The following is a 66,437-nucleotide window of genomic DNA, read 5'->3' on the forward strand; positions in this document are numbered from 1 at the left end:
AAACAGAGAAGGCCTTGATGCTGTGCAAGCCCTGTTCAGCGACAGCTAAAACATGTGTGTGTTATCAGGACTGTTTTGGTCACCAGTGCAACACACGGCACCATATGGGCTGCTCTGGAGAAACTTAACTCCATCCCAGCTAAAACCAGTGCAGCAAAGCCCGTCCTACTCCTGCCACGCAAGCAACGCGCAGTCGAGAGGAGTGTTTGGGCCTGCTGGAGGGGCTGTTGCATCCCACAGGCCTTCGCTCCCATCTCTTGTAACTGCCCAACCGAAGCCAGCCCCCAAACCCCACCTGCCCAGACGGGCTCCCAGTAGCAGAGACGTTGGTGCAAGGGGCAGACGGGTTTTTGGGAAAGGACTGGCGAGAAAGGGGATGAGCGTTTCCCAGGACAAGAGGGGAAATCTCTGTACCCAGCTGTGCCGTCTCCCTGCTGGCGTCATAATGCACCTTCAGATGATGCGGGCTGATGTCACAGGGGGATGCCCCACATGACAGGGAGGTCTCCCCAGCACCATGGCACTTCCTGGCGAGGCCTGGGTGCTGCTGGGCACTGCTCAGGGGCTCCCCACTGCTGCCCTTCGGAGCTGCTCCACAGCCAGGAGCGGGGTCGGGAGGCAGCGGGGCTGCACTGGGGGACCCTCGCTGAGAGGCAGGACCCTTGCTGACAGGCAGAGCAGGGGCACGTCGGCGAGGAGTTTTGGGCAAGGAGCTGCCAAGAGCATCCCTTTCCCTGAGCTGAGGGCAAGCAGCAAGCGCGATGGAGGGCTGCTGCACCGTGGCCGTCAGCTTGGAGCTGAGCAGCTTGTTCCCCACGCTCCTGCATCTCTCCACCGAGGGTAAGGCTTTTGGGAGCTCCTTCGCGAGGGGTCGCACCGGGGCTGTCCACTGTCAAAAGCTGCAGCTGCTGGGCTGTGGGGGTGGCTGGACAGGGCTGGGGGCTGCCGCGAGAGCCCTGCCTGAGGGTCCCACTGGGCTCAGGGGACAATGTGGCAACCAGGACGCCCGGCTGCCCTGAGCCCCCAGGCTCCCGTGGGAATGGCTCGTTGCCCTTGCTCGGGGGGCTGTCCAGGGCCAGCTTCCCCTGGGAGCTGGTACCTCTTGGGCTTCTGGCTCTGCGATGAAAAGGGGCCCTGCGTCCTGGAGGCTGGGGTGTCCTTCAGCTCCCACAGGGCTCTCAGGAGCCAGCTGGAAATGCCTCTGCTGTAAATCAGCCCTTTGCCTTGAGCTAGCCTCCTTTGGGAGAACCTCTGTTCTTTCCCATGGGGTCCTCTTGTGCCACGAGGCTGGCAGATCACGTCCTGGGCTCTGGGGCACCATCCCTTGCTGGGGGTTAGATGGTCACAGCCCTGGTCCTGAGCCCTTCCCACATGCCCATTTCTGCTCCAGCCCTGCCCCGGGAGCAGGGTAAGGCTGGCAGTCTGAAATTGGGGCACAGCCCAGCTCCGCAGCCATGGCAGTGTTGGTCTGGGCTGTTGGTGGACACCTGCATCTGTCACCCCCTGGGCGAGGAGCCTGCCGAGAGGCTGTGAGCTGGCTGGCCCGGAGCCTGACACCTCCTTCCCTTGCTTTCCAGAGGTTGTGGCCATCTGGGATGCTGTGTCCGCGTACATCCTGGGACAGCTGAAGCTGGACAAGGTGGGCTGGCGTCTTGGTCCTCCTTTGCCCGGGGGAGCCTGGGCCCTGGGGAGCGATCCCTCCCTGAGCATCGTGGCAGCACACCGAGACAACGCCGTGTGCCCAGAGCTGCTGCTTGGTCAACCCGGAGAGAAACCAAGTCCAGATCTAGTCTGAGAAAGCATTGGGCACACGATAGGGCTTCACTCTTCCCTGTGCTCAGAGTGGAGAGGACAAGCAGAGAGACAGGGGATTATGCTGGGTCTGTGCCAAGGATAATCCTTGGGGTATTCCCTGTGCTGGGAATGCCTGGCCTCTTCTCTAGCCAAGGGATGTTAGCAACTTTTTTGAGGAGGGGAAGAAGACACATGGAGATCGTGGGCCTTTTCCAAAGCCTTCACTTTTCCCCTCTCTCAAGTCCTCACTCATCAGCCTTTTTGTCTTTTTCCTGGGCAGGGTGTCCTGGTCACAGGACTCGGGACCTTCGCTATGCTGCATGAGCGCTTCCAGGGCAAAGAAGAGGTGTATGTGGTTCGAAGACCCGTCTTCCAGCTGGACGCTGATTTGTTACGTCTGCAGGAGTTTGCGTTCCCCACAGTGGTTATCCCCGGTGAGAAGGCAGCGGCCACCCTCCCCTCTGCCCCTCCATGTCTGGGGGTGGGGTGCGTGCTCTCTGCTCTTTGGAGAATTTTCTTTTGTTATGCATCTTACGTGGCTATTTGGCCTGCTGTGGCAGTGACGATGGTGCTTCTCCTTACAGGCGATGTCAAGATCAAGCCGCTGGACTATAGGAGGCTGTTGCGAGCCACCTCCTTCCCACGGCACGTGGTGGAGGGCTGTGTGCAAGAGACCATACTCTTGTACTCGTTCCAGCTGAGGAACAGGCAGCGCCTCTCCTTCGCCTTCAAGGACATTGGCGTTCTGTCCTGCAAGGACGATGTCCTGTGCATGCGGTTTTATTACGACTGCGTCACAGGGCTGGAGAGCAAGGCCAGCCGGATTGCACTGCTTCACAGCGTGAGTTGCTCAGGTTTTGAGGGCTGCTTCAATGTCTTTGGGAAGCCTGTTGAAGGGTGAGCAACCCAATCGCCGTTGGCCGGCCTGGACGTGGCAGGCCAGTCAAACGCCCTTCCCCATGCTCACCCCCACGGACTTCTCCATTAGCAAAGAAAGTTTCTTGTGAGTTCCTGGGCCCTTGCCCTACAAAAAGCCCAGCAGCACTGTTTTGCAATCTCAGTGTTTGCTGTGCAGCTTCTGGAGAGCAGAGCAAGGGCTAAAGTTCCTGGAGGAGGATTTGGAAGAGGGGTTTGGAGAAATGGCTTTCTTTTGGAGCAGGAGACAGGTCTGCTGCCTTTGGGAGCCAAGAGAAAACTGCCTTGGAAACCTCCTAACAGCTCTGTGTCACTTTGCAGAGGCTGTGGATGCCAGGTGCAGCTGTCTCCGGTGGAGCGACCGCCGCTCAGGGGATGCAGGCTGCTCCTGCCCGCGCGTTCCCGAGGTGAGTGCGTTTCCTCTGCAGCCCTCGACCGACCGAGCGGGCGGCTTCCCAGCTCCTGCTGAGCAGTGCACGTTGTTGGGACTCCACTCTCAGCGTCGAGTCAGGGATCAATCCTGAAGTGACTGCTTTCTGGTTAACTAATGCTGAGTTTGGGCTCCACGCATGTTCTCCTGGAGTGACCAGGCGTCGTGGTTGTGTTTCTCACGCCTGGCCTGCCGTCATTCCCATCAGAGAGACCCAGCTGCACACGGAGAGGAGTTGAAGCTGTATTTTCTGGTGTTGGGGGGAGACTGCTAATAAAAGCCGTGCGTGGCCCCAAAGGAAAAGGGATGCCATGCCTGGCACGGCAGTCAGGAGGATCAGTGCTGGGAAGCTGCAGAGGGTAGGGGGTCACCCTTCTTCAAGCCTCTATTATCATCTGCTTTCCAGGTTTAAGTTCCTGGTGATCAGCAGAAGGGTGGCCAAGGCTTTCTCCACCTGGCACAAGAAGGCTGCAGAAAAGCACAGGACCAGAAGAGGTACGGGAGCTGGTCCCTGCTGTGCAGGTGGGGCCCTGCCCCACGGAGGGTGACCACAGCCCGGTGAAAACGCACTCTCCACGGGGCTGCTCTGAAGAGCTTCCTCCTTTCCCAGGTACAGAGGGGCGTCCTGACAAGCTGCTGCAGAGGCGGGTGACGTTTTCCTCCCCCGTGCTGCCAAGCCAGGGGCCAGGCCCAAGGCAGCAAGACGTGGGGAAGAAGACTTCTGCCAGGTGAGCCCCTTGTGGGAAGGGATGAAAGGGATCCTTGCACCCGTGTAAGAGAGACATCCCCTCTGGACACTCCGGCTGTAGGGACTCGGGAAGGTCCCTGACACATGCCCCACGGGTTTTAGGAGCTTGCTTGCCCCATCGCAGGCCCCTTAGTGGGGAAGATGGCAGATGTTGATTGCAGCCCTCATCACTTTGCTTGCCCTTACAACAGACCTGAGGTGCAGTCCTCTCCCATCCATCTGATGGGGCTCAGGAAAGGCTCTCCCTTGCCTTGGGAAACGGCCCCACCTCCCCTGCTGCTTCTGCCAGCCTGTGGAGCTTTGATAGCAAATGAAACTGGGAGAGCAAACTGCCCCGTGCTCACGCCGACTCCTCCTGGTGTCTCTTTGCAGTGTGCTCCCGCCATGTCCAGGCAGCTCCCCCAGGACGAAGGAGGCAGGCAGGCAGGAGCCAGCTCCTCCAGCCAGGGGCACCGCTGCACTCCCGTCCTCTGAAGGCTGCAAGAGAGCGTTGCAGGTACGTGCTCTGCCTTGCTGTAACGACCGTGCTGCTTGAGACTGGGCAAAAGCCTTTTTGTGCAGAGAGCCATCCTGAAAGGATCCCTTGGCATATGTTCACTGTAACCTGTCCGTCACCTCCTTCACATCTTCTTCACAAAAAGGAAGGTGCTGCGCATCCTTCCCGCCTGTTATTGCCCCCTGGGTTGTCATGAAACACTTGATTGTGGCCAGGGGCTCTGGAAAATGTACAAGTCCTTTGTAGGTCGTTGACAGTGGAGGTCTTTGGTCACTCAGCTGTGTTTGCCCTGAGCTGAGGAGCCTGCCATGACTCCACGGCCCCTGACCTGGTAGGGGCAAAGCGCTGCTGACCGACCGGCTGAGGCAAGGGGCACCAAGGCGGGTCAGACCCAAGGGATCCCCCTCCAGGAGCTGAGACTAATCCTGCCTGCTGCTGCCTTTCCATGCCCTCCAGGAGGTCTGGCAGCTGTCTGCAGAGTGGGAGCAAACAAAGACCCATTGGCAAGAGCGGCGACAGCAAGCACAGGCAGAATGGGCGGCGTGGGAAGCCTGGGCTGCAGGGGAGGACCGACAGCCGCCCCAGGTACGGGCAGTGATTGACACCGCTGAGAGCAGCAGCGACCCTCTCTGTCGGGGCACCCAGGGCGGCAGGTCTCCAGGGGCTGGGAGCAGGACTGACACCCAGCTGCAGGGCAGGGGTTTGCCTGCTCATCCCTGTGAGGGAGAGATCAGCAGCAGGATCCGAGGGGGAAAAGCAGCCGTCAGCTGTGATGACGGGCGCGTGGTGCTGACTTACCCAGCTCCCAGGTCCTGCTGCAGGCCCCTTTCAAGAGGTCCTCTGGGAAGCAGCACCCCTCTTTGCCATCCCCTTTGCTGAGAGCGTCTCCTCCTTGGCAGGCACTCGGCACTGGAGGCACTTGGACTCCCCACCCTCCAGCCCAGCCCAGGAGAAAGGAGCTCAATGAGAGGTGGAGAAGGGCTGAAAAGCCTCTCCCAGCAGAGCAGATGGCAGCAGCAGCCCAGCTGCACAGACTCCAGCCTGAGTAAGTGTACACTGGCTCTAGCCACAGCCTGGGGCAGTCGAGCAGTCGTGACCCCACAGAGATGTCCAGGACCCCCATCCCTGCATCCTGGGGCTGTGTAGGACACCCTCTGATGCCTCCTAACATGGGCGTGACGTGGGTTACCCCCACAGCCAAGGCCCAAAACTCCCCACAGGGTGAAAGGGTGGGCACATGCGGGACCGGGTGGGTGCAGAGGCTGGACGAGGGGAGAGGCAGAAGGGGTCTCCGGCAGGGGCTGAGGGATGATGTTTCCCTGCTGTTGCAGCCACCTTTCCCCACGAGCGGTCCAGGTCCTGAGAAGGCTGCAGCCACATCACGTGCAGAGGAAGATATTCCAGCACGTTGCTGAGAACAACAGGCGGCAGCAGGAGCAGCAGAGGCAGCTCCCCTGGTAACTATCTCCAAAAAGGGGTGGTGTTTCCCCCAGCTGCAAGGCCCATCCCTGCACGGAGGGCAGCCCTGTGGGAAAGAGGCATTTCTCTGACAGCCCTCGCAAGACCAAAGCAGGTTCTGGAGGCTGCCTTTGGGCTGGACCTCCCTGACACCCAAGGGGTCTGCCTGGGCACCCAGGATTGGCTTTCCATGGGCGATGTGAAAGTCCTGGCTGAAGACCGAGGGATCCCTCTGATGGCTGGCTCTCCCCTTGCCAAACCAGAGAGCATGTCCTTCCCTTGCAGAGTCCTGGGCCAAGACACCTTGCCCCGAGGAGGGACACCTGTATGGGACACTCAAGGTCTTGGCCCAAGCTGACTCAGCCCCAGGCTGATCAGCTGCACCTGGGACCTTCTCATGGGCTTGGGCACGAGGGACCTCTCCCACTTCACAGGCACCTTGAGGCTTCAGCGCAAGCAGATCCCATCACAGGCGGCCTGAGCTACGCCTGCAGCATTTCTCTGCCTTCTCCCTGGTCAGACGATCATGCACTTTTCTTTCTTCCTCCCTAGCGCTAGATGCTGGTACCGCAGCAGAGGGGAAGGTGCCGGGAGCAGCAGCTGTAGCAGTGGCTGTTAGCAAAGGGGCTGGGTGGCTTCTCAGCTGCCGAGATCCACCTCTAACTCCAAAATAAAGAGCTCTGGGGCTGTTCCCAGCTGGACTGACTGGCCTGTGCCTGGAGATGGATCGGTCTGAAGGGATTATAAACACCCCATGTGTGATCCCAGAACTGCTTATAGGGGCAGGAGGGAATAAAGTGTGTACATACCCCCCAGCTCAAACACCTGCAGCCCCACTCCTGCACATCCCAACACACAGGCAGCACAACGCAGGAGGCTCTCATGCTCTTCCCTGGGAAACCAGCACAGCTGGTGCCTCCCTGAAGTGCCTGCATGCTCAGGCATGCAGCGTGGAGAACCACCAGCAGGTCCAGAAGTGTGTGTGTGATTCCAGGGCTGTGACCACACTGGGAGCACGGAGGTGTGGTGGGTAGATGGCACTGCGGCAGGGCTGCGGTGGAAGGACACGGGCTCTTCTGGAAGGACTCTCTGGGAAGGCAAGGAGGTGGACTTGCCTCCTGCTTGGGGTGGGAGAGGAGGCAGCTTATGGTCAGGATCAGCAGGCAGACCAGCATGGGTGCCGTGCTAGCAGGTATCTGCTAGAGACCCCCTGTTGAGGAGGAAGATGTAGGTGAGACCTTCTTCAAACAAGGGAAAGAAGCCTCACATTCACAGGCCCTGGTCCTCCTGGGGGACCTGAACCACCCTGGTACCTGCTGGAAGGAGAGTCCAGCAGGGATCAAGCAATCTAGGAGATTTCTAGAGTGCATTCCCTGGCATGGGTGATGGAGGAACCAAGAAGGAGAGATGTTCTGCTGGACCTGGCAGTGGTGAACATGGAAGAACTGGTTGGGGATTTGAAGGTCAGTGGCAGCCTTGGCTGCAGTGACCATGAGGTGGTGGAGTTGAGGAATGCAGAAGGGAGGGAGCAGGGCAAAGAGCAGGACCACAGCCCTGGCTTTCAGGACAGCAGATTTCAGCCTTGTCAGAGATGTGTTTTTGGAAGAGTCCCATGGGATATGGCCTTGGAGAGAAGAGGGGTCCTGGAGGCTACTTGCTATTCACAGACCACCTCCTCCAAGCTCAAGAAAGGCCCCTCCCGCCAAGTAGGAAATCAAGCAAAGGCAGCAGGAGGCCAGCATGGATGAGTGAGGAGCTCCTCACTGAGCTCCGGCACGGAAAGGAAGGTACAAGAGGTGGGGACAGAGGGAGGTGACCCAGGAGAAGTCGAGAGGTGCTGTCTGATGGTGAGGGATCAGGCTAGGAAAGCCAAGGCTGACCTGGAGTTGATCTGGGGAGGGACATGAAAGGACAGCGGGAAGATTTGGACATGAACATCACCAGGTGAAGAGGAAGGAAGACATGGCCCTAGTAATGGCTGGGGTCTGAGGCAGCATTCCCAGAGAAAGTGACAGACCTCCCTTCCCACACCCTTCCCTCCCTCCATCCCCTGAGGAGTCAGGCAGCCCCAGCTCCAGCTGTGCTCCTCTGGCTCCAGCTGTGCTCTGCCCCTCGCCCTTTGCCATGGAGTCCAACGGGTGGAGAAGCCCCACGTGTCCCAGGGCATTCGGCCCTTGGATAAGCAAACTTCCCCTCTCACCCCTCCTTCCTTACTGGAAAGCCCTTACCCATCTCTGCTCCTAGGGGCTTGCGGTGTCAGGGACAGGGGAATCTGGGAAGGCAGGAAAATCTGTCAGCACTTGGGCAGGACGCTGCAATTCCGATGGGGTTGGTCCTGGCCTCTGGAGGGATTTCTGCCTCAGCTTTTGAGAGCAGCAAGAGGGACAGCCACATCTGAGTGAGTCACCCAGGGTGCCTGTTCTACTCCCAGAGAAGGGAATGTCCCACAGGCCAATCTCTAGGTCCCAGCACCCCAAAAGCCTGGGTCCGCCCAGCCCTCCATGCAGAGGGAGCACCTGGGGACCTCTCAGCTCCCACTGAGGTGGGGTGGCACAAGGAGACAGCGCAGCCTGGTCGTACCCTAGTGGACCACGGCTGCAGGACTGGGGCCGTGCTGGCCTGGGGCCCCTGGGGGCACTGTGCCCCTGTGCAAGCTGGTCCTCACCTCCTGGCCAGTGTCACACACTTCCCTCCAGCCCCCCACCCAACCCCGAGCTTGCTCCTCTCCCAGGAGTGGCGCAGGAGGGGGCTGCTTGGGGGAGGTGAGGTGTCAGGGTTATGCTTGTATCTGTTCCGAGGAGACTACGCTCTGTGAATTGCCTCTCTTCAGCAGCTGATGTTGCTGCTGCTGTTACTGCTGTCAGGAGAGCTAGTAAAACTGGCAGGCAGGCAGAGCTTCGAGATGTTGCCTGCTGGAGTCTTCCCACTCCATAGTTCCATCGGTTTTCCTGGCCTGTCCTGACATGAGAATTTATTTCCAAGGACTCCACTCCATGGGGACCTCTCTCCCCCTGCCTCTGGATTCTTGCTCCTCTGCTTTCTTTCAGGAGATGCCGCTGAACCAACACGTCTGCCCTGTGCAAGCAGCAAGTTGGGGGAAATGGGAGCTACTGGCAGCGCCGAGCAGTTCTGTGGGGCTGGGAGGAGGACACTTGGATGCAGCAAACACTGCTGCTGGCCATGGTGTGTCCCTGAGCCATCTCTCATTGGCTCCACAGCCTAGACCAGCTCTGGGGCTCCAGCCGCCCCCTTTGTTTTAATGGGTGACGCACATTCATCTGCTTTCTGGGTTTTCTCAGGGGGGTCCCAAAGAAGCGCATGGGGCTGATGCCTCTGCAAGCGCAGGCAGTGGGAGCGCATGACTCTGCAAGCAGCTTTGCTGCTGAAGGGGTCTGCGTGTAGAACGGGACTGTGAACAGTATGGGAGCAGCTAATTTCAGTTACTCTCCTTAGACCAGAAATGCCCGTCTCAGAAGTGCACCTATCGCAAATTGCTTCACTCTTCCAAGTACTTCGAGGAAACTACTGGCTCCCCCCAGGATGCCCCGACAGCCAGTGGGCAGCCTTGGCCGCCCCGGTGGCCTCGCCGCCCCGTCCTCCGGGTGCTTTGGCTCAGTGGGCAGCTCGTGCTGGAGGAGAGCCGGGCACTGATGTCTTTAACGATGCCTGAGGAGCAGCATTGCTGCAGAAAGCCGCCTGCCACACAGGAGCATGGAGCGTGCGGAGCTTGAGCCTCTGGATAGGAGGCAGACTGTGAAAGTCACCGTCCGTCATGGCAGCACCTCTCTTTCTCTCGACCTTCAACTAATTAATTGTTGCCTGACAGGCATTGCAACCTGTCCTGAGCTTTCTGATCATTTCTTTTTCTCCATCTGAGGGAAAAGCCCATGCCCTTCCTCAGCTGCAAATACCAACAGAGAGCGCATTGTAGGTGGACATACTGCTGGAGATGGAGATCGCACTGGAGATGCAGCCGCCACTGTAGACGCCTTTGTAGATGGATGATCCCTTCCTAAGAGCATTGCAGATGCAGATGGCGTTGCAGATGCAGATACAGCAGCAGAAGAATATTCAATTGCAGATAGATACCATTGCAGATGCCATTACAGATGCAGATGTCATTGGAGATGCAGAATCCATTTACAGACGAAGATACCATTGCAGCTTCCATTGCAGAGACAAATACCATTGCAGGTGGCGCTGCAGAATGAGTTATCATTGCAGACGCCGCTGCAGATACCTTTGCAGAGGCACAATCCATTGGCCATAACATTGCTGATGCAGATACCAACGCAAACAGCATTGCAGATGCAGATGCCGCTGGAGATGTAGATACCTTTGCAGATGCAGATGCCACTGAGATGTCAACACCTTTGAAGAAGCTGATACCATTGCAGAGAAAGATACCATTGCAGATTGCTTTGCAGATGCCTTTGCAGCTGCACACACCCTTGCAGATGCAGGTGTTATTGCAGATACCTTTTCACTCCCAAATACCATTGCATACACCGCTGCAGGTAGCATTACTGACACCATTTCAGATGCTGACATCGTAGCAGATGCAGATACCGCTACTCATGCAGATGCCATGGCAGAGAGCATTGCCGATGCAGGGAGCAGAGCAGCTGCAGAGGATATGGCAGATGCTATTGCATTTCAAACCCCCAGGCATATACCATTACAGATGCAGAAGCCATTGCAGATGTCATTCCAGGGGCAAATAGGATTGCAGAGAGCGTTGCAGGTGAACATGCGATTGCAGACGGAGATCCCAGTGGAGAAGCAGATGCCACTGCAGACGTAGACCAGTCTGGAGATGCAGATACCACTGCAGACACCACTGCAGATGCAGGTGGCAACGCTGATTCTGATGCACATACCGTTCCTGATAATTATGCAGATGCAGACACCAAAGCCAATACCATTGCAGATGCAGACGCCACTGCAGATGCAGATACTGCTGCAGGTGCAGATACCACTGCAGAAACCTCTGCAGAGACCATTGCTGAGGCAAAGTCAGGCGCAGCCACAACAGGAGAGGCAGATGCCATTGCAGATGCAGGTACCACTGAAGATGCAGAGGCCACTGCAGACACTCGCAGCATCACAAATGCCATTGCAGATGCAGATCCCTTTGCAGCTGCCGATAGCACTGCAGATGCAGAGGCCATTGCAGATATCCTTGACAATGCCTTTTCAGACACAGCCACAGACAACAATACCATGAGGAAGAAACCGATTCGATTGCAGATGCAATGGCAGATACAAGGGCAGATACCAGTACAGTGACAGACACCGTTACACACACAATTGCAGGTGCAATCAGAGGTACAGACAGAAGCACACCTACAATTACAGCCCCAAGAAGAGCCAGACACATGAGTACACACTCAATGACACCTACAGCTACAGACACTGATCTCATTGCCGAGAGGGGAACCAGTACAGAGAGCGGTGCCATGACACCTACAGGTAGTGACAGACACACCGTTGAAGGTACGGGGAGTGTCTGCGTCTGATTTGGGTGTCTGCAATGGCTGCAGCATCTTCAAGAGTTGCCAATACAGTTGCAGATATAGGCACAAAACTGATACAATTCCAGATACAGACACAATTACGCTTACAATTCAAGACACAAGAACGGACTCCCCTACACATACCAATAAACACATGTAAGGTGCTACCGAAAATACCGCTGCAGATCACATTGAAGATACCACTCCAGACACAGATATGACTGCAGGTTCCACTGCAGATGCAGGTACCATTGCAGATACCACTTCACACTCAAATGCCATTGCATGCACCGCTGCAGACAGCATTAGTGATGCCATTTCAGATGGGGACACCGTTGCAGATGAAGATACCAATACCGATGCAGATGCCAGAGCAAACAGCATTGCTGATGCAGGGACCGTGGCAGATGCAGAGGATATTGCAGATGCTATTGCATTTTGCACACCTGCCCAGGATACCGTTGCAGATGCCATCTCAGGTGCAAATACGATTGCAGAGAGCACTGCAGGTGAACATAAAACTGCAGATGGAGATGCCGTTGGAGATGCAGATGCCATTGCAGATACCCTTGGAGATACCACTGCAGATGCCGCTAGGAATACTGGTGCACACACTGCTGCAGCAGAACTTGTGCCTGCAGATACTGTTGATGATGCAGATAGCACTGCTGATGCCATCTCAGGTGCAGATACCATGGCAGACGGCACTGCAGATTCAAATACCATTGCAAAACCCCTTGCATAGTCCTTTCCAGACGCCCATGCCATTCCTGAGAATGTTGAAGATGCAGACACCAAACCAGTACCATTGCAGGTACAGACGCCATTTCAGACACTGCAGCTGTGGATTCTGCTGCAGCTGCAGATACCATCACAGAAATCTCTGCAGAGACCATTGCTGAGGCAAAGGCAGGTGCAGATACAATAGGAGATGCAGGTGCCCTTGCAGATGCAGCTATCACTGTAGATGCGGATGCCATGAGAGACACTCACAGCATTACAAATGCCATTGCAGATGCAGATCTCTTTGCAGTGCAGACAGCATTGCAGATGCAGAGGCCATTGCAGATTTCATTGACAAGGCCACTGTGGAGACACCCACAGACAGATGACCGTGAGAAAGAGATCCGTTCAATGCCAGATGCAATGGCATTGCACAGGCACAATGCACCCCCCACCGGAGACACAAGTACAGTCACAGACAGAATGACACATACTGTTACAGGCACAAGATGAGCCACACACACGAGCACCCATGCAATTACACCTACAAATACAGACGCTGATCTCATTCCTGATAGGGCTACCATTACAGAGAGAGGAGCCGTTGCACACGCAGGTAGTGATGCACAGGTCATTGAAGATACAGGGAGTATGGGCATCAGCACTGGTATCTGCAATGGCATCAGCATCTTCAAGGGCATCTCCATCGGCAGTTGCATCGGAAATTCTGTTTCCATCTGCAAGGCCATCTGCTGTGGTAGCTGCACCTGCAATGCCATCTCCAGCGGCATCGATGCCCGTATCTTCAACGGGATCTGCAACAGTATCTGCATCTCCCGTGGTGTCTGCGTCTGCAGTGGTGTCTGACACGGCAGCTGCATCTCCAGCGGTGTCTCTAACGGTATCTGCAACTGCAGTGGTATCTGCAATGGCACCTGCATCTTCAATAGCATCTCCATCAGCAATTGCACCTGAAATTGTATTTCCATCTGCAATGGCATCTGCACCTGCAATAGCATCGGCACTGTTATCCGCAAGGGTATCTGCAGCCGCAATGAAGGCTGCATTGGAGAGCTGCAGCCAACAGGACAGTTGCACACACAGCAGATACAGATACCTTTGCAGATGCCATTGCAGACTCAAGTACCATTGCAGGCACCATTTCAGATGAACAGACCACTGCTGATAACCCTGCAAAGCAAGTAACACTGCAGGTACAGCTACCACTGCAGATGAAGAAACCATTGAAGAAGCCATGGCAGATGCAGAGGCAGATGCAGATTAGGACACCATTAAACATAGCAATGCAGATACCAACACCACTGCAGATGCCACTGCCACTGCTATCACAGATCCTGATGCCAGTACAGAGACAGCGAGACCATGACAGACAGTCACACTGAGACCGAGACCGTGAGGGGTACAGATACCATCAGAGATACCCTTGCTGATACGATTTCAGCCAGAGAGGGAATTGCACGTGCACATACACAAACCACTGCAAGATACACAGACCATTAGCAAGGCAGATACAGGTACAGGTACAGGTAGATAGCAGTAGAGACACAGGTATTGGCACCATCAGAAATACAGCTACTCCTGCCATCACACAGATCGATACAATTACAGACACTGATTCACACTGAATTGCCCATACAGATGCAGCTAAAGGCACAAAACGGACCCAATTCCAGATACAGACACAACTGCACCTACAATTCAAGATACAAGTACAGTCACAGAGACAAGGACGCATTCAATTACACCAACAACAGCAGATACAGCAAGGTACAGTGGGAGTTAAAGATACACTTACACATGCAGATGCCATCACACACACAGATTCCACGACACATACCAATAAACGTATGGAAGGTGCTACTGCAGATACCACTGCAGGTCACATTGAAGATACCACTCCAGATGCAGACACCAGTGCAGAGTCCATTGCAGATGCAGACACCAGTGCAGAGTCCACTCCAGATGCAGATACCACTGCAGATTCCACTGAAATGCAGATGCCATTGCAGATGCCAATACCACTGAAGATGGCACTGCAGAAGCAAATACCATTGCAGGCACCACTGCAGACACCTTGGCAGATGCACAAACCATTCCTCATAACATCGCAGATGCTGAAACCAATGCTAATAACACTGCAGATGCAGATGCCATTGCAGAGTGAGAGACCACAGCAGATGCAGACACCATTGCAGAGTGAGAGACCACAGCAGATGCAGACACCATTACAGATGCCAAACCAGCTGCAGATGCCTTTGAAGGAGCCAATTCAATTGAAGATACAGACACCACTGCAGAGGCCGTTCCAGGTGAAAATTCCAAGAGAGAGAGCACTGCAGGTGAACAGAGTATTGCTGATGGAGGTGCCACTGGAGATGCAGATGCCATTGCAGATACCCTTGGAGATACCACTGCAGATGCAGGTAGCAATGCAGACACCACTGCAGATGCTATGGATGATGCAGATAGCGTTGCTCATGCCACAGCAGAGGCAGATACCATTGCGGATGTAGACGCCATTACAAACGGAGAGACCATTGCAAATGGCACCGCAGATTCAAACACCATTGCAGAAACCACTGCACAGACCTTTGCAGATGCACAAACCTTCCTCATAATGTCACAGATGCAGACACCAAAGCCACGACCATGGCAGCTGCAGACACCGTTCCAGACACAGATACTGCTGCAGATGCAGATACTGCTGTCGAAAGCCCTGCAGAGACCATGGCTGATGCAAAGTCAGGTGCAGGTACAACAGGAGAGGCAGAGGCCACTGCGGACACTCAGAGCATTCCAAATGCCTTTGCTGATGCAGAGGCCATTGCAGATTCTGATCCCATGGCAGGTATCGACAGCATTATACAGACCAACGCAGATACAAGTACCGTTACGGATGCCATTACCAATACCATTACAGATCCCGAAACCACTACTGATAGAGACTGCAATAGCGTTACAGAGTGTCACACAAAGACCGAGACCAGTCATGGTACAGATACCCTAAGGGATATCAATGCAGGTAGAGAGAGAATTATTCATACACATACAGCCATCAGCCTGCCGCTGGCCTATCACCTGCAGGGACAGAGGTGACCTCACAAGCAACTTCCAGGCCTATCACCTGCAGAGAAAGGGGTGACCTCCCAAGGAATAGCCAAGCCACGTGCCTGCTCCTACCCTACCAGCATCTCCGGCAGAAGTGACCTCACCAGCCCCCGCCCCAGCCACCACCTCGCTGCTGGCCCCTTGCCCTGCCCCCAGCCTGCCTCTCCTCTGCCTCCCCAGCTCTCTGCTCTCTGCGCTGGCACTGGCAGGCACCGAGCCTCCTCAGGGCCACGTGCTGCACCTCCTGTCTTAGTTCACAGAGACCCTTTCAATGTTTGCTTTGTTCCAATGGGGAGGAATATAAAAATAAAATAAAATAAAACAAATAAAGTAAAATAAAGTAAAATAAAATAAAATAAAATAAAATAAAATAAAATAAAATAAAATAAAATAAAGCTAAGAATATTATGCAGAACAGCCTATATTCCAAGATTTTGTAACTTGTAGACAGATGCAGATGCCACTGCAGATGCAGGTACCACTGAAACTGCCCCTGTGGCTGTAGATACCATTTCAGATACCATTGCAGGTGCAGATACCATTAGAGATTAAGGTACCATGGCAGAGGCAATTGCCACTGCTGATGAAGACACCACTGCGGAGGCAGATGCCACCGCAGATGAAGGTTTACTTGGAGGTCTTGTTGCACAGACCAAACTTTTTATATGCCAAGGTTTTGCAGCTTGCGTCCAAGCCCTGTCCTCCCCAGAATCTTCTCCATTTTCTCCACCATATTCTGCCCAGCAACAAATGTAAAGGAGTAAGGAAATTAAGTGTCCTTTTAGTACACCAAATTAAGGACACAAGACTGTCAATTGTGGTTGATGGTTATTGTCCATGCTACATTGCTAAGTTCGCATATAAAAAGAGGAATAAGATCCTACAAACTGGGTCAGAGGAATAGTAACTCTCACAAAGATTGTTCCAGACTGAGACAACATCATCAGCCACAAAATCAACCATAGAATCATAGAATCATGGAATCCTAGAATCATTTAGGTTGGAAAAGACCCTTAAGATCATCGAGTCCAACTGTAAACCTAACACTGCCAAGTCCACCACTAAACCATGTCCCTAAGCGCCACGTCTACACATCTGATGCTGAGCAAATGCCCCAGCTGCAGCTTTCTCACAGGGTCCTCCTGTTTCTGCAGCGCTTGTGGCTGCCTGCCAGGACAACGCTACATGTAAAACAGTCAGCATCCCGCTGGTACGTCTCTGACCTGGATTTGGAAGAGTGACCCCACTGTGCAACTCATCAATCCATATAAAATCAAGGACATCAATCTTTGTGTTATCCAGCCCCTCCAGTCTCTGTTCAGGCAAAACAAAAAAAAACCCAAACATTTCTACGAGGAAGGGTTTAAATGCAGGCTGGTATTTATCCTACGGAGTTGCAAAACTGCCACGGACCAAGAGGGAAACTTATTCCGTGGCATGCCAGTTTTCTTCTTGGTAAGCCTGTAGAGCAAGTGTCTTATGACGGGCCAAACTAAGCCTCTCCCGCTGCTTCAGCATGCGCTGACGTAATGACACATTGCTTTCCTGGGCTTGCAGATAAAGATGACCGTCAGCCTTGGGACAAGCTGAGCATTTTCCAGGAGTTTCTGCCCTTTTCAGCATTCATGTTCTACATCCCGCTTGGTATAAGTAAAGGTTGCAAAAAGAAATGGATAAGGTTGATGAAGGGTGAATAATAATTATTATAAAGGTGGATAATAATTATTAGAATGGTGACAATTTTTATTATAAATAAGATTATATTATTATAGGTAAACCACTTATAAAGAAGGCTTGCCTGTGCTGTTGACTACTGATTGGCTATTACTCTTAGCATTCCCTGGCTACTGAGCCTATTAGGTAGGAGGACGCTTTTTTGCATTTCTGAGCCTTGTGAGCATTTGTTTGGGACGTCACCTAATGGAAACGGCCAAGCTAACTCCTTGACTTGCAACTGCACCAGGCAGAGAAGGAAAATGCTGCCAGGTTTGTGCTCTTGATCAGACACCTCATCCTACAAGTTTACCAGAGTGTGAGTGCTTCCATGAAAGACACCTGGGTTTTGCTGCTCACCTGAACTCTACTGCTGCTCACAGCCCCCTTCCCAACTCCTCTCCCACTGCATTCTACTTTTATAGGGCACAGTATTCATTCTGAGCTGAAAGAGGAACAACCAGTGCCGGAAGAGAAGCACCTTTGCTAATTTTGCAGTTAACCTCAGAGCAGAGTTTGGATCGCGGTGATTTACATTTTCTGTGAGGAGCAGTTCCTACATGTGTCTGCTCTGGTTTTGCATCAAAAACTGATTTTGCTTATGAGATGCCTTGACACCGGATTTGTGAGCCTGGCTTTGCCTCGTACCTCTCCTCCTTCTGCTTGCTGGCCATGGCTCCTTCTGGCTCTGCCAGGGTGGACAGCAAAGCAGGGCCCTTTCAGGAGGCACATCTGTCTGCCGTGCCACGTCCACCTCTATTCCATGGTCACCAGGCTCTTCTGAGTGCAACCCTGGAAAGCAAAAGCATGAGGAATGACACGTGTTGGGGTTGGCTGAGCTTTCAAAGTCATGGCTACACCTGATGATTCAGTAGGGTAAACTAGATCCAAAGAATTTGCGGGAACATGACTTCTGTGAAGTAAAAAAGGAAAAACTATGCCCCAAAAGAAAATGGACATTGGTTGTCTCCGCCAGCCCTCTGATGCCACGTGCTCTGCAAGCCCTGCTGCCCTCCTTGGGAAGGATTCCTAAACCAGCATGTCACTCAGGAGATGTCAGACCACTAGGTCTCCCCATGAAGAATGGCAACCGGTTCCTGGCTGAGTCAGTGGTGACAAGGCAAATGCAACAGAAGGACGCTGACAGCCCACCTGCTAACCATCTCTGTTGAAAACACGTCTCTCTCTTCATACCCTGATCTTCCTGAGAGGAAAAGGCAGAACAGGGAACACACAGTCTGTGGGGTCTATGAATTGTACCTGTCTCCTAGAGCCGAGCTAAGAAAGCTTCCTCAGAAAATCACTGAATCGTAAAATCAGGGCTATTGAGTACACAAGATGATCCGCACTTGTCCGTGGGAGGGCACGAGACCAAAACTTCCACACCAGCCCATGTCAAATGCTGTCTCAGTGGAGAAGAGCCTCCACTGAGTGTGCGCTGAAACCTGAGGAAAGATCACTGAACCTCTGGAGAAAGATCACCCTCCTTCGGCTTAGTTTGTTAGTGTGAAAAGCAGCTCATTCTAGGGTGTTCTAATGGCAAGGATTAGGGAACCTTCACCCAAGGTGATGTTCAGGAACCGAATGGAGTAGGTGCAGCCAGATCCACGAGTTTAGATTGGGTTTAGCTTAAATTAAAAGCCCTTCAGCATCCTACCTGTCTGCACATCAGCATGCTCCCTGCCATCTTCAGGCTCAGGTGCTTTTGGCTACAGCTGCCTCTGGGCTCCCTGTTTGGGCACTGCTCTTCCGTGGATTCCTCTCTTTCTTTGAGTCTGAGGACAACTACGTGGGATCCTCTGGGCTGAGGGGAGGGGGAAAAAAATCCAGATTACTTCCTATATGTAAACGCTACTCAGGCTACATGCTGGCCAGACTTATAGGGAGAGCTTTAAACTCTTTAAAACTAGATTTAGTGAGGGATGAGGAGGAGGAAAATGAAGAACAGGAGGAGGATGAGAAAAAAGATGAGGAGGAAGAACAAGAGACGAATACACAGTAAAAGGGAGAAGGCGGAGAAGGAGGAAAAGGAAGATCAGGGGGAGGAAGAACGGGAGGAGGAAGAACAGGAGAAGGAACAGGAGGAGGAAGAAGAACAGGAGAAGTAGGAGAAGCCTTGAGGAACAGGAGAAGGAATAACAAAAGGAGGAGGAATAACAGGAGGAGGAGCAACAGAAGGAGGAGGAAGATGAGGAAAGAAAGGAGGAGGTAAAAGATAAGAAGGAGGAGAAGAAAGAAGAGGAGGAGGATAAGAAAGAGGAGGAAGAGGAGGCAGAGGAGGTACAAGAAAAGGAAACAGAAGAAGAGGAAGAAGATGGAGGAGGAAGGAAAAGGAAGAGAGAGAACAGGAGGAGGAACAGGAGGAATAGGAGGAACAAGAGGAAGAGGCCAAAGAAAAAAGGAACAGGAAGACGAGAAGGCGGAGGAGGAGGAGGGGGAAAAAGATGGGGAGGAAGAACTGGAGGAAGATGAAAAGGAGGAGAAAGAAGAAGAACAAGAGGAGGAGAAAGCAGTAGGAAGAACAGGATGAAGGACGTGAGAGGAAACAAGAAGAAGAGGAAGAACAAGAGCAGGAAGAGGAGTATGAGGAAGAAGATAAGGAGGAAAAGAAAGAAGGACAAGAGGTGGAGGAGGAAGAACTGGAGGTAGAAGAGGAGGAAGAAAAGAAGAAGGAAGGACAAGAGGTGGAGGAAGAAGAACTGGAGGTAGAAGAGGAGGAAGAAAAGAAGAAAGAAGACGTAGAGAAGGAGGAGGAACAAAAGGAGGAGGAACAAGGGGAAGAAGAACAGGAGCAGAGGAAGGAGGAGAATGATGAAAGAAGAGAAGGAAGATCAGGAGGAGGGGGAGGAGAAAGAAGAAAAGAATGAGGAGGAGGAGGAGGAATAAGAGGAGGAAGAACACGAGAAGGAAGAACAGGGGGCAGAGGACGAAGAATCAGAGGAGAAGCAGGAGGAAAAAGAACAGGAGGAAGAGGAGGAAGAAAAAGGGGAAGGAGGAGGAGGAGGAAACGCCTCCAAATTTACTCTAGATTGCCAGCATATCAAAATCAAGGAATGGAGCACCTGGCCCATCCGTTTATCCATGGGGATTCACAAAATCCAAGCCTACTGGTGAAGCCATTACAGGAGTTTTTCCAGGTCGCCGAGATTGGAACTTTCGGGAACCGAGGGGACAGCTCTGGATGACAAAGGCTGTCAGGGGACACTCCAGAAAGAGAAGATCAGTGCAAGCAGATCCCTGTCACCTAATGACAAAGAAATAATTCTAGCTCCATGTAATGAGTACCAAACCCAAAATACACAGAACAGCATCCATCATCTCCCTGTCACCTAATGACAAAGAAATAATTCTAGCTCCATGTAATGAGTACCAAACCCAAAATACACAGAACAGCATCCATCATCAAAACTGTTTCAGTGGTAGCTTTAACTGCTGCGGAGCTGCAGGCAGACAAACTTACTGTCACTGTCACAGGACCCCAAAAGAATTAATAATTAGCAAACATAACTCTACCCGTAGCCCGTATCTAGCCAGCCTTTACAGGTAGAATAGCTCAGCCAACAGCTCTGGAGGTATAGACCAGCCTAGAATAATATCCTGCGTCTACCTACTCACTGATCTGTCTAGACACTCAAATCATAATTACCCTTGAAAGAGGATGGAACCTGGGGGGAAAGGGGGAGAAAGAAAGACATTGGTGGAAAAAAGGAAAAGAGTAGGCACGCAATTATAAAAAGAAGGAGCCAAGTTATCCCAAAGACCAGCTCAGCCCAACTTGCCTTTGCTGGTGAAAAGCTGTGCAGCTTGGAGGATAGAAGCTGACTTTGGTGCTGGGCTGCACACAAATGTCTGGGTTCAGCTGCGAAACAGCAGACAAACCCTGACAGGGCTCCTTGCCACTGTCCCCTTACCTGTGTGCGTGCTGGGACTGCCTCACTTCCCTGAAGTCCTCCCAGGGACGTGGCCTCTGTCCAGTCTCCACACACCACGAGGACTCTATCAGTCTGGGTGGGCTTCCTCTCCTTCTAGACTGAGCCCAACTTCTCAGTAGGAGGACTACGCTGCTGCCCCATTGCTTGCCTGTTTTAGAATATGGAAAAGAAATTATAATTGTCAAACAGGAACTCTACGCACAGCCTGTATCTATCCAGCCTACAGCTCCAAAGGTATAGACCAGCCTATACTTATATCCTGTATCTACCTGCTCTATGATCCGTGCAGAAAGTCAAGTCAAAATTACCTTTAATAGAGCATGGATCTGGGGGAAGAGGGCAAAAAAAAAAAGGTGAAAAAAAGGAGAAGTGTAGGCACGCAATTAAAAAAGAAAGGAGCTGAGTTTTCCCAAAGGCCAGCCCAGGCCACCTTGCTTTCACTGTCAGAAAGCTGTGCAGCTTGGAGGGGAAATAGCTGACTTTGGTGCTGAGATGCACACAGATGTCTGAGTTCAGCTGTGAAACAGCAGACAAACCCTGACAGGGCTCCTTTTCACTGTCCTTCTACCTGTGTGCGTGCTGGGACCTCCTCGCTTCCCTGAAGTCCTCCCAGACTAACAGGGACATGCCATCTCTCCAGTCCACGCACCACGAGGACAAACAGGGTTGACCACGAAGGGGGCAGCAAACAACTGCATCTGCAGAAGCAAAGGGGCAGCCGCACCTCGGCTTCGGAGATGCCCAAAGGCGCCCTGAGCCCCAGGAGCCCCTGCCGCCTGGACACTTGCATGGCCCTGAAGCCCTGCGGGGCCTGCCAGCGCTGGGGAGCCCCGGGGACAGAAGCCAAGGACAGTGGTCAGCCCCCGTGGGGAGAGGGACGGGGCTCCGTCCTTCCTTCTGGCCGCAGGAGGATGCCCTGGGCCCCGCCAGCACAGGACGTCTCTCCTCCTCACCGCCCGGGGGAAGGCGAGGCCTGAGGGAGGCCCTGGGCGCTGGGCTCAGCACGGGCGCTGGGAGCGGGGGCAGAGCCCCGTCTCCTGCCAGCTGCCGGCCTGCCCGAGGCCAGCGGCTCCCGTCACGCAGCTCCTCCTGCCCAGGGCTGGGGCTGGAGCACAGACAGACCCGCAGTTTGGGGAAGACTTGCCGATCCTGAGCAAGTCCAGGGCAGCTCCTCAGTGTCCCGGCGGGCTGAGGAGCCTCTGTGCTGCAGGGGGCAGTGGGTGCAGGGCGGCTCTGGGAGGAGAGGCCCAGGCTGCCTGAGCCTGCCTGGCAACAGCCGCGCCATTGGCCACAGCTGAGCCAATCAGCGGCGCCGGAGGCGGCCTGTCAGTCAGAGCCGGGCTGGGGCGGGGCCGGAGGGGGCCGACGCCGAGGGGCCTGAGGAGAAAGGGGGGAGAGGCGGGTGGGGGCAGCCGGGGCCCGGGGGAGCAGGGCCAGGGCCAGGGGAGCTGCAGGAGCAGGAGCAGGAGCAGGAGCAGGAGCAGGAGCAGGAGCAGGTATCTGGCAGTGCGGATGGGCCTGGAGGGAGGGCAATGGAGGCCTCACTGCCCACGGGCCCCGCCATGGCCCAGTCCCCAGCCCTGGGCCCGAGTGCTCAGCCCAGGGACAGCCCCAGCAGCAGGGTCAGAGCGGTTCCTGCTGCTGCCCCGAGGGTCGCCAGCCCCAGCCCTGACAGCTGGGGGTGGGTGTTTGATGTCGGCAGGCCAGGGGAAGGTAGAGTGGCCTCCTCTCTGCAGGCGGCTCCAGGCTTTGGAGCAGGCATGCTGTGGTGGGGCGAGGCCAGGGGCCTTTGCTGTCCCCAGGCCTTCACATGGGTCTGGTGCTCATGGACGGCCCCGTCTCTGCTGACAGCCTCTGAGAAATGGGGATTGCCAGACATGGAGGTGTTTCTCCCTGCTGGTGGGAGCACACAGCAGGGCTTTGTTGCCAGAGCAGCCAGTGGGGAGCGCTGCTGGTTGGATGCAGCTCCCCTGGCAGATGCTTGTGCCCCTCTCTCGGCCCCAGGCTCTGATACCTGCCTTTTCCCAAACCCAAGCTGTGCTGCCGGCTTTTGGGAAATGGGGGTACCGAGGGCGGATGGTTTTACCACAGCCGGGAAGTTGCTGTCAACCTGTCAGGGATTTCTTTCTTCCTGGTTCTTGCAGTAACAGGTTTGTTTTGGGGTTTTTTAAAATGTTATTTCCAAGGAAACGTGACCAAGGAAAGTGCAGCATTTAGCTCTGGTTGCTCTCTATGTGGATTGTGTCTGTCCTCATCCAGGCACACAGCAGCTTTCAGAGGAGGAATGGGACTATTCCAGGGTGAAGTGAGCAGTGGGGATCCCGAGCCTGTTTTGTTTAAGGCGGTCAGGTGAAAATGTGCAGTTAGAGCTCTCTGCGTTGCTGACCCTTTTGCTTGGTGCTCTCAGGGTGTTTTCTAACCTTTTCCAGTGCTCATCAGCAGAGAGCGGATGGCCCTGGGGGAAGGGCAGCACCCCCTGCTTTGTGCACCCCAGGATCTTGTCGCGCTGCAGAAGCTCCTGCGCCAGCAGAAGTGGCCGATGGTCGACTTCTTCAAGGAGGCTGGTGTGGGCACAAGGAAGATCCCGGGTACAGACTTCCTTCAAGTCATCAAAGGGGTACGTAGGGGTCAGAACGGGAGTGAACTGCTGCCACTGCCGTATGTCCTTGTGTTCAGACCCAGGGTGGTTCCAGTGGAGGCAATGGTGGTGGTGGTTCAGCAAGGGGCACTTTGTCTTGTCTTACCCTCATTGGACGACTCCCACAGTCAGGAAAGCTGGAGGGGAAAGGGAGGGCAAGGATGCGAGAAGTGGGATGTCATCTAGAGCAGGTTGTGGTACCCGTTGCCTCATGGTCTCCAAAGAGAGTCGCTGCTTAATTCTGTGGCTGCCCGGATCCTGCTGCAGACACTGAACTGGCATCACATTTCCCAGTGTCGATACTCGACCTTTCCCCCACCAGTCTCGTATCTATGTTCCCATTGCGCTGCCTTCCAGCACATATCTGTGCAGCACGGCTCACCCTGGGCCTCACTTCCCACAGGGCACAGCGGTACGGAGCTGTGAGGAGCACGCTCCGGTCTACGAGGGTTCAGCAGTGCAGTGTTAACCGATAGTCTAGTCCAAGCCAAAATAAGCCTTCTCAAAACCCAGGGGGCTGGGAGGTTTGGCATGTTAACAGTCGAGAGGTCTGGAGAAGACAGCGAACGCCCAGTAAAGCCCCATAAAATTGTTAATGCTTAAACCTCACCAGGTTTTCTTTGTGCTGTGCTTCCCTGCAGAACACCAGCACATCTCATCCCACCTACCTCTGGGGCAAGCCTCGATGTTTTTCTGATCACGCTGCCATTTTCTGTACTGGTTACCAGACCAAAGTTCCCATGAGAGACAAGGATCAGGAGGACGTGGTCATCTTGTTGATTTCCTTGAAACAGGAGAATTTTGCAAGGAGTGGAGATGGGGCTGAAGGTGAAAACCAGTGCCTGGAGATGAGGAAAGGACAATGCAGTGAGAGCAGAAGAGGTGAGAGGAGCCCAGTGTGCTGGGAGAGCATCTCTGCATCCTCAGTGATGGGAGATGCCAGCGTGGTTCCAGAATCTGGTTCCCTGAGACCATATAGCGGCCTACAGCAGCGTGGCCGGGAGGAGACTGCTGGGGATGAGCTTGAGAAGGCAGGGGATGTGCAATACTGCAGTCGGCAGAATGGCAGGAGGGAGGTTATTCAGTTGTTTGGGTTGGGCTCAACATCTGAAGCCTGAGGTTTAACGTCTTGTACTGGATTTTGGTAGTTAGCATTGATCATCCAGCTGATCAAAACCAGACCGTTTCCAGCTGTTGGCAGCAGCTGGAAAACAGAGGTTCAGGAGACCTTGCTTTTTAAAACCTAGCCCAGAGCAGGCGGCTTGTCATGGTACCTGTGTTGTCTTTCACTGCAGTTTTCCTGTCTTTGAGAGAAGAGGCATGTGGCTGCTTGTTTGTCGTAGAATCATAGAATGCTTTGGGATGGAAGGGGCCTTTAAAGGTCATCTAGTCCATCCCCCTGCAATGGCAGGGACATCTACAACTCAATCAGGTTGCTCAGAGCCCCATCCAGCCTGGCCTTGAGTGTTTCCAAGGATGGGGCAGCTACCACCTCTCTGGGCAACCCGTTCCAGTGTTCCACTACCCTCATTGTAAAAAATTTCTTCCTTCAATCTAGTCTGAATCTCCCCTCTCTTAGTTTAAAACCATTACGCCTTGTCCTGTCGCTACAGGCCCTGCTAAAAAGTCAGGCCCCCTTGAACACCAGACGCCGCAGCACCTCCTTGTGCCTCTGTGTCGCAGCAGAACACTGCGTCAGGCGCTCCCAGAGCATGCGGAGCTCTTGCTTCCCCACTCCTGCCTGCATGGCTGCACCTGCGCGTCGGGAGCCGGCAGGGCCATTCAGGAGGTGGCAGGCCGGGTCGCTCCGGCCTCCATCCGACAGGGCCTTTCCCCTCGTCAGCCAAACCTGTGAGTGGCTGGAGAAGGTGGCAGGGAGCAGCCGGGGCTGTGCCGGCCGGTGGCTGTGGGGTCAGCCGGGACACGGGCCTTGGGGACAGAGCCAGCGGCTCCGAGACTGCTAGAATGGGTCCCATGGGATGGGGTGCGACAGGTGATGGGGACAGGGGCCCCCGCGGCTGTGGGGCCAAGAGGGATGGGAGCATTTGGAGGAGAGGAGACCAGGGTGGTGGGGACAGTGGGGAGGGAGAAGGGCAGAGGCTGGGGGGCTGTGGCATGGGGGGGTGTGGGTCCATAGGGGCCATGGGGCACAAGGGCAGGTGGGCAGCCGCGGGGTTGTGGGGGGCTGTGGGGAGGAAGGGAGGGGGCTTGGGGGTTCTAGGGGGCTGTGGGTGAAAACGTTTGCCGGCCGCCGTGTAAATGTGTCCCCGGCTGCTGGAACCCAAGTAGTCTCAGACGCTTACGGTGGTTGGCCTGCGCATGGCTAAATGGTTGCCAAAAGGTGGTGTAAAAAACTAGGGTGGCCTGAGAAGAGGGTGGTTCCCCCTGAGCGTACAGCAGCATAAATACTTTGGGGACGGCGGGAGGGAGGGCAGGTGCGGCTGGCACACAAGGACCTGGCTTGTGGCAGGCAGGGTGGTGGCACCCAGTGCCTAGCAGAGGAGGCTGGGCCTGGCCTCGAGGAGCTGCGGGGACCAGCACACGGGGCAAGACCCTCTCTCCCCCTGTGCCCCAGCAAACACGCCTGAGCCCATGGAGTTGGAGGTAGAAAAGGCTTTATTGGGGGGGCGGGCTGTCAGAAGGGCAGCAGCCCCTCACTGCGCACGGGGAGGATCTTCCACAGGCTGCATCCCAGGGTGGTGTAGGTCTCCTCAGGCAGCACACACACCAGCAGGCGGTAGAAGAGCTCGGGGTCGTACCAGGAGGCGTAGAGCACCGCAGCAGCCAGAGCGAAGCCGACGGCCAGCTGCAGGCCGATGAAGAGCAGGCCGAGTGTCCTGTGGGGCAGAAGAGGGATGGGAGGCAGGGCAGGCTGGATGCATCCCAAGCCCATCTTGCCTCTGGGATGGAGGGGGCCATCCTGGGAGCCCCCACGGGCTGCCTCCCCAGCCGCTTCTCATTGCTCCCTCGGGCAGGATGGGACATGAGACTCCACAAGCCCGGGAAAGCACCGCGGCCCAGGGAAAACCGCCGCTGAGCACTTCCCAGGTGCCAAGCCCACAGCCGGCCAGCAGCTCCCCAGCAGCCTGGACTTGTGAGCCCCGCCGGCGGGAGCAGGTGTCTGGCCCATGCCACCCGCTGCCCGGGAGCAGGCCCCAGGGGCCCCAGTGGGGACACTCACTCCAGCCAATAAATGAAGCCGCGTCTTCTCGCCAGCATCTCCCTCTCCTGCAGAGAGATGGACGCTTGTCAAGCACTGCTGCGCAGTTGGGACAGCTGGAGTTGCACGGTGCCCCCGGCCTCCGCCTTGCGCAGGAGTACAGCCCACGCGTGGCTGTGACCTCCACGGACCCCCCTCCCCAGGGAGACCCACGCTGGCCGGGGCAGGGGCTGGCACAGGCTCTCCCCCTTACCAGCTTTGCTTCCACCACCTCCGGCAGCACAGTCCCCGGCGCCTCTGCCTCCTTCTTCCTCTGCAGCTGGCTGCAGGCAACAGGGCTCGGTTGGAGGAGTTAGAGACCTCCGTGGCCACGCGGGCAGGCCCCTTGCGCACATACAGCACCCCAGGCAGGGCTTGGGCTCCCCTGTCACACCGCGTGCTGCACATTCCCCCCACCCCATTGCCTAGCACCAGCACTGGCAGCCCCAGCGCTCCGGGTGCTGCAGAGACACCCCCCCCCCCCCCGCCCCCGGACACCCGCGTGGGGCGAGGGGCCCAACTCACCAGGCCTCTTCCTCCTCCAGTGCCTCTTCGAGTTTCTTCATTTCCTGACGCAGCACCTGGGAGAAGGAAGGGTGCGAGTCCCTGAGCCCGCTGCCAGCCTCCTCCAACCCCCCCACCCCAGGGCCCGGGGGCACCCACCCATTTTCCCCCAGCCCTTTCGGCACTACCTCATTCTCCTCCTCATCCTTCCGCAGCCAGGCCACCATCTGGGCACAGTGCTCTTGCCCCTGCAAAACAACGGGCGTTATCGTGCGGGCGGCTGGGCTGGGACCTGGGCACCCTCACCCCTCTCCAGCCCCAGGGCCATGCCCACTCGCTACCCCACTGCCCCAGGGCACGGGGAGACTGGGGCATAGGGAAGTGACAGACGCCCCCCGATCCTGGGGAAAATGTCCTCCCCAGTCCCGCTTCTGCCCGCGGACGCTGGGCAACCGGCGCTAGGTGACCCTCCTTGAGCAGGGGGGTTGGGCAAGCCAAGATGACCGCCAGAGGTCCCTTCAAGCCTCTCAGCCCCAGCCGCTGCAGCTCTGGGACATGGGCAGGAGAGGACACCAACCTTAATGTTGAACGCCTCTATGGCATCGTGCAGGCGTTGTTGGTTCTCCTCCTGCATGCGGAAAGGAGAGCAGGGGCTCAGGGTCTGCAGCCCCAGGGTTTGCAGCCCCAGCCCCCACGGACCAGGAGCCACTCCACACCTACCATACGCTGCAGTAGCTCCATGCTCCTTGCCCTTTGTGTGGAGCCCTGCCCAGAATCTCTGCCGGCTCCGCCATCAGTCCCTGGAGCCTCTGCTGCCTGCAGGCATGGGGAACCATCAGATTCCCTGTCACAGACATCCCCGCCCTCGCACATGGCTCTGCCCCAGCTTCCTACGTCCCAGCGCCCATCAGCCATCTGCACACCCAGCACCCTCGCCCTGTGCCGGGCTTGGCCTGCGCCAGCTGGGTGCTGAGCCCGTGGCAGGAGGTGGTGGGGGGCACCAGGGACCGCTGAGGAGAGAAGGAGCTTCCCCATCCCTGCTGTGCCGGGCGCCCGCAGGACCACTCCTGGTCGTGGGGCTGCCCTGTTCTAGGGCCGCTGCGACGCCTCCAGTGTCGCCACCCTGCCCCGTGAGGTCGCAGCGCCCTTGCCCCCAGGACCCCCCTTCCTTTTGGTCCCCCACCAGCCCCAGCAGCGCACGCGTCCTCCCCACACATTGCAGGGAACCATGGCGGGAAAGGGCATCCCCAGTCAGTCCCCAGGGCCCCGGAGGTCAGGCCAGGGCCAGGGCAGCAGGCGCCCGGGTGACCTGGGGCTAGCACCATTGCCCAGCAGCTCTGGCCACCCCCTCGAGGGATTTCTGGATGCAGGTCACAGACCTTCATCAGCTCCCACACTGCTGTGCCTCCCTCTGCCTCTCCCTGGGAGAGGCCTGCCTGGGAGAGAAGAGGGAACAGGAATGTCTCCAGGAGGGTCACTCATCCCTCTGCCTTCCCCAAAGCCATACTGCTGTGCCTGCAGACCCACAGCAGGCTCCCCTCTGCAGCACAGCCACAGCCAAGAGCCTGGCGGATCTGCACAGGCCCAGTCCCTCCATCACGGACACCGTATCCTGGAGGAAATCTCCTGCCCAGCCACACCACTGCCCGTGGCTGCTGGGGTGCACGGACCCACCGCTGGCACCCCCCTCCCTGACCCTTTCAGGACGGGCCTCCTTTTCCCCTGTACCTTCTGCGTCTCTTCCAGGCTCACGGCTGCCTCCCTGCTTGCCACCTGAGCGTGCTCCTGTGGGAGAGGAGGGGAAGAAAAGCAGCCATCAGGGCAGCGGGACACCGCCACGAGTGCATTCCCCTCGGCATTATCCCCTCCCAGCTCCCCTCGGGCACTGCCGTTACCCTCGCATCCCCTCTCCTTCCCAGCCCTGCAGGCACCAGGGGCAGACAGAGGGACCCCCAGGCCCAACGCTGCGCACGGGTCCACATCTGGAGCAACTGGCTCTAAGTGACCCTGCTTGAGCAGGGGCATTGCACAAGACAAGACGATCTCCCGTCCAACCTCAAGCACTCTGTGATTCTGTGAACTCACCTTCGTCCGGGCCACCAGCCGCTCCAGCTGCTGGAGCTCCTGGCCATTGCTTTGCAAGCGCCGTGCCACAGCACCCTTCTGGGAAGAGGAGCCAGACACAGGCACTGAGCCCCTGCCACAGTGCCAGGGGCTGCAGCTGGGGGAGGTGGGCAGAGGAGGGCACGCTGACCTCCATGGAGAGCCGCTCCACGGTTTCCTGCAGCTCCTGCTGCTTCTTGCCCTGTGTGGGGAAAAGAGGGCTCAGGGGCTCAGGTCTCGCAGCCCCAGCCCCCGGGGACAAGGGGAACGCTCCACACCTACCAGACGCCACAGCACCTCCTTGTGCCTCTGTGACGCAGCAGAACACTGCGTCAGGCGCTCCCGGAGCATGCGGAGCTCTTGCTTCCCCACTTCTGCCTGCATGGCTGCACCTGCGCGTCGGGAGCCGGCAGGGCGTGAGGGGCACGGCCGCAGGCACTATCCGGCACGGACACTGGCGGGGACGCTGCCCTACCCTGACACACAAGCGCACAGGGACACGCGGGTGGGCTCAGGGGAACGCACCCCTGCACGACTGTGCCCAGGCGCACAACCCCGCTCACCTGCAGCTGTGCCCGGCACCGCGGGTGCTGGCACAGGTCCAGCCGTACGCCCGCGGGCACAGCCACGCACCGCCTTGTGCTCCGCAAACGCAGGCGCACCCGCGCTCTCTCACGCAAAGGAAGGCCACGCACGTGCACAGTCAGGGCTGGCACGGGAGCCTCCCTCCAGCGTAGGGCACCGTCCGCCGTCTGCACTCACGCGCCTGCGCCCCCTCCCCCTCCCCAGCGGTCCTGTGCGCTCACACGCACTAGTTCCGTGCCGCGCTTGGCCCGCGCCAGCTGGGTGCTGAGCACGTGGCAGGATACGGTGGGGGGCGCCAGGGACCGCTGAGGAGAGAAGGAGCTTCCCCTGCCCTGCTTTGCCAGGTGCCCGCGGGGCCCCTCTGCACGGCGGACACAGCACAGGTCGTTGGCGCGTACTCTCCAGACTCCTGCCCAGCACCACTGAGGTTCTCCTCCAGGTGCTGCCCTGCCTCTGGGAGCAGCCCCCTTTGTACCCACGGCGGTGACCGTGTTGTCACAAGCCCCGAGTGACGTCACGGTTACAGGGCCACCACTGCCCACTGTGACGTGGCAATCACCTCCCTGGGGCTGGCGCCAAGCTGGCCGTGGGGCCCAGCCATGGCCAGGGGGAAACAGGGCAGCACTCTCAGCGTCCACTCTTAGCGCATGGGCGGGAGCGACCTGGGGCACCGCGTGTCAGCATCTCTCCGCGGGGTACGCCTGTCCCACAGCTGTCCAGCTCCAGCAGCAGCTCCCCACCCCAAGTCCAAGCAGGAGCCAGGCTGCACGTGTACTCCCAGCAGGCACAGGCAGGCACTCACAGCCACGCGCGTGCACCACGGCTGCGCGCGTGTGCACAGGTGGCCAGACCGCATGGAGTCCAGCACAGGGCTCAAGCATCCAGCCCCCGTTTGGATCCAGCATCCAGCCCCGGGGGGAGAACTACAGCCCCGGAAGGGGAAAAATAAAGCCTAGCCCCCTGCTCCAGCCTGGGCAGACGCCGTGCTTGCAGGCTCCCCAGAGGAATGGTCTCTCTCTCTTGCTCCGAGCCGCAGCTGCTGGCCCGTGGCGGGGACAGCAGGAGGGAAGGGGTGGGGGCACGCGGCAGGCAGGCAGTGACCCACGTGCTCCAGCTCTCTGGCCCTTCGAGGGGCTGCATGCAGCAGCGCCGCATTCAGGAGGTGGCAGGCCGGGTCGCTCCGGCCTCCATCTGACAGGGCCTTTCCCCTCGTCAGCCAAACCTGTGAGTGGCTGGAGAAGGTGGCAGGGAGCAGCCGGGGCTGTGCCGGCCGGTGGCTGTGGGGTCAGCCGGGACACGGGCCTTGGGGACAGAGCCAGCGGCTCCGAGACTGCTAGAATGGGTCCCATGGGATGGGGTGCGACAGGTGATGGGGACAGGGGCCCCCGCGGCTGTGGGGCCAAGAGGGATGGGAGCATTTGGAGGAGAGGAGACCAGGGTGGTGGGGACAGTGGGGAGGGAGAAGGGCAGAGGCTGGGGGGCTGTGGCATGGGGGGTGTGGGTCCATAGGGGCCATGGGGCACAAGGGCAGGTGGGCAGCCGTGGGGTTGTGGGGGGCTGTGGGGAGGAAGGGAGGGGGCTTGGGGGGTCTAGGGGGCTGTGGGTGAAAACGTTTGCCGGCCGCCGTGTAAATGTGACCCCGGCTGCTGGAACCCAAGTAGCCTCAGACGCTTACGGTGGTTGGCCTGCGCATGGCTAAATGGTTGCCAAAAGGTGGTGTAAAAACTAGGGTGACCTGAGAAGAGGGTGGTTCCCCCTGAGCGTACAGCAGCATAAATACTTTGGGGACGGCGGGAGGGAGGGCAGGTGCGGCTGGCACACAAGGACCTGGCTTGTGGCAGGCAGGGTGGTGGCACCCAGTGCCTAGCAGAGGAGGCTGGGCCTGGCCTCGAGGAGCTGCGGGGACCAGCAACACGGGGCAAGACCCTCTCTCCCCCTGTGCCCCAGCAAACACGCCTGAACCCATGGAGTTGGAGGTAGAAAAGGCTTTATTGGGGGGGCGGGCTGTCAGAAGGGCAGCAGCCCCTCACTGCGCACGGGGAGGATCTTCCACAGGCTGCATGCCAGGGTGGTGTAGGTCTCCTCAGGCAGCACACACACCAGCAGGCGGTAGAAGAGCTCGGGGTCGTACCAGGAGGCGTAGAGCACCGCAGCAGCCAGAGCGAAGCCGACGGCCAGCTGCAGGCCGATGAAGAGCAGGCCGAGTGTCCTGTGGGGCAGAAGAGGGATGGGAGGCAGGGCAGGCTGGATGCATCCCAAGCCCATCTTGCCTCTGGGATGGAGGGGGCCATCGTGGGAGCCCCCACGGGCTGCCTCCCCAGCCGCTTCTCATTGCTCCCTCGGGCAGGATGGGACATGAGACTCCACAAACCCGGGAAAGCACCGCGGCCCAGGGAAAACCGCCGCTGAGCACTTCCCAGCTGCCAAGCCCACAGCCGGCCAGCAGCTCCCCAGCAGCCTGGACTTGTGAGCCCCGCCGGCGGGAGCAGGTGTCTGGCCCATGCCACCCGCTGCCCGGGAGCAGGCCCCAGGGGCCCCAGTGGGGACACTCACTCCAGCCAATAAATGAAGCCGCGTCTTCTCGCCAGCATCTCCCTCTCCTGCAGAGAGATGGACGCTTGTCAAGCACTGCTGCGCAGTTGGGACAGCTGGAGTTGCACGGTGCCCCCGGCCTCCGCCTTGCGCAGGAGTACAGCCCACGCGTGGCTGTGACCTCCACGGACCCCCCTCCCCAGGGAGACCCACGCTGGCCGGGGCAGGGGCTGGCACAGGCTCTCCCCCTTACCAGCTTTGCTTCCACCACCTCCGGCAGCGCAGTCCCCGGCGCCTCTGCCTCCTTCTTCCTCTGCAGCTGGCTGCAGGCAACAGGGCTCGGTTGGAGGAGTTAGAGACCTCCGTGGCCACGCGGGCAGGCCCCTTGCGCACATACAGCACCCCAGGCAGGGCTTGGGCTCCCCTGTCACACCGTGTGCTGCACATTCCCCCCACCCCATTGCCTAGCACCAGCACTGGCAGCCCCAGCGCTCCGGGTGCTGCAGAGACACACACCCCCCCCCGCCCCCGGACACCCGCGTGGGGCGAGGGGCCCAACTCACCAGGCCTCTTCCTCCTCCAGTGCCTCTTCGAGTTTCTTCATTTCCTGACGCAGCACCTGGGAGTAGGAAGGGTGCGAGTCCCTGAGCCCGCTGCCAGCCTCCTCCAACCCCCCCACCCCAGGGCCCGGGGGCACCCACCCCTTTTCCCCCAGCCCTTTCGGCACTACCTCATTCTCCTCCTCATCCTTCCGCAGCCAGGCCACCATCTGGGCACAGTGCTCTTGCCCCTGCAAAACAACGGGCGTTATCGTGCGGGCGGCTGGGCTGGGACCTGGGCACCCTCACCCCTCTCCAGCCCCAGGGCCATGCCCACTCGCTACCCCACTGCCCCAGGGCACGGGGAGACTGGGCGACTGACAAGGCCGGGCAGAGGGAAGTGACAGACGCCCCCCGATCCTGGGGAAAATGTCCTCCCCAGTCCCGCTTCTGCCCGCGGACGCTGGGCAACCGGCGCTAGGTGACCCTCCTTGAGCAGGGGGGTTGGGCAAGCCAAGATGACCTCCAGAGGTCCCTTCGAGCCTCTCAGCCCCAGCCGCTGCAGCTCTGGGACATGAGCAGGAGAGGACACCAACCTTAATGTTGAACGCCTCTATGGCATCGTGCAGGCGTTGTTGGTTCTCCTCCTGCATGCGGAAAGGAGAGCAGGGGCTCAGGGTCTGCAGCCCCAGGGTTTGCAGCCCCAGCGCCCACGGACCAGGAGCCACTCCACACCTACCATACGCTGCAGTAGCTCCATGCTCCTTGCCCTTTGTGTGGAGCCCTGCCCAGAATCTCTGCCGGCTCCGCCATCAGTCCCTGGAGCCTCTGCTGCCTGCAGGCATGGGGAACCATCAGATTCCCTGTCACAGACATCCCCGCCCTCGCACATGGCTCTGCCCCAGCTTCCTACGTCCCAGTGCCCATCAGCCATCTGCACACCCAGCACCCTCGCCCTGTGCCGGGCTTGGCCTGCGCCAGCTGGGTGCTGAGCCCGTGGCAGGAGGTGGTGGGGGGCACCAGGGACCGCTGAGGAGAGAAGGAGCTTCCCCATCCCTGCTGTGCCGGGCGCCCGCAGGACCACTCCTGGTCATGGGGCTGCCCTGTTCTAGGGCCGCTGCGACGCCTCCAGTGTCGCCACCCTGCCCCGTGAGGTCGCAGCGCCCTTGCCCCCAGGACCCCCCTTCCTTTTGGTCCCCCACCAGCCCCAGCAGCGCACGCGTCCTCCAGACACATTGCAGGGAACCATGGCGGGAAAGGGCATCCCCAGTCAGTCCCCAGGGCCCCGGAGGTCAGGCCAGGGCCAGGGCAGCAGGCGCCCGGGTGACCTGGGGCTAGCACCATTGCCCAGCAGCTCTGGCCACCCCCTCGAGGGATTTCTGGATGCAGGTCACAGACCTTCATCAGCTCCCACACTGCTGTGCCTCCCTCTGCCTTTCCCTGGGAGAGGCCTGCCTGGGAGAGAAGAGGGAACAGGAATGTCTCCAGGAGGGTCACTCATCCCTCTGCCTTCCCCAAAGCCATACTGCTGTGCCTGCAGACCCACAGCAGGCTCCCCTCTGCAGCACAGCCACAGCCAAGAGCCTGGCGGATCTGCACAGGCCCAGTCCCTCCATCACGGACACCGTATCCTGGAGGAAATCTCCTGCCCAGCCACACCACTGCCCGTGGCTGCTGGGGTGCACGGACCCATCGCTGGCACACCCCTCCCTGACCCTTTCAGGACGGGCCTCCTTTTCCCCTGTACCTTCTGCGTCTCTTCCAGGCTCACGGCTGCCTCCCTGCTTGCCACCTGAGCGTGCTCCTGTGGGAGAGGAGGGGAAGAAAAGCAGCCATCAGGGCAGCGGGACACCGCCACGAGTGCATTCCCCTCGGCATTATCCCCTCCCAGCTCCCCTCGGGCACTGCCGTTGCCCTCGCATCCCCTCTCCTTCCCAGCCCTGCAGGCACCAGGGGCAGACAGAGGGACCCCCAGGCCCAACGCTGCGCACGGGTCCACATCTGGAGCAACTGGCTCTAAGTGACCCTGCTTGAGCAGGGGCATTGCACAAGACAAGACGATCTCCCGTCCAACCTCAAGCACTCTGTGATTCTGTGAACTCACCTTCGTCCGGGCCACCAGCCGCTCCAGCTGCTGGAGCTCCTGGCCATTGCTTTGCAAGCGCCGCGCCACAGCACCCTTCTGGGAAGAGGAGCCGGACACAGGCACTGAGCCCCTGCCACAGCCCCAGGGGCTGCAGCTGGGGGAGGTGGGCAGAGGAGGGCACGCTGACCTCCATGGAGAGCCGCTCCACGGTTTCCTGCAGCTCCTGCTGCTTCTTGCCCTGTGTGGGGAAAAGAGGGCTCAGGGGCTCAGGTCTCGCAGCCCCAGCCCCCGGGGACAAGGGGAACGCTCCACACCTACCAGACGCCACAGCACCTCCTTGTGCCTCTGTGACGCAGCGGAACACTGCGTCAGGCGCTCCCGGAGCACGCGGAGCTCTTGCTTCCCCACTTCTGCCTGCATGGCTGCACCTGCGCGTCGGGAGCCGGCAGGGCGTGAGGGGCACGGCCGCAGGCACTATCCGGCACGGACACTGGCGGGGACGCTGCCCTACCCTGACACACAAGCGCACAGGGACACGCGGGTGGGCTCAGGGGAACGCACCCCCGCACGACTGTGCCCAGGCGCACAACCCCGCTCACCTGCCGCTGTGCCCGGCACCGCGGGTGCTGGCACAGGTCCAGCCGTACGCCCGCGGGCACAGCCACGCACCGCCTTGTGCTCCGCAAACGCAGGCGCACCCGCGCTCTCTCACGCAAAGGAAGGCCACGCACGTGCACAGTCAGGGCTGGCACGGGAGCCTCCCTCCAGCGTAGGGCACCGTCCGCCGTCTGCACTCACGCGCCTGCGCCCCCTCCCCCTCCCCAGCGGTCCTGTGCGCTCACACGCACTAGTTCCGTGCCGCGCTTGGCCCGCGCCAGCTGGGTGCTGAGCACGTGGCAGGATACGGTGGGGGGCGCCAGGGACCGCTGAGGAGAGAAGGAGCTTCCCCTGCCCTGCTTTGCCAGGTGCCCGCGGGGCCCCTCTGCACGGCGGACACAGCACAGGTCGTTGGCGCGTACTCTCCAGACTCCTGCCCAGCACCACTGAGGTTCTCCTCCAGGTGCTGCCCTGCCTCTGGGAGCAGCCCCCTTTGTACCCACGGCGGTGACCGTGTTGTCACAAGCCCCGAGTGACGTCACGGTTACAGGGCCACCACTGCCCACTGTGACGTGGCAATCACCTCCCTGGGGCTGGCGCCAAGCTGGCCGTGGGGCCCAGCCATGGCCAGGGGGAAACAGGGCAGCACTCTCAGCGTCCACTCTTAGCGCATGGGCGGGAGCGACCTGGGGCACCGCGTGTCAGCATCTCTCTGCGGGGTACGCCTGTCCCACAGCTGTCCAGCTCCAGCAGCAGCTCCCCACCCCAAGTCCAAGCAGGAGCCAGGCTGCACGTGTACTCCCAGCAGGCACAGGCAGGCACTCACAGCCACGCGCGTGCACCACGGCTGCGCGCGTGTGCACAGGTGGCCAGACCGCATGGAGTCCAGCACAGGGCTCAAGCATCCAGCCCCCGTTTGGATCCAGCATCCAGCCCCGGGGGGAGAACTACAGCCCCGGAAGGGGAAAAATAAAGCCTAGCCCCCTGCTCCAGCCTGGGCAGACGCCGTGCTTGCAGGCTCCCCAGAGGAATGGTCTCTCTCTCTTGCTCCGAGCCGCAGCTGCTGGCCCGTGGCGGGGACAGCAGGAGGGAAGGGGTGGGGGCACGCGGCAGGCAGGCAGTGACCCACGTGCTCCAGCTCTCTGGCCCTTCGAGGGGCTGCATGCAGCAGCGCCGCATTCAGGAGGTGGCAGGCCGGGTCGCTCCGGCCTCCATCTGACAGGGCCTTTCCCCTCGTCAGCCAAACCTGTGAGTGGCTGGAGAAGGTGGCAGGGAGCAGCCGGGGCTGTGCCGGCCGGTGGCTGTGGGGTCAGCCGGGACACGGGCCTTGGGGACAGAGCCAGCGGCTCCGAGACTGCTAGAATGGGTCCCATGGGATGGGGTGCGACAGGTGATGGGGACAGGGGCCCCCGCGGCTGTGGGGCCAAGAGGGATGGGAGCATTTGGAGGAGAGGAGAGCAGGGTGGTGGGGACAGTGGGGAGGGAGAAGGGCAGAGGCTGGGGGGCTGTGGCATGGGGGGTGTGGGTCCATAGGGGCCATGGGGCACAAGGGCAGGTGGGCAGCCGCGGGGTTGTGGGGGGCTGTGGGGAGGAAGGGAGGGGGCTTGGGGGGTCTAGGGGGCTGTGGGTGAAAACGTTTGCCGGCCGCCGTGTAAATGTGTCCCCGGCTGCTGGAACCCAAGTAGCCTCAGACGCTTACGGTGGTTGGCCTGCGCATGGCTAAATGGTTGCCAAAAGGTGGTGTAAAAAACTAGGGTGGCCTGAGAAGAGGGTGGTTCCCCCTGAGCGTACAGCAGCATAAATACTTTGGGGACGGCGGGAGGGAGGGCAGGTGCGGCTGGCACACAAGGACCTGGCTTGTGGCAGGCAGGGTGGTGGCACCCAGTGCCTAGCAGAGGAGGCTGGGCCTGGCCTCGAGGAGCTGCGGGGACCAGCAACACGGGGCAAGACCCTCTCTCCCCCTGTGCCCCAGCAAACACGCCTGAGCCCATGGAGTTGGAGGTAGAAAAGGCTTTATTGGGGGGGCGGGCTGTCAGAAGGGCAGCAGCCCCTCACTGCGCACGGGGAGGATCTTCCACAGGCTGCATGCCAGGGTGGTGTAGGTCTCCTCAGGCAGCACACACACCAGCAGGCGGTAGAAGAGCTCGGGGTCGTACCAGGAGGCGTAGAGCACCGCAGCAGCCAGAGCGAAGCCGACGGCCAGCTGCAGGCCGATGAAGAGCAGGCCGAGTGTCCTGTGGGGCAGAAGAGGGATGGGAGGCAGGGCAGGCTGGATGCATCCCAAGCCCATCTTGCCTCTGGGATGGAGGGGGCCATCCTGGGAGCCCCCACGGGCTGCCTCCCCAGCCGCTTCTCATTGCTCCCTCGGGCAGGATGGGACATGAGACTCCACAAACCTGGGAAAGCACCGCGGCCCAGGGAAAACCGCCGCTGAGCACTTCCCAGCTGCCAAGCCCACAGCCGGCCAGCAGCTCCCCAGCAGCCTGGACTTGTGAGCCCCGCCGGCGGGAGCAGGTGTCTGGCCCATGCCACCCGCTGCCCGGGAGCAGGCCCCAGGGGCCCCAGTGGGGACACTCACTCCAGCCAATAAATGAAGCCGCGTCTTCTCGCCAGCATCTCCCTCTCCTGCAGAGAGATGGACGCTTGTCAAGCACTGCTGCGCAGTCGGGACAGCTGGAGTTGCACGGTGCCCCCGGCCTCCGCCTTGCGCAGGAGTACAGCCCACGCGTGGCTGTGACCTCCACGGACCCCCCTCCCCAGGGAGACCCACGCTGGCCGGGGCAGGGGCTGGCACAGGCTCTCCCCCTTACCAGCTGTGCTTCCACCACCTCCGGCAGCGCAGTCCCCGGCGCCTCTGCCTCCTTCTTCCTCTGCAGCTGGCTGCAGGCAACAGGGCTCGGTTGGAGGAGTTAGAGACCTCCGTGGCCACGCGGGCAGGCCCCTTGCGCACATACAGCACCCCAGGCAGGGCTTGGGCTCCCCTGTCACACCGCGTGCTGCACATTCCCCCCACCCCATTGCCTAGCACCAGCACTGGCAGCCCCAGCGCTCCGGGTGCTGCAGAGACACACACCCCCCCCCGCCCCCGGACACCCGCGTGGGGCGAGGGGCCCAACTCACCAGGCCTCTTCCTCCTCCAGTGCCTCTTCGAGCTTCTTCATTTCCTGACGCAGCACCTGGGAGAAGGAAGGGTGCGAGTCCCTGAGCCCGCTGCCAGCCTCCTCCAACCCCCCCACCCCAGGGCCCGGGGGCACCCACCCGTTTTCCCCCAGCCCTTTCGGCACTACCTCATTCTCCTCCTCATCCTTCCGCAGCCAGGCCACCATCTGGGCACAGTGCTCTTGCCCCTGCAAAACAACGGGCGTTATCGTGCGGGCGGCTGGGCTGGGACCTGGGCACCCTCACCCCTCTCCAGCCCCAGGGCCATGCCCACTCGCTACCCCACTGCCCCAGGGCACGGGGAGACTGGGCGACTGACAAGGCCGGGCAGAGGGAAGTGACAGACGCCCCCCGATCCTGGGGAACATGTCCTCCCCAGTCCCGCTTCTGCCCGCGGACGCTGGGCAACCGGCGCTAGGTGACCCTCCTTGAGCAGGGGGGTTGGGCAAGCCAAGATGACCTCCAGAGGTCCCTTCGAGCCTCTCAGCCCCAGCCGCTGCAGCTCTGGGACATGAGCAGGAGAGGACACCAACCTTAATGTTGAACGCCTCTATGGCATCGTGCAGGCGTTGTTGGTTCTCCTCCTGCATGCGGAAAGGAGAGCAGGGGCTCAGGGTCTGCAGCCCCAGGGTTTGCAGCCCCAGCCCCCACGGACCAGGAGCCACTCCACACCTACCATACGCTGCAGTAGCTCCATGCTCCTTGCCCGTTGTGTGGAGCCCTGCCCAGAATCTCTGCCGGCTCCGCCATCAGTCCCTGGAGCCTCTGCTGCCTGCAGGCATGGGGAACCATCAGATTCCCTGTCACAGACATCCCCGCCCTCGCACATGGCTCTGCCCCAGCTTCCTACGTCCCAGCGCCCATCAGCCATCTGCACACCCAGCACCCTCGCCCTGTGCCGGGCTTGGCCTGCGCCAGCTGGGTGCTGAGCCCGTGGCAGGAGGTGGTGGGGGGCACCAGGGACCGCTGAGGAGAGAAGGAGCTTCCCCATCCCTGCTGTGCCGGGCGCCCGCAGGACCACTCCTGGTCATGGGGCTGCCCTGTTCTAGGGCCGCTGCGACGCCTCCAGTGTCGCCACCCTGCCCCGTGAGGTCGCAGCGCCCTTGCCCCCAGGACCCCCTTCCTTTTGGTCCCCCACCAGCCCCAGCAGCGCACGCGTCCTCCCCACACATTGCAGGGAACCATGGCGGGAAAGGGCATCCCCAGTCAGTCCCCAGGGCCCCGGAGGTGAGGCCAGGGCCAGGGCAGCAGGCACCCGGGTGACCTGGGGCTAGCACCATTGCCCAGCAGCTCTGGCCACCCCTCGAGGGATTTCTGGATGCAGGTCACAGACCTTCATCAGCTCCCACACTGCTGTGCCTCCCTCTGCCTTTCCCTGGGAGAGGCCTGCCTGGGAGAGAAGAGGGAACAGGAATGTCTCCAGGAGGGTCACTCATCCCTCTGCCTTCCCCAAAGCCATACTGCTGTGCCTGCAGACCCACAGCAGGCTCCCCTCTGCAGCACAGCCACAGCCAAGAGCCTGGCGGATCTGCACAGGCCCAGTCCCTCCATCACGGACACCGTATCCTGGAGGAAATCTCCTGCCCAGCCACACCACTGCCCGTGGCTGCTGGGGTGCACGGACCCACCGCTGGCACCCCCCTCCCTGACCCTTTCAGGACGGGCCTCCTTTTCCCCTGTACCTTCTGCGTCTCTTCCAGGCTCACGGCTGCCTCCCTGCTTGCCACCTGAGCGTGCTCCTGTGGAGAGGAGGGGAAGAAAAGCAGCCATCAGGGCAGCGGGACACCACCACGAGTGCATTCCCCTCGGCATTATCCCCTCCCAGCTCCCCTCGGGCACTGCCGTTGCCCTCGCATCCCCTCTCCTTCCCAGCCCTGCAGGCACCAGGGGCAGACAGAGGGACCCCCAGGCCCAACGCTGCGCACGGGTCCACATCTGGAGCAACTGGCTCTAAGTGACCCTGCTTGAGCAGGGGCATTGCACAAGACAAGACGATCTCCCGCCCAACCTCAAGCACTCTGTGATTCTGTGAACTCACCTTCGTCCGGGCCACCAGCCGCTCCAGCTGCTGGAGCTCCTGGCCATTGCTTTGCAAGCGCCGCGCCACAGCACCCTTCTGGGAAGAGGAGCCGGACACAGGCACTGAGCCCCTGCCACAGCCCCAGGGGCTGCAGCTGGGGGAGGTGGGCAGAGGAGGGCACGCTGACCTCCATGGAGAGCCGCTCCACGGTTTCCTGCAGCTCCTGCTGCTTCTTGCCCTGTGTGGGGAAAAGAGGGCTCAGGGGCTCAGGTCTCGCAGCCCCAGCCCCCGGGGACAAGGGGAACGCTCCACACCTACCAGACGCCACAGCACCTCCTTGTGCCTCTGTGACGCAGCGGAACACTGCGTCAGGCGCTCCCGGAGCACGCGGAGCTCTTGCTTCCCCACTTCTGCCTGCATGGCTGCACCTGCGCGTCGGGAGCCGGCAGGGCGTGAGGGGCACGGCCGCAGGCACTATCCGGCACGGACACTGGCGGGGACGCTGCCCTACCCTGACACACAAGCGCACAGGGACACGCGGGTGGGCTCAGGGGAACGCACCCCCGCACGACTGTGCCCAGGCGCACAACCCCGCTCACCTGCAGCTGTGCCCGGCACCGCGGGTGCTGGCACAGGTCCAGCCGTACGCCCGCGGGCACAGCCACGCACCGCCTTGTGCTCCGCAAACGCAGGCGCACCCGCGCTCTCTCACGCAAAGGAAGGCCACGCACGTGCACAGTCAGGGCTGGCACGGGAGCCTCCCTCCAGCGTAGGGCACCGTCCGCCGTCTGCACTCACGCGCCTGCGCCCCCTCCCTCTCCCCAGCAGTCCTGTGCGCTCACACGCACTAGTTCCGTGCCGCGCTTGGCCCGCGCCAGCTGGGTGCTGAGCACGTGGCAGGATACGGTGGGGGGCGCCAGGGACCGCTGAGGAGAGAAGGAGCTTCCCCTGCCCTGCTTTGCCAGGTGCCCGCGGGGCCCCTCTGCACGGCGGACACAGCACAGGTCGTTGGCGCGTACTCTCCAGACTCCTGCCCAGCACCACTGAGGTTCTCCTCCAGGTGCTGCCCTGCCTCTGGGAGCAGCCCCCTTTGTACCCACGGCGGTGACCGTGTTGTCACAAGCCCCGAGTGACGTCACGGTTACAGGGCCACCACTGCCCACTGTGACGTGGCAATCACCTCCCTGGGGCTGGCGCCAAGCTGGCCGTGGGGCCCAGCCATGGCCAGGGGGAAACAGGGCAGCACTCTCAGCGTCCACTCTTAGCGCATGGGCGGGAGCGACCTGGGGCACCGCGTGTCAGCATCTCTCCGCGGGGTACGCCTGTCCCACAGCTGTCCAGCTCCAGCAGCAGCTCCCCACCCCAAGTCCAAGCAGGAGCCAGGCTGCACGTGTACTCCCAGCAGGCACAGGCAGGCACTCACAGCCACGCGCGTGCACCACGGCTGCGCGCGTGTGCACAGGTGGCCAGACCGCATGGAGTCCAGCACAGGGCTCAAGCATCCAGCCCCCGTTTGGATCCAGCATCCAGCCCCGGGGGGAGAACTACAGCCCCGGAAGGGGAAAAATAAAGCCTAGCCCCCTGCTCCAGCCTGGGCAGACGCCGTGCTTGCAGGCTCCCCAGAGGAATGGTCTCTCTCTCTTGCTCCGAGCCGCAGCTGCTGGCCCGCGGGGGGGACAGCAGGAGGGAAGGGGCGGGGGCACGCGGCAGGCAGGCAGTGACCCACGTGCTCCAGCTCTCTGGCCCTTCGAGGGGCTGCATGCAGCAGCGCCACATTCAGGAGGTGGCAGGCCGGGTCGCTCCAGCCTCCATCTGACAGGGCCTTTCCCCTCGTCAGCCAAACCTGTGAGTGGCTGGAGAAGGTGGCAGGGAGCAGCCGGGGCTGTGCCGGCCGGTGGCTGTGGGGTCAGCCGGGACACGGGCCTTGGGGACAGAGCCAGCGGCTCCGAGACTGCTAGAATGGGTCCCATGGGATGGGGTGCGACAGGTGATGGGGACAGGGGCCCCCGCGGCTGTGGGGCCAAGAGGGATGGGAGCATTTGGAGGAGAGGAGAGCAGGGTGGTGGGGACAGTGGGGAGGGAGAAGGGCAGAGGCTGGGGGGCTGTGGCATGGGGGGTGTGGGTCCATAGGGGCCATGGGGCACAAGGGCAGGTGGGCAGCCGCGGGGTTGTGGGGGGCTGTGGGGAGGAAGGGAGGGGGCTTGGGGGTTCTAGGGGGCTGTGGGTGAAAACGTTTGCCGGCCGCCGTGTAAATGTGTCCCCGGCTGCTGGAACCCAAGTAGTCTCAGACGCTTACGGTGGTTGGCCTGCGCATGGCTAAATGGTTGCCAAAAGGTGGTGTAAAAAACTAGGGTGGCCTGAGAAGAGGGTGGTTCCCCCTGAGCGTACAGCAGCATAAATACTTTGGGGACGGCGGGAGGGAGGGCAGGTGCGGCTGGCACACAAGGACCTGGCTTGTGGCAGGCAGGGTGGTGGCACCCAGTGCCTAGCAGAGGAGGCTGGGCCTGGCCTCGAGGAGCTGCGGGGACCAGCAACACGGGGCAAGACCCTCTCTCCCCCTGTGCCCCAGCAAACACGCCTGAGCCCATGGAGTTGGAGGTAGAAAAGGCTTTATTGGGGGGGCGGGCTGTCAGAAGGGCAGCAGCCCCTCACTGCGCACGGGGAGGATCTTCCACAGGCTGCATGCCAGGGTGGTGTAGGTCTCCTCAGGCAGCACACACACCAGCAGGCGGTAGAAGAGCTCGGGGTCGTACCAGGAGGCGTAGAGCACCGCAGCAGCCAGAGCGAAGCCGACGGCCAGCTGCAGGCCGATGAAGAGCAGGCCGAGTGTCCTGTGGGGCAGAAGAGGGATGGGAGGCAGGGCAGGCTGGATGCATCCCAAGCCCATCTTGCCTCTGGGATGGAGGGGGCCATCCTGGGAGCCCCCACGGGCTGCCTCCCCAGCCGCTTCTCATTGCTCCCTCGGGCAGGATGGGACATGAGACTCCACAAGCCCGGGAAAGCACCGCGGCCCAGGGAAAACCGCCGCTGAGCACTTCCCAGCTGCCAAGCCCACAGCCGGCCAGCAGCTCCCCAGCAGCCTGGACTTGTGAGCCCCGCCGGCGGGAGCAGGTGTCTGGCCCATGCCACCCGCTGCCCGGGAGCAGGCCCCAGGGGCCCCAGTGGGGACACTCACTCCAGCCAATAAATGAAGCCGCGTCTTCTCGCCAGCATCTCCCTCTCCTGCAGAGAGATGGACGCTTGTCAAGCACTGCTGCGCAGTCGGGACAGCTGGAGTTGCACGGTGCCCCCGGCCTCCGCCTTGCGCAGGAGTACAGCCCACGCGTGGCTGTGACCTCCACGGACCCCCCTCCCCAGGGAGACCCACGCTGGCCGGGGCAGGGGCTGGCACAGGCTCTCCCCCTTACCAGCTGTGCTTCCACCACCTCCGGCAGCGCAGTCCCCGGCGCCTCTGCCTCCTTCTTCCTCTGCAGCTGGCTGCAGGCAACAGGGCTCGGTTGGAGGAGTTAGAGACCTCCGTGGCCACGCGGGCAGGCCCCTTGCGCACATACAGCACCCCAGGCAGGGCTTGGGCTCCCCTGTCACACCGCGTGCTGCACATTCCCCCCACCCCATTGCCTAGCACCAGCACTGGCAGCCCCAGCGCTCCGGGTGCTGCAGAGACACCCCCCCCCGCCCCCGGACACCCGCGTGGGGCGAGGGGCCCAACTCACCAGGCCTCTTCCTCCTCCAGTGCCTCTTCGAGTTTCTTCATTTCCTGACGCAGCACCTGGGAGAGGGAAGGGTGCGAGTCCCTGAGCCCGCTGCCAGCCTCCTCCAACCCCCCCACCCCAGGGCCCGGGGGCACCCACCCGTTTTCCCCCAGCCCTTTCGGCACTACCTCATTCTCCTCCTCATCCTTCCGCAGCCAGGCCACCATCTGGGCACAGTGCTCTTGCCCCTGCAAAACAACGGGCGTTATCGTGCGGGCGGCTGGGCTGGGACCTGGGCACCCTCACCCCTCTCCAGCCCCAGGGCCATGCCCACTCGCTACCCCACTGCCCCAGGGCACGGGGAGACTGGGCGACTGACAAGGCCGGGCAGAGGGAAGTGACAGACGCCCCCCGATCCTGGGGAACATGTCCTCCCCAGTCCCGCTTCTGCCCGCGGACGCTGGGCAACCGGCGCTAGGTGACCCTCCTTGAGCAGGGGGGTTGGGCAAGCCAAGATGACCTCCAGAGGTCCCTTCGAGCCTCTCAGCCCCAGCCGCTGCAGCTCTGGGACATGAGCAGGAGAGGACACCAACCTTAATGTTGAACGCCTCTATGGCATCGTGCAGGCGTTGTTGGTTCTCCTCCTGCATGCGGGAAGGAGAGCAGGGGCTCAGGGTCTGCAGCCCCAGGGTTTGCAGCCCCAGCCCCCACGGACCAGGAGCCACTCCACACCTACCATACGCTGCAGTAGCTCCATGCTCCTTGCCCGTTGTGTGGAGCCCTGCCCAGAATCTCTGCCGGCTCCGCCATCAGTCCCTGGAGCCTCTGCTGCCTGCAGGCATGGGGAACCATCAGATTCCCTGTCACAGACATCCCCGCCCTCGCACATGGCTCTGCCCCAGCTTCCTACGTCCCAGCGCCCATCAGCCATCTGCACACCCAGCACCCTCGCCCTGTGCCGGGCTTGGCCTGCGCCAGCTGGGTGCTGAGCCCGTGGCAGGAGGTGGTGGGGGGCACCAGGGACCGCTGAGGAGAGAAGGAGCTTCCCCATCCCTGCTGTGCCGGGCGCCCGCAGGACCACTCCTGGTCATGGGGCTGCCCTGTTCTAGGGCCGCTGCGACGCCTCCAGTGTCGCCACCCTGCCCCGTGAGGTCGCAGCGCCCTTGCCCCCAGGACCCCCCTTCCTTTTGGTCCCCCACCAGCCCCAGCAGCGCACGCGTCCTCCCCACACATTGCAGGGAACCATGGCGGGAAAGGGCATCCCCAGTCAGTCCCCAGGGCCCCGGAGGTGAGGCCAGGGCCAGGGCAGCAGGCACCCGGGTGACCTGGGGCTAGCACCATTGCCCAGCAGCTCTGGCCACCCCTCGAGGGATTTCTGGATGCAGGTCACAGACCTTCATCAGCTCCCACACTGCTGTGCCTCCCTCTGCCTTTCCCTGGGAGAGGCCTGCCTGGGAGAGAAGAGGGAACAGGAATGTCTCCAGGAGGGTCACTCATCCCTCTGCCTTCCCCAAAGCCATACTGCTGTGCCTGCAGACCCACAGCAGGCTCCCCTCTGCAGCACAGCCACAGCCAAGAGCCTGGCGGATCTGCACAGGCCCAGTCCCTCCATCACGGACACCGTATCCTGGAGGAAATCTCCTGCCCAGCCACACCACTGCCCGTGGCTGCTGGGGTGCACGGACCCACCGCTGGCACCCCCCTCCCTGACCCTTTCAGGACGGGCCTCCTTTTCCCCTGTACCTTCTGCGTCTCTTCCAGGCTCACGGCTGCCTCCCTGCTTGCCACCTGAGCGTGCTCCTGTGGGAGAGGAGGGGAAGAAAAGCAGCCATCAGGGCAGCGGGACACCGCCACGAGTGCATTCCCCTCGGCATTATCCCCTCCCAGCTCCCCTCGGGCACTGCCGTTGCCCTCGCATCCCCTCTCCTTCCCAGCCCTGCAGGCACCAGGGGCAGACAGAGGGACCCCCAGGCCCAACGCTGCGCACGGGTCCACATCTGGAGCAACTGGCTCTAAGTGACCCTGCTTGAGCAGGGGCATTGCACAAGACAAGACGATCTCCCGCCCAACCTCAAGCACTCTGTGATTCTGTGAACTCACCTTCGTCCGGGCCACCAGCCGCTCCAGCTGCTGGAGCTCCTGGCCATTGCTTTGCAAGCGCCGCGCCACAGCACCCTTCTGGGAAGAGGAGCCGGACACAGGCACTGAGCCCCTGCCACAGCCCCAGGGGCTGCAGCTGGGGGAGGTGGGCAGAGGAGGGCACGCTGACCTCCATGGAGAGCCGCTCCACGGTTTCCTGCAGCTCCTGCTGCTTCTTGCCCTGTGTGGGGAAAAGAGGGCTCAGGGGCTCAGGTCTCGCAGCCCCAGCCCCCGGGGACAAGGGGAACGCTCCACACCTACCAGACGCCACAGCACCTCCTTGTGCCTCTGTGACGCAGCAGAACACTGCGTCAGGCGCTCCCGGAGCATGCGGAGCTCTTGCTTCCCCACTTCTGCCTGCATGGCTGCACCTGCGCGTCGGGAGCCGGCAGGGCGTGAGGGGCACGGCCGCAGGCACTATCCGGCACGGACACTGGCGGGGACGCTGCCCTACCCTGACACACAAGCGCACAGGGACACGCGGGTGGGCTCAGGGGAACGCACCCCCGCACGACTGTGCCCAGGCGCACAACCCCGCTCACCTGCAGCTGTGCCCGGCACCGCGGGTGCTGGCACAGGTCCAGCCGTACGCCCGCGGGCACAGCCACGCACCGCCTTGTGCTCCGCAAACGCAGGCGCACCCGCGCTCTCTCACGCAAAGGAAGGCCACGCACGTGCACAGTCAGGGCTGGCACGGGAGCCTCCCTCCAGCGTAGGGCACCGTCCGCCGTCTGCACTCACGCGCCTGCGCCCCCTCCCCCTCCCCAGCGGTCCTGTGCGCTCACACGCACTAGTTCCGTGCCGCGCTTGGCCCGCGCCAGCTGGGTGCTGAGCACGTGGCAGGATACGGTGGGGGGCGCCAGGGACCGCTGAGGAGAGAAGGAGCTTCCCCTGCCCTGCTTTGCCAGGTGCCCGCGGGGCCCCTCTGCACGGCGGACACAGCACAGGTCGTTGGCGCGTACTCTCCAGACTCCTGCCCAGCACCACTGAGGTTCTCCTCCAGGTGCTGCCCTGCCTCTGGGAGCAGCCCCCTTTGTACCCACGGCGGTGACCGTGTTGTCACAAGCCCCGAGTGACGTCACGGTTACAGGGCCACCACTGCCCACTGTGACGTGGCAATCACCTCCCTGGGGCTGGCGCCAAGCTGGCCGTGGGGCCCAGCCATGGCCAGGGGGAAACAGGGCAGCACTCTCAGCGTCCACTCTTAGCGCATGGGCGGGAGCGACCTGGGGCACCGCGTGTCAGCATCTCTCCGCGGGGTACGCCTGTCCCACAGCTGTCCAGCTCCAGCAGCAGCTCCCCACCCCAAGTCCAAGCAGGAGCCAGGCTGCACGTGTACTCCCAGCAGGCACAGGCAGGCACTCACAGCCACGCGCGTGCACCACGGCTGCGCGCGTGTGCACAGGTGGCCAGACCGCATGGAGTCCAGCACAGGGCTCAAGCATCCAGCCCCCGTTTGGATCCAGCATCCAGCCCCGGGGGGAGAACTACAGCCCCGGAAGGGGAAGAATAAAGCCTAGCCCCCTGCTCCAGCCTGGGCAGACGCCGTGCTTGCAGGCTCCCCAGAGGAATGGTCTCTCTCTCTTGCTCCGAGCCGCAGCTGCTGGCCCGTGGCGGGGACAGCAGGAGGGAAGGGGTGGGGGCACGCGGCAGGCAGGCAGTGACCCACGTGCTCCAGCTCTCTGGCCCTTCGAGGGGCTGCATGCAGCAGCGCCGCATTCAGGAGGTGGCAAGGCCGGGTCGCTCCGGCCTCCATCTGACAGGGCCGTTCCCCTCGTCAGCCAAACCTGTGAGTGGCTGGAGAAGGTGGCAGGGAGCAGCCGGGGCTGTGCCGGCCGGTGGCTGTGGGGTCAGCCGGGACACGGGCCTTGGGGACAGAGCCAGCGGCTCCGAGACTGCTAGAATGGGTCCCATGGGATGGGGTGCGACAGGTGATGGGGACAGGGGCCCCCGCGGCTGTGGGGCCAAGAGGGATGGGAGCATTTGGAGGAGAGGAGAGCAGGGTGGTGGGGACAGTGGGGAGGGAGAAGGGCAGAGGCTGGGGGGCTGTGGCATGGGGGGTGTGGGTCCATAGGGGCCATGGGGCACAAGGGCAGGTGGGCAGCCGCGGGGTTGTGGGGGGCTGTGGGGAGGAAGGGAGGGGGCTTGGGGGGTCTAGGGGGCTGTGGGTGAAAACGTTTGCCGGCCGCCGTGTAAATGTGTCCCCGGCTGCTGGAACCCAAGTAGCCTCAGACGCTTACGGTGGTTGGCCTGCGCATGGCTAAATGGTTGCCAAAAGGTGGTGTAAAAAACTAGGGTGGCCTGAGAAGAGGGTGGTTCCCCCTGAGCGTACAGCAGCATAAATACTTTGGGGACGGCGGGAGGGAGGGCAGGTGCGGCTGGCACACAAGGACCTGGCTTGTGGCAGGCAGGGTGGTGGCACCCAGTGCCTAGCAGAGGAGGCTGGGCCTGGCCTCGAGGAGCTGCGGGGACCAGCACACGGGGCAAGACCCTCTCTCCCCCTGTGCCCCAGCAAACACGCCTGAGCCCATGGAGTTGGAGGTAGAAAAGGCTTTATTGGGGGGGCGGGCTGTCAGAAGGGCAGCAGCCCCTCACTGCGCACGGGGAGGATCTTCCACAGGCTGCATGCCAGGGTGGTGTAGGTCTCCTCAGGCAGCACACACACCAGCAGGCGGTAGAAGAGCTCGGGGTCGTACCAGGAGGCGTAGAGCACCGCAGCAGCCAGAGCGAAGCCGACGGCCAGCTGCAGGCCGATGAAGAGCAGGCCGAGTGTCCTGTGGGGCAGAAGAGGGATGGGAGGCAGGGCAGGCTGGATGCATCCCAAGCCCATCTTGCCTCTGGGATGGAGGGGGCCATCCTGGGAGCCCCCACGGGCTGCCTCCCCAGCCGCTTCTCATTGCTCCCTCGGGCAGGATGGGACATGAGACTCCACAAGCCCGGGAAAGCACCCCGGCCCAGGGAAAACCGCCGCTGAGCACTTCCCAGCTGCCAAGCCCACAGCCGGCCAGCAGCTCCCCAGCAGCCTGGACTTGTGAGCCCCGCCGGCGGGAGCAGGTGTCTGGCCCATGCCACCCGCTGCCCGGGAGCAGGCCCCAGGGGCCCCAGTGGGGACACTCACTCCAGCCAATAAATGAAGCCGCGTCTTCTCGCCAGCATCTCCCTCTCCTGCAGAGAGATGGACGCTTGTCAAGCACTGCTGCGCAGTCGGGACAGCTGGAGTTGCACGGTGCCCCCGGCCTCCGCCTTGCGCAGGAGTACAGCCCACGCGTGGCTGTGACCTCCACGGACCCCCTCCCCAGGGAGACCCACGCTGGCCGGGGCAGGGGCTGGCACAGGCTCTCCCCCTTACCAGCTTTGCTTCCACCACCTCCGGCAGCGCAGTCCCCGGCGCCTCTGCCTCCTTCTTCCTCTGCAGCTGGCTGCAGGCAACAGGGCTCGGTTGGAGGAGTTAGAGACCTCCGTGGCCACGCGGGCAGGCCCCTTGCGCACATACAGCACCCCAGGCAGGGCTTGGGCTCCCCTGTCACACCGCGTGCTGCACATTCCCCCCACCCCATTGCCTAGCACCAGCACTGGCAGCCCCAGCGCTCCGAGTGCTGCAGAGACACACACCCCCCCCCCGCCCCCGGACACCCGCGTGGGGCGAGGGGCCCAACTCACCAGGCCTCTTCCTCCTCCAGTGCCTCTTTGAGTTTCTTCATTTCCTGACGCAGCACCTGGGAGAGGGAAGGGTGCGAGTCCCTGAGCCCGCTGCCAGCCTCCTCCAACCCCCCCACCCCAGGGCCCGGGGGCACCCACCCGTTTTCCCCCAGCCCTTTCGGCACTACCTCATTCTCCTCCTCATCCTTCCGCAGCCAGGCCACCATCTGGGCACAGTGCTCTTGCCCCTGCAAAACAACGGGCGTTATCGTGCGGGCGGCTGGGCTGGGACCTGGGCACCCTCACCCCTCTCCAGCCCCAGGGCCATGCCCACTCGCTACCCCACTGCCCCAGGGCACGGGGAGACTGGGCGACTGACAAGGCCGGGCAGAGGGAAGTGACAGACGCCCCCCGATCCTGGGGAAAATGTCCTCCCCAGTCCCGCTTCTGCCCGCGGACGCTGGGCAACCGGCGCTAGGTGACCCTCCTTGAGCAGGGGGGTTGGGCAAGCCAAGATGACCTCCAGAGGTCCCTTCGAGCCTCTCAGCCCCAGCCGCTGCAGCTCTGGGACATGGGCAGGAGAGGACACCAACCTTAATGTTGAACGCCTCTATGGCATCGTGCAGGCGTTGTTGGTTCTCCTCCTGCATGCGGGAAAGGAGAGCAGGGGCTCAGGGTCTGCAGCCCCAGGGTTTGCAGCCCCAGCCCCCACGGACCAGGAGCCACTCCACACCTACCATACGCTGCAGTAGCTCCATGCTCCTTGCCCGTTGTGTGGAGCCCTGCCCAGAATCTCTGCCGGCTCCGCCATCAGTCCCTGGAGCCTCTGCTGCCTGCAGGCATGGGGAACCATCAGATTCCCTGTCACAGACATCCCCGCCCTCGCACATGGCTCTGCCCCAGCTTCCTACGTCCCAGCGCCCATCAGCCATCTGCACACCCAGCACCCTCGCCCTGTGCCGGGCTTGGCCTGCGCCAGCTGGGTGCTGAGCCCGTGGCAGGAGGTGGTGGGGGGCACCAGGGACCGCTGAGGAGAGAAGGAGCTTCCCCATCCCTGCTGTGCCGGGCGCCCGCAGGACCACTCCTGGTCGTGGGGCTGCCCTGTTCTAGGGCCGCTGCGACGCCTCCAGTGTCGCCACCCTGCCCCGTGAGGTCGCAGCGCCCTTGCCCCCAGGACCCCCTTCCTTTTGGTCCCCCACCAGCCCCAGCAGCGCACGCGTCCTCCCCACACATTGCAGGGAACCATGGCGGGAAAGGGCATCCCCAGTCAGTCCCCAGGGCCCCGGAGGTCAGGCCAGGGCCAGGGCAGCAGGCGCCCGGGTGACCTGGGGCTAGCACCATTGCCCAGCAGCTCTGGCCACCCCCTCGAGGGATTTCTGGATGCAGGTCACAGACCTTCATCAGCTCCCACACTGCTGTGCCTCCCTCTGCCTCTCCCTGGGAGAGGCCTGCCTGGGAGAGAAGAGGGAACAGGAATGTCTCCAGGAGGGTCACTCATCCCTCTGCCTTCCCCAAAGCCATATTGCTGTGCCTGCAGACCCACAGCAGGCTCCCCTCTGCAGCACAGCCACAGCCAAGAGCCTGGCGGATCTGCACAGGCCCAGTCCCTCCATCACGGACACCGTATCCTGGAGGAAATCTCCTGCCCAGCCACACCACTGCCCGTGGCTGCTGGGGTGCACGGACCCACCGCTGGCACCCCCCTCCCTGACCCTTTCAGGACGGGCCTCCTTTTCCCCTGTACCTTCTGCGTCTCTTCCAGGCTCACGGCTGCCTCCCTGCTTGCCACCTGAGCGTGCTCCTGTGGGAGAGGAGGGGAAGAAAAGCAGCCATCAGGGCAGCGGGACACCGCCACGAGTGCATTCCCCTCGGCATTATCCCCTCCCAGCTCCCCTCGGGCACTGCCGTTGCCCTCGCATCCCCTCTCCTTCCCAGCCCTGCAGGCACCAGGGGCAGACAGAGGGACCCCCAGGCCCAACGCTGCGCACGGGTCCACATCTGGAGCAACTGGCTCTAAGTGACCCTGCTTGAGCAGGGGCATTGCACAAGACAAGACGATCTCCCGCCCAACCTCAAGCACTCTGTGATTCTGTGAACTCACCTTCGTCCGGGCCACCAGCCGCTCCAGCTGCTGGAGCTCCTGGCCATTGCTTTGCAAGCGCCGCGCCACAGCACCCTTCTGGGAAGAGGAGCCGGACACAGGCACTGAGCCCCTGCCACAGCCCCAGGGGCTGCAGCTGGGGGAGGTGGGCAGAGGAGGGCACGCTGACCTCCATGGAGAGCCGCTCCACGGTTTCCTGCAGCTCCTGCTGCTTCTTGCCCTGTGTGGGGAAAAGAGGGCTCAGGGGCTCAGGTCTCGCAGCCCCAGCCCCCGGGGACAAGGGGAACGCTCCACACCTACCAGACGCCACAGCACCTCCTTGTGCCTCTGTGACGCAGCAGAACACTGCGTCAGGCGCTCCCGGAGCATGCGGAGCTCTTGCTTCCCCACTTCTGCCTGCATGGCTGCACCTGCGCGTCGGGAGCCGGCAGGGCGTGAGGGGCACGGCCGCAGGCACTATCCGGCACGGACACTGGCGGGGACGCTGCCCTACCCTGACACACAAGCGCACAGGGACACGCGGGTGGGCTCAGGGGAACGCACCCCCGCACGACTGTGCCCAGGCGCACAACCCCGCTCACCTGCAGCTGTGCCCGGCACCGCGGGTGCTGGCACAGGTCCAGCCGTACGCCCGCGGGCACAGCCACGCACCGCCTTGTGCTCCGCAAACGCAGGCGCACCCGCGCTCTCTCACGCAAAGGAAGGCCACGCACGTGCACAGTCAGGGCTGGCACGGGAGCCTCCCTCCAGCGTAGGGCACCGTCCGCCGTCTGTACTCACGTGCCTGCGCCCCCTCCCCCTCCCCAGCGGTCCTGTGCGCTCACACGCACTAGTTCCGTGCCGCGCTTGGCCCGCGCCAGCTGGGTGCTGAGCACGTGGCAGGATACGGTGGGGGGCGCCAGGGACCGCTGAGGAGAGAAGGAGCTTCCCCTGCCCTGCTTTGCCAGGTGCCCGCGGGGCCCCTCTGCACGGCGGACACAGCACAGGTCGTTGGCGCGTACTCTCCAGACTCCTGCCCAGCACCACTGAGGTTCTCCTCCAGGTGCTGCCCTGCCTCTGGGAGCAGCCCCCTTTGTACCCACGGCGGTGACCGTGTTGTCACAAGCCCCGAGTGACGTCACGGTTACAGGGCCACCACTGCCCACTGTGACGTGGCAATCACCTCCCTGGGGCTGGCGCCAAGCTGGCCGTGGGGCCCAGCCATGGCCAGGGGGAAACAGGGCAGCACTCTCAGCGTCCACTCTTAGCGCATGGGCGGGAGCGACCTGGGGCACCGCGTGTCAGCATCTCTCCGCGGGGTACGCCTGTCCCACAGCTGTCCAGCTCCAGCAGCAGCTCCCCACCCCAAGTCCAAGCAGGAGCCAGGCTGCACGTGTACTCCCAGCAGGCACAGGCAGGCACTCACAGCCACGCGCGTGCACCACGGCTGCGCGCGTGTGCACAGGTGGCCAGACCGCATGGAGTCCAGCACAGGGCTCAAGCATCCAGCCCCCGTTTGGATCCAGCATCCAGCCCCGGGGGGAGAACTACAGCCCCGGAAGGGGAAAAATAAAGCCTAGCCCCCTGCTCCAGCCTGGGCAGACGCCGTGCTTGCAGGCTCCCCAGAGGAATGGTCTCTCTCTCTTGCTCCGAGCCGCAGCTGCTGGCCCGTGGCGGGGACAGCAGGAGGGAAGGGGTGGGGGCACGCGGCAGGCAGGCAGTGACCCACGTGCTCCAGCTCTCTGGCCCTTCGAGGGGCTGCATGCAGCAGCGCCGCATTCAGGAGGTGGCAGGCCGGGTCGCTCCGGCCTCCATCTGACAGGGCCTTTCCCCTCGTTACCTTTTTTATTTTTTCCCTCTCTTTTCACCAAAGGGTGGCACTTCTTTTGGAATGCAAGACGAGCTACACGGGCTCTACGGACAGCCCATGGAAAACTGAGAAATGACTCTGTGAGCACTTCCATCCCCATTCCCTGCCACTCCAACACTCCTTTCACACTCCTCTCCTCGCCAGCACTCAGGCCTTACGCAGTCTCCGCATCATGTACAAGACACTGACTTCGCCAGATATTGCCCAAATCATCATCTCTTATTTGAGATCTGATCAGCTCAACAGCTGCCACAGCCTCTTCTGTCCTTACGTGCAGTCTTGCCCCATTCTCACCCACTCAGAAAGCTCCTACAAGGATCATCTCACTCACTGCCTTAATCACAACTGACAGTCTCCTTAACACCCTCAAGTTCTCTTCAGGTCTCTTCTCCCAAGTAACAAGTGACAGGACGAGAGGAAACAGCCTCAAGCTGCACCAGGGGAAGTTTAGGTTGGATATTAGGAAAAACGTCTTCACTGAAAGGGCTGTCAGACACTGGCACAGGCTGCCCAGGGCAGGGGTTGAGTCCCCATCCCTGGAGGTATTTAAAAGATGGGTAGATGTGGTGCTTGCGGACATGGTTTAGGGGTGGACTTGGCAGTGCTGGGTTAACGGTTGGACTCGATGATCTTAAGGGACTTTTCCAACCTTAACGATTCTATGATTCTATGATTCTTTCCCTCACTTCACACAGACAGTTAATGTGGCCTTTCATGACTTAGCCTCCTCCCTCATGTTATTTCCCACCGAGTACCACAACGACAGCTCCTAATTACATGTCCTGAGAGCAGCTTCCACCACTCTCACCTGCTACACACCAACAGCAACAGCGCTGTCTCCTCCCATGCCCATCTCCATGCTCGGGAGGAGCTGCTCACACACCCCTGCAGCCGGCCTTGCTGCCTGACAATCCTTGCTGTGCTGCTCAAGGCCGCGAAAACTGTCACGCTACGGCTGTACCCACGTCACTGTTCCTCATTCTGACTGACACTGCCCATGGCTGTGTATTCCCACCTGCTCACAGCCATCTCTTGTTTCCAATCTGGTCGGCATTTTAGAAAAGCACACTTTTTTTTTTTTTTTTTTTTACTACCTGCTTTGACCTCACTACAGTACAGGCCCAGACTCCAGGACTATGGCTGGCAAAGTTTGCAGCTATACAGAATTGTGTAGGGATTTAAAGTAGCCAGTAGTTCAGCTCATTTCAGTTGTTTAAGACAAGGCTTTTGGCTAGAACACAGTCCAGAAAATTGAAAACCAGAACTAACCTACACTCCCTCCTTGACTGGCACCTCTTTCTTCATCACTTCTTTGCATTTCTTCAGTTCCTGGGGAGTACATATCAAGATTTCCCTGTTTAAAAGAAACAAGAAAGATCAGTCACAAATGTGCAGAACACCTGCCCTTCACATACACGGTGCCCACACAGGAGCATTATCAAGGCCCTGCATATACGCAAAAGATTAAATCCATGCACCGGGGAGGGGAGAGGAGATGCAGCGCTCTGGCACCCACGATGAGTAACAACAATTTCTGCTCTGAACTGGGGCTTAGTCAAAGTGCAAGTACAGTACTGAGCCAGACACGAAACCCAGCGTATCGCTTCATCCCAGGTGCCACGTGCACTGTGCCTTCTTCCATCGCCTCCTGCCAATGAATTGCTTTCCAGGCTCTTCCATCTCATCGCAGCTTAGATACCTGCACTCTGGCTCAGGGCTGACTGGGGGAACTTCTCAGGGCATTAACTTTGCTTTGGGCTTGGTACGAGCACGAGGCTTCATGCCTTTGCCTTCGCCCCCAGCAGAAGGTGGGAGAGTGGCAGGTTTGCAAGTGGTCTGATGAACGGAGCTCGGACACCTACCAGAGATTAAAAGCCAACCAAAGAAAAAGCCCAGAGAACCTGTGTTAGAGAGTAGCAGAAAGAAACCTCAGGGCTGATCACTGTTTAACACACGGGGTTTGGAATTTGGGAGACTGGAGCTGCCAACAGACTCGGCTCTTGGAATGGAAACATCCTTTCGCTTTTGATCCTGACAGAAATATTACAGACTGCCCCCAGCTCTACTTTGCAGTTGCCTGAAGCGTTTGCTTGCCCATGCCCAGTTCTCTTCCATGCTTACAAGGTATGTTTAATCTGCAAAACAGGCTGGGGGATGAAGGGATTGAGTGCAGCCCTGCCGAGAAGGACTTGGGGGTACTGATAGACCAAAAGCTGGACATGAGCTGGCAATGTGCTCTCACAGCCCAGAAAGCCAACCATCTCCTCGGCTGCATCAAAAGAAGCGTGGCCAGAAGGGGGAGGGAGGGGATTCTGCTCCTCTACTCTGCTCTGGTGAGACCCCACCTGGAGCACTGCATCCAGCTCTGGGGTCCTCAGTACAAGAAGGACATGGACCTGTTGGAGCGGTCCAGAGGAGGCCCCAAAAATGATCAGAGGGCTGGAACACCTCTGCTATAAGGAAAGGCTGAGAGAGGTGGGGTTGTTCAGCCTGGAGAAGAGAAGGCTGCAGGGAGATCTTCTTGCAGCCTTTCAATACTTCAAGGGGGCCTACAAGAAAGATGAGGATAGTGAAACACTGGAACGGGTTGCCCAGAGAGGTGGTAGCTGCCCCATCCTTGGAAACACTCAAGGCCAGGCTGGATGGGGCTCTGAGCAACCTGATTGAGTTGTAGATGTCCCTGCCATTGCAGGGGGATGGACTAGATGACCTTTAAAGGCCCCTTCCATCCCAAAGCATTCTATGATTCTACGACAAACAAGCAGCCACATGCCTCTTCTCTCAAGGACAGGAAAACTGCAGTGAAAGACAACACAGGTACCATGACAAGCCGCCTGCTCTGGGCCAGGTTTTAAAAAGCAAGGTCTCCTGAACTTCTGTTTTCCAGCTGCTGCCAACAGCTGGAAACGGTCTGGTTTTGATCAGCTGGATGATCAATGCTAACTACCAAAATCCAGTACAAGATGTTAAACCTCAGGCTTCAGATGTTGAGCCCAACCCAAACAACTGAATAACCTCCCTCCTGCCATTGTGCCGACTGCAGTATTGCACATCCCCTGCCTTCTCAAGCTCATCCCCAGCAGTCTCCTCCCGGCCACGCTGCTGTAGGCCGCTATATGGTCTCAGGGAACCAGATTCTGGAACCACGCTGGCATCTCCCATCAGTGAGGATGCAGAGATGCTCTCCCAGCACACTGGGCTCCTCTCACCTCTTCTGCTCTCGCTGCATTGTCCTTTCCTCATCTCCAGGCACTGGTTTTCACCTTCAGCCCCATCTCCACTCCTTGCAAAATTCCCCTGTTTCAAGGAAATCAACAAGATGACCACGTCCTCCTGATCCTTGTCTCTCATGGGAACTTTGGTCTGGTAACCAGTACAGAAAATGGCAGCGTGATCAGAAAAACATCGAGGCTTGCCCCAGAGGTAGGTGGGATGAGATGTGCTGGTGTTCTGCAGGGAAGCACAGCACAAAGAAAACCTGGTGAGGTTTAAGCATTAACAATTTTATGGGGCTTTACTGGGCGTTCGCTGTCTTCTGCAGACCTCTCGACTGTTAACATGCCAAACCTCCCAGCCCCCTGGGTTTTGAGAAGGCTTATTTTGGCTTGGACTAGACTATCGGGTAACACTGCACTGCTGAACCCTCGTAGACCTGAGCGTGCTCCTCACAGCTCCGTACCGCTGTGCCCTGTGGGAAGTGAGGCCCAGGGTGAGCCGTGCTGCACAGATATGTGCTGGAAGGCAGCGCAATGGGAACATAGATACGAGACTGGTGGGGGAAAGGTCGAGTATCGACACTGGGAAATGTGATGCCAGTTCAGTGTCTGCAGCAGGATCCGGGCAGCCACAGAATTAAGCAGCGACTCTCTTTGGAGACCATGAGGCAACGGGTACCACAACCTGCTCTAGATGACATCCCACTTCTCGCATCCTTGCCCTCCCTTTCCCCTCCAGCTTTCCTGACTGTGGGAGGCGTCCAATGAGGGTAAGACAAGACAAAGTGCCCCTTGCTGAACCACCACCATTGCCTCCACTGGAACCACCCTGGGTCTGAACACAAGGACATACGGCAGTGGCAGCAGTTCACTCCCGTTCTGACCCCTACGTACCCCTTTGATGACTTGAAGGAAGTCTGTACCCGGGATCTTCCTTGTGCCCACACCAGCCTCCTTGAAGAAGTCGACCATCGGCCACTTCTGCTGGCGCAGCAGCTTCTGCAGCGCGACAAGATCCTGGGGTGCACAAAGCAGGGGGTGCTGCCCTTCCCCCAGGGCCATCCGCTCTCTGCTGATGAGCACTGGAAAAGGTTAGAAAACACCCTGAGAGCACCAAGCAAAAGGGTCAGCAACGCAGAGAGCTCTAACTGCACATTTTCACCTGACCGCCTTAAACAAAACAGGCTCGGGATCCCCACTGCTCACTTCACCCTGGAATAGTCCCATTCCTCCTCTGAAAGCTGCTGTGTGCCTGGATGAGGACAGACACAATCCACATAGAGAGCAACCAGAGCTAAATGCTGCACTTTCCTTGGTCACGTTTCCTTGGAAATAACATTTTAAAAAACCCCAAAACAAACCTGTTACTGCAAGAACCAGGAAGAAAGAAATCCCTGACAGGTTGACAGCAACTTCCCGGCTGTGGTAAAACCATCCGCCCTCGGTACCCCCATTTCCCAAAAGCCGGCAGCACAGCTTGGGTTTGGGAAAAGGCAGGTATCAGAGCCTGGGGCCGAGAGAGGGGCACAAGCATCTGCCAGGGGAGCTGCATCCAACCAGCAGCGCTCCCCACTGGCTGCTCTGGCAACAAAGCCCTGCTGTGTGCTCCCACCAGCAGGGAGAAACACCTCCATGTCTGGCAATCCCCATTTCTCAGAGGCTGTCAGCAGAGACGGGGCCGTCCATGAGCACCAGACCCATGTGAAGGCCTGGGGACAGCAAAGGCCCCTGGCCTCTCCCCACCACAGCATGCCTGCTCCAAAGCCTGGAGCCGCCTGCAGAGAGGAGGCCACTCTACCTTCCCCTGGCCTGCCGACATCAAACACCCACCCCCAGCTGTCAGGGCTGGGGCTGGCGACCCTCGGGGCAGCAGCAGGAACCGCTCTGACCCTGCTGCTGGGGCTGTCCCTGGGCTGAGCACTCGGGCCCAGGGCTGGGGACTGGGCCATGGCGGGGCCCATGGGCAGTGAGACCTCCAGGTCCCTCCCTCCAGGCCCATCCGCACTGCCAGATACCTGCTCCTGCTCCTGCTCCTGCTCCTGCTCCTGCTCCTGCAGCTCCCCTGGCCCTGGCCCTGCTCCCCCGGGCCCCGGCTGCCCCCACCCCGCCTCTCCCCCCTTTCTCCTCAGGCCCCTCGGCCTCGGCCCCCTCCGGCCCCGCCCCAGCCCGGCTCTGACTGACAGGCCGCCTCCGGCGCCGCTGATTGGCTCAGCCGTGGCCAATGGCGCGGCTGTTGCCAGGCAGGCTCAGGCAGCCCGGGCCTCTCCTCCCAGAGCCGCCCTGCACCCGCTGCCCCCTGCAGCACAGAGGCTCCTCAGCCCGCCGGGACACTGAGGAGCTGCCCTGGATTTGCTCAGGATCGGCAAGTCTTCCCCAAACTGCGGGTCTGTCTGTGCTCCAGCCCCAGCCCTGGGCAGGAGGAGCTGCGTGACGGGAGCCGCTGGCCTCGGCCAGGCCGGCAGCTGGCAGGAGACGGGGCTCTGCCCCCGCTCCCAGCGCCCGTGCTGAGCCCAGCGCCCAGGGCCTCCCTCAGGCCTCGCCTTCCCCCGGGCGGTGAGGAGGAGAGACGTCCTGTGCTGGCGGGGCCCAGGGCATCCTCCTGCGGCCAGAAGGAAGGACGGAGCCCCGTCCCTCTCCCCACGGGGGCTGACCACTGTCCTTGGCTTCTGTCCCCGGGGCTCCCCAGCGCTGGCAGGCCCCGCAGGGCTTCAGGGCCATGCAAGTGTCCAGGCGGCAGGGGCTCCTGGGGCTCAGGGCGCCTTTGGGCATCTCCGAAGCCGAGGTGCGGCTGCCCCTTTGCTTCTGCAGATGCAGTTGTTTGCTGCCCCCTTCGTGGTCAACCCTGTTTGTCCTCGTGGTGCGTGGACTGGAGAGATGGCATGTCCCTGTTAGTCTGGGAGGACTTCAGGGAAGCGAGGAGGTCCCAGCACGCACACAGGTAGAAGGACAGTGAAAAGGAGCCCTGTCAGGGTTTGTCTGCTGTTTCACAGCTGAACTCAGACATCTGTGTGCATCTCAGCACCAAAGTCAGCTATTTCCCCTCCAAGCTGCACAGCTTTCTGACAGTGAAAGCAAGGTGGCCTGAGCTGGCCTTTGGGAAAACTCAGCTCCTTTCTTTTTTAATTGCGTGCCTACACTTCTCCTTTTTTTCACCTTTTCTTTCTGCCCTTTTCCCCCAGATCCATGCTCTATTAAAGGTAATTTTGACTTGACTTTCTGCACGGATCATAGAGCAGGTAGATACAGGATATAAGTATAGGCTGGTCTATACCTTTGGAGCTGTAGGCTGGATAGATACAGGCTGTGCGTAGAGTTCCTGTTTGACAATTATAATTTCTTTTCCATATTCTAAAACAGGCAAGCAATGGGGCAGCAGCGTAGTCCTCCTACTGAGAAGTTGGGCTCAGTCTAGAAGGAGAGGAAGCCCACCCAGACTGATAGAGTCCTCGTGGTGTGTGGAGACTGGACAGAGGCCACGTCCCTGGGAGGACTTCAGGGAAGTGAGGCAGTCCCAGCACGCACACAGGTAAGGGGACAGTGGCAAGGAGCCCTGTCAGGGTTTGTCTGCTGTTTCGCAGCTGAACCCAGACATTTGTGTGCAGCCCAGCACCAAAGTCAGCTTTTTCCCTCCAAGCTGCACAGCTTTTCACCAGCAAAGGCAAGTTGGGCTGAGCTGGTCTTTGGGATAACTTGGCTCCTTCTTTTTATAATTGCATGCCTACTCTTTTCCTTTTTTCCACCAATGTCTTTCTTTCTCCCCCTTTCCCCCAGGTTCCATCCTCTTTCAAGGGTAATTATGGTTTGAGTGTCTAGACAGATCACTGAGTAGGTAGACGCAGGATATTATTCTAGGCTGGTCTATACCTCCAGAGCTGTTGGCTGAGCTATTCTACCTTTAAAGGCTGGCTAGATACGGGCTACGGGTAGAGTTATGTTTGCTAATTATTAATTCTTTTGGGGTCCTGTGACAGTGACAGTAAGTTTGTCTGCCTGCAGCTCCGCAGCAGTTAAAGCTACCACTGAAACAGTTTTGATGATGGATGCTGTTCTGTGTATTTTGGGTTTGGTACTCATTACATGGAGCTAGAATTATTTCTTTGTCATTAGGTGACGGGGATCTTCTTGCACTGATCTTCTCTTTCTGGAGTGTCCCCTGACAGCCTTTGTCGTGCAGAGCTGTCCCCTCGGTTCCCGAAAGTTCCAATCTCGGTGACCTGGAAAAACTCCTGTAATGGCTTCACCAGTAGGCTTGGATTTTGTGAATCCCCATGGATAAACGGATGGGCCAGGTGCTCCATTCCTTAATTTTGATATGCTGGCAATCTAGAGTAAATTTGGAGGCGTTTCCTCCTCCTCCTCCTTCCCCTTTTTCTTCCTCCTCTTCCTCCTGTTCTTTTTCCTCCTGCTCCTCCTCTGATTCTTCGTCCTCTGCCCCCTGTTCTTCCTTCTCCTGTTCTTCCTCCTCCTCCTCCTACTTCTCCTTCTTGTCATGTTCCTTCTCTTGCTCCTCCTGTTCCTCCTCCTCCTGTTCTTCCTCCTGTTCTTCTTCTTCCTCTTCTTCCTCTTTCTCCTGTCTTTCCTCCTGTTGTTCCTTCTCGCCCTCCTCCTCCTTTTCTTGTATGACTTCCTGTTCTTTCCTCCTCCTTCTTCCTTCTCCTCTTCCTCTTCTTCCTCTTCCTCCTCTTCTTCCTCCTCCTGCTCTTCTTCCTCCTCATCTTCCATTTCCTCTTCTTCCTCCTTCTCCTCATCTTTCTCCTGTTCTTCCCCTTCCTCCTTCTGTTCTTCTTGCTCCTTGTTCAATTCCTCCTCTTATTCCTCCTCCTCCTCCTCATTCTTTTCTTCTTTCTCCTCCCCCTCCTCCTGATCTTCCTTCTCTTCTTTCATCATTCTCCTCCTTCCTCTGCTCCTGTTCTTCTTCCCCTTGTTCCTCCTCCTGCTCTTCTTCCTCCTCCTTCTCTACGTCTTCTTTCTTCTTTTCTTCCTCCTCTTCTACCTCCAGTTCTTCTTCCTCCTTCTCTACGTCCTCTTCCTTCTTTTCTTCCTCCTCTTCCACCTCCAGTTCTTCCTCCTCCACCTCTTGTCCTTCTTTCTTTTCCTCCTTTTCTTCTTCCTCATACTCCTCTTCCTGCTCTTGTTCTTCCTCTTCTTCTTGTTTTTTCTCACGTCCTTCATCCTGTTCTTCCTACTGCTTTCTCCTCCTCTTGTTCTTCTTCTTTCTCCTCCTTTTCATCTTCCTCCAGTTCTTCCTCCCCATCTTCTTCCTCCTCCTCCTCCTTCTTTTCTTCCTGTTCCTTTTTTCTTTGGCCTCTTCCTCTTGTTCCTCCTATTCCTCCTGTTCCTCCTCCTGTTCTCTCTCTTCCTTTTCCTTCCTCCTCCATCTTCTTCCTCTTCTTCTGTTTCCTTTTCTTGTACCTCCTCTGCCTCCTCTTCCTCCTCTTTCTTATCCTCCTCCTCTTCTTTCTTCTCCTCCTTCTTATCTTTTACCTCCTCCTTTTATTCCTCATGTTCCTCCTCCTCCTGTTCCTCCTCCTCCTGTTATTCCTCCTCCTTTTGTTATCCCTTCTCCTGTTCCTCAAGGCTTCTCCTACTTCTCCTGTTCTTCTTCCTCTTCCTGTTCCTTCTCCTGTTCTTCCTCCTCCCATTCTTCCTCCCCCGATCTTCCTTTTCCTCCTCCTCCGCCTTCCCCCTTTTACTGTGTATTCATCTCTTGTTCTTCCTCCTCATCTTTTTTCTCATCCTCCTCCCGTTCTTTCTTTCTCCTCCTCCTCATCCCTCACTAAATCTAGTTTTAAATAGTTTAAAGCTCTCCCTGTAAGTCTGGCCAGCATGTAGCCTGAGTAGCGTTTACATATAGGAAGTAATCTGGATTTTTTTCCCCCTCCCCTCAGCCCAGAGGATCCCACGTAGTTGTCCTCAGACTCAAAGAAAGAGAGGAATCCATGGAAGAGCAGTGCCCAAACAGGGAGCCCAGAGGCAGCTGTAGCCAAAAGCACCTGAGCCTGAAGATGGCAGGGAGCATGCTGATGTGCAGACAGGTAGGATGCTGAAGGGCTTTTAATTTAAGCTAAACCCAATCTAAACTCGTGGATCTGGCTGCACCTACTCCAGTCGGTTCCTGAACATCACCTTGGGTGAAGGTTCCCTAATCCTTGCCATTAGAACACCCTAGAATGAGCTGCTTTTCACACTAACAAACTAAGCCGAAGGAGGGTGACCTTTCTCCAGAGGTTCAGTGATCTTTCCTCAGGTTTCAGCGCACACTCAGTGGAGGCTCTTCTCCACTGAGACAGCATTTGACATGGGCTGGTGTGGAAGTTTTGGTCTCGTGCCCTCCCACGGACAAGTGCGGATCACCTTGTGTACTCAATAGCCCTGATTTTACGATTCAGTGATTTTCTGAGGAAGCTTTCTTAGCTCGGCTCTAGGAGACAGGTACAATTCATAGACCCCACAGACTGTGTGTTCCCTGTTCTGCCTTTTCCTCTCAGGAAGATCAGGGTATGAAGAGAGAGACGTGTTTTCAACAGAGATGGTTAGCAGGTGGGCTGTCAGCGTCCTTCTGTTGCATTTGCCTTGTCACCACTGACTCAGCCAGGAACCGGTTGCCATTCTTCATGGGGAGACCTAGTGGTCTGACATCTCCTGAGTGACACGCTGGTTTAGGAATCCTTCCCAAGGAGGGCAGCAGGGCTTGCAGAGCACGTGGCATCAGAGGGCTGGCGGAGACAACCAATGTCCATTTTCTTTTGGGGCATAGTTTTTCCTTTTTTACTTCACAGAAGTCATGTTCCCGCAAATTCTTTGGATCTAGTTTACCCTACTGAATCATCAGGTGTAGCCATGACTTTGAAAGCTCAGCCAACCCCAGCACGTGTCATTCCTCATGCTTTTGCTTTCCAGGGTTGCACTCAGAAGAGCCTGGTGACCATGGAATAGAGGTGGACGTGGCACGGCAGACAGATGTGCCTCCTGAAAGGGCCCTGCTTTGCTGTCCACCCTGGCAGAGCCAGAAGGAGCCATGGCCAGCAAGCAGAAGGAGGAGAGGTATGAGGCAAAGCCAGGCTCACAAATCCGGTGTCAAGGCATCTCATAAGCAAAATCAGTTTTTGATGCAAAACCAGAGCAGACACATGTAGGAACTGCTCCTCGCAGACAATGTAAATAACCGCGATCCAAACTCTGCTCTCAGGTTAACTGCAAAATTAGCAAAGGTGCTTCTCTTCCGGCACTGGTTGTTCCTCTTTCAGCTCAGAATGAATACTGTGCCCTATAAAAGTAGGATGCAGTGGGAGAGGAGTTGGGAAGGGGGCTGTGAGCAGCAGTAGAGTTCAGGTGAGCAGCAAAACCCAGGTGTCTTTCATGGAAGCACTCACACTCTGGTAAACTTGTAGGATGAGCTGTCTGATCAAGAGCACAAACCTGGCAGCATTTTCCTTCTCTGCCTGGTGCAGTTGCAAGTCAAGGAGTTAGCTTGGCCGTTTCCATTAGGTGACGTCCCAAACAAATGCTCACAAGGCTCAGAAATGCAAAAAAGCGTCCTCCTACCTAATAGGCTCAGTAGCCAGGGAATGGTAAGAGTAATAGCCAATCAGTAGTCAACAGCACAGGCAAGCCTTCTTTATAAGTGGTTTACCTATAATAATATAATCTTATTTATAATAAAAATTGTCACCATTCTAATAATTATTATCCACCTTTATAATAATTATTATTCACCCTTCATCAACCTTATCCATTTCTTTTTGCAACCTTTACTTATACCAAGCGGGATGTAGAACATGAATGCTGAAAAGGGCAGAAACTCCTGGAAAATGCTCAGCTTGTCCCAAGGCTGACGGTCATCTTTATCTGCAAGCCCAGGAAAGCAATGTGTCATTACGTCAGCGCATGCTGAAGCAGCGGGAGAGGCTTAGTTTGGCCCATCATAAGACACTTGCTCTACAGGCTTACCAAGAAGAAAACTGGCATGCCACGGAATAAGTTTCCCTCTTGTCCGTGGCAGTTTTGCAACTCTGTAGGATAAATACCAGCCTGCATTTAAACCCTTCCTCGTAGAAATGTTTGGGTTTTTTTTTGTTTTGCCTGAACAGAGACTGGAGGGGCTGGATAACACAAAGACTGATGTCCTTGATTTTATATGGATTGATGAGTTGCACAGTGGGGTCACTCTTCCAAATCCAGGTCAGAGACGTACCAGCGGGAGGCTGACTGTTTTACATGTAGCGTTGTCTTGGCAGGCAGCCACAAGCGCTGCAGAAACAGGAGGACCCTGTGAGAAAGCTGCAGCTGGGGCATTTGCTCAGCATCAGATGTGTAGACGTGGCGCTTAGGGACATGGTTTAGTGGTGGACTTGGCAGTGTTAGGTTTACAGTTGGACTTGATGATCTTAAGGGTCTTTTCCAACCTAAATGATTCTAGGATTCCATGATTCTATGATTCTATGGTTGATTTTGTGGCTGATGATGTTGTCTCAGTCTGGAGCAATCTTTGTGAGAGTTACTATTCCTCTGACCCAGTTTGTAGGATCTTATTCCTCTTTTTATATGCGAACTTAGCAATGTAGCGTGGACAATAACCATCAACCACAATTGACAGTCTTGTTTCCTTAATTTGGTGTACTAAAAGGACACTTAATTTCCTTACTCCTTTACATTTGTTGCTGGGCAGAATATGGTGGAGAAAATGGAGAAGATTCTGGGGAGGACAGGGCTTGGACGCAAGCTGCAAAACCTTGGCATATAAAAAGTTTGGTCTGTGCAACAAGACCTCCAAGTACATCTTCATCTGCGGTGGCATCTGCCTCCGCAGTGGTGTCTTCATCAGCAGTGGCAATTGCCTCTGCCATGGTACCTTAATCTCTAATGGTATCTGCACCTGCAATGGTATCTGAAATGGTATCTACAGCCACAGGGGCAGTTTCAGTGGTACCTGCATCTGCAGTGGCATCTGCATCTGTCTACAAGTTACAAAATCTTGGAATATAGG

At 59.3% G+C, this 66,437-nt stretch overlaps 6 protein-coding genes across 6 annotated transcripts; all 6 read right to left on the bottom strand.

The window, feature by feature from the left end:
• Positions 1-26,127: 26,127 nt before the first annotated feature.
• LOC148050666 (uncharacterized) lies at positions 26,128-29,682 on the bottom strand. The gene is made up of 12 exons (XM_087741107.1): positions 29,581-29,682; positions 29,450-29,500; positions 29,281-29,358; positions 28,924-28,980; positions 28,126-28,262; positions 27,946-28,039; positions 27,767-27,823; positions 27,384-27,443; positions 27,217-27,272; positions 26,906-26,975; positions 26,674-26,720; positions 26,128-26,329 (listed from the first exon to the last, which is right to left on the bottom strand). The coding sequence occupies exons 1-12, from the start codon at positions 29,680-29,682 to the stop codon at positions 26,128-26,130; spliced, it is 1,011 nt and encodes a 336-aa protein (XP_087597233.1).
• Positions 29,683-31,890: 2,208 nt separating this feature from the next.
• On the bottom strand, positions 31,891-35,460 carry LOC148050667 (uncharacterized). Its single transcript, XM_087741108.1, has 12 exons — positions 35,359-35,460; positions 35,228-35,278; positions 35,059-35,136; positions 34,702-34,758; positions 33,904-34,040; positions 33,724-33,817; positions 33,545-33,601; positions 33,146-33,205; positions 32,979-33,034; positions 32,669-32,738; positions 32,437-32,483; positions 31,891-32,092 (listed from the first exon to the last, which is right to left on the bottom strand). The coding sequence occupies exons 1-12, from the start codon at positions 35,458-35,460 to the stop codon at positions 31,891-31,893; spliced, it is 1,011 nt and encodes a 336-aa protein (XP_087597234.1).
• Positions 35,461-37,669: 2,209 nt separating this feature from the next.
• Positions 37,670-41,236, bottom strand: LOC148050668 (uncharacterized). The gene is made up of 12 exons (XM_087741109.1): positions 41,135-41,236; positions 41,004-41,054; positions 40,835-40,912; positions 40,479-40,535; positions 39,683-39,819; positions 39,503-39,596; positions 39,324-39,380; positions 38,925-38,984; positions 38,758-38,813; positions 38,448-38,517; positions 38,216-38,262; positions 37,670-37,871 (listed from the first exon to the last, which is right to left on the bottom strand). The coding sequence occupies exons 1-12, from the start codon at positions 41,234-41,236 to the stop codon at positions 37,670-37,672; spliced, it is 1,011 nt and encodes a 336-aa protein (XP_087597235.1).
• A 2,209-nt stretch (positions 41,237-43,445) lies between these two features.
• Positions 43,446-47,010, bottom strand: LOC148050669 (uncharacterized). The gene is made up of 12 exons (XM_087741110.1): positions 46,909-47,010; positions 46,778-46,828; positions 46,609-46,686; positions 46,252-46,308; positions 45,455-45,591; positions 45,275-45,368; positions 45,096-45,152; positions 44,697-44,756; positions 44,530-44,585; positions 44,224-44,293; positions 43,992-44,038; positions 43,446-43,647 (listed from the first exon to the last, which is right to left on the bottom strand). Exons 1-12 carry the CDS (start codon positions 47,008-47,010, stop codon positions 43,446-43,448), a joined length of 1,011 nt encoding a protein of 336 aa, XP_087597236.1.
• Positions 47,011-49,219: 2,209 nt separating this feature from the next.
• On the bottom strand, positions 49,220-52,789 carry LOC148050670 (uncharacterized). The gene is made up of 12 exons (XM_087741111.1): positions 52,688-52,789; positions 52,557-52,607; positions 52,388-52,465; positions 52,031-52,087; positions 51,234-51,370; positions 51,054-51,147; positions 50,874-50,930; positions 50,475-50,534; positions 50,308-50,363; positions 49,997-50,066; positions 49,766-49,812; positions 49,220-49,421 (listed from the first exon to the last, which is right to left on the bottom strand). The coding sequence occupies exons 1-12, from the start codon at positions 52,787-52,789 to the stop codon at positions 49,220-49,222; spliced, it is 1,011 nt and encodes a 336-aa protein (XP_087597237.1).
• A 2,728-nt stretch (positions 52,790-55,517) lies between these two features.
• On the bottom strand, positions 55,518-59,537 carry LOC148050671 (uncharacterized). The gene is made up of 4 exons (XM_087741114.1): positions 59,467-59,537; positions 58,346-58,533; positions 57,446-57,686; positions 55,518-55,590 (listed from the first exon to the last, which is right to left on the bottom strand). The coding sequence occupies exons 2-4, from the start codon at positions 58,511-58,513 to the stop codon at positions 55,580-55,582; spliced, it is 420 nt and encodes a 139-aa protein (XP_087597240.1). The 5' UTR covers positions 58,514-58,533; positions 59,467-59,537; the 3' UTR covers positions 55,518-55,579.
• Between the last annotated feature and the right edge of the window lie 6,900 nt (positions 59,538-66,437).

Source organism: Nipponia nippon, unplaced genomic scaffold (genome assembly GCF_047370975.1).
Source record: "Nipponia nippon isolate SJK-2023a ecotype South Korea unplaced genomic scaffold, ASM4737097v1 scaffold_75, whole genome shotgun sequence".
Taxonomy (NCBI): Eukaryota; Metazoa; Chordata; class Aves; order Pelecaniformes; family Threskiornithidae; genus Nipponia; species Nipponia nippon.

Coding starts and splice junctions, on each gene's coding strand:
- LOC148050666 (XM_087741107.1), bottom strand. CDS start 29,682: ATGCAGGCAGAAGTGGGGAAGCAAGAGCTCCGCATGCTCCGGGAGCGC. Junction 29,359..29,449: donor TGGAGCGGCTCTCCATGGAG/GTCAGCGTGCCC, acceptor TCCTCTTCCCAG/AAGGGTGCTGTGGCACGGCG. Junction 26,330..26,673: donor GGCTTCATTTATTGGCTGGA/GTGAGTGTCCCC, acceptor TCTGCCCCACAG/GACACTCGGCCTGCTCTTCA.
- LOC148050667 (XM_087741108.1), bottom strand. CDS start 35,460: ATGCAGGCAGAAGTGGGGAAGCAAGAGCTCCGCGTGCTCCGGGAGCGC. Junction 33,035..33,145: donor AGGATGAGGAGGAGAATGAG/GTAGTGCCGAAA, acceptor TCCTACTCCCAG/GTGCTGCGTCAGGAAATGAA. Junction 32,739..32,978: donor CTGGAGGAGGAAGAGGCCTG/GTGAGTTGGGCC, acceptor TGTTGCCTGCAG/CCAGCTGCAGAGGAAGAAGG.
- LOC148050668 (XM_087741109.1), bottom strand. CDS start 41,236: ATGCAGGCAGAAGTGGGGAAGCAAGAGCTCCGCGTGCTCCGGGAGCGC. Junction 39,820..40,478: donor GCCTGGAAGAGACGCAGAAG/GTACAGGGGAAA, acceptor CCCCATGACCAG/GAGTGGTCCTGCGGGCGCCC. Junction 38,985..39,323: donor CGTTCAACATTAAGGTTGGT/GTCCTCTCCTGC, acceptor GTTGTTTTGCAG/GGGCAAGAGCACTGTGCCCA.
- LOC148050669 (XM_087741110.1), bottom strand. CDS start 47,010: ATGCAGGCAGAAGTGGGGAAGCAAGAGCTCCGCATGCTCCGGGAGCGC. Junction 46,687..46,777: donor TGGAGCGGCTCTCCATGGAG/GTCAGCGTGCCC, acceptor TCCTCTTCCCAG/AAGGGTGCTGTGGCGCGGCG. Junction 44,039..44,223: donor AGGTGGTGGAAGCACAGCTG/GTAAGGGGGAGA, acceptor ATCTCTCTGCAG/GAGAGGGAGATGCTGGCGAG.
- LOC148050670 (XM_087741111.1), bottom strand. CDS start 52,789: ATGCAGGCAGAAGTGGGGAAGCAAGAGCTCCGCATGCTCCGGGAGCGC. Junction 50,535..50,873: donor CGTTCAACATTAAGGTTGGT/GTCCTCTCCTGC, acceptor GTTGTTTTGCAG/GGGCAAGAGCACTGTGCCCA. Junction 49,813..49,996: donor AGGTGGTGGAAGCAAAGCTG/GTAAGGGGGAGA, acceptor ATCTCTCTGCAG/GAGAGGGAGATGCTGGCGAG.
- LOC148050671 (XM_087741114.1), bottom strand. CDS start 58,513: ATGGCCCTGGGGGAAGGGCAGCACCCCCTGCTTTGTGCACCCCAGGAT. Junction 57,687..58,345: donor TCCTTCAAGTCATCAAAGGG/GTACGTAGGGGT, acceptor GCTTCCCTGCAG/AACACCAGCACATCTCATCC.